Source organism: Eptesicus fuscus, chromosome 3, assembly GCF_027574615.1.
Source record: "Eptesicus fuscus isolate TK198812 chromosome 3, DD_ASM_mEF_20220401, whole genome shotgun sequence".
Classification (NCBI taxonomy): Eukaryota; Metazoa; Chordata; class Mammalia; order Chiroptera; family Vespertilionidae; genus Eptesicus; species Eptesicus fuscus.
In genome coordinates this window covers 61271269-61343357 of record NC_072475.1, presented here as the reverse complement: position 1 = coordinate 61343357, position 72089 = coordinate 61271269, and the positions used below count along the sequence as shown (strand labels likewise).

Below are 72089 nucleotides of genomic sequence, written 5' to 3'. Positions count from 1 at the left end.
AAACCAGACTGCATAGCAACTTGTTTATTTAATGAAAGAGGTGAAGATGTGTGGGAAAGGTATTGCATTTATTCTATGTCTATGTAGATCCAGAACTGGGACTCAGGGATGGAAATTACAGAGCTATAGGTTTAGGCTTGTTAGAGCAATGACTTTCTAACAATCTGAGCTGTCTGAAAACAGAAGCTTCTTTATGGCAGCAGTAAACTCACTAATCACTGCAAATGTTCCCAATAATCAACCTTGTAGGTGATTAGGTACCTCCCCATTAAGGGAAGCTGGGAAGTTCAACTAAATGACCTTTATAAACCCTTTACAATTTTATATCATATTATTAAATTAACTAGAGGCCCAGTGCATGAAATTTGTGCACGGGGGGGGGGGGGGGGTCCCTCAGCTCTGCCTGCACCCTCTGCAATTCGGGACCCCTACACCTTTTTCTTATCTAGCTAACCTCTTCACATTTAAAAAAATTAACTGAAATATCACCTACTCTAGGAAATCCTCTTTGAACAAATGTCTTTACAATCTGTATTAAGTATTTTCATAGTATACCATTCTTTTTCTTTAACATCTACTTAGAGTGGATGCAATATGGTTTTCATTCTTGCATCTGAATTTTTTCTTCTTGCTCTTGTAATAGCAAAGCTTATCCAATTTACATTTGCCCTTCAAGGGCTTATATTTGGTTCAGTTTCTAGTTGGCTCCCTGCTTTTTTTTTAAGCAATAAATTTGGGTTGTGATAGTAAGCCTCACTTGTAATCAAGCCTGTAGGTATCTCTATCTGAATATTTCTATAATACCCATCACTTTAGCATACCAGAGATTGTGTTCATTTATAGAAAATAACAATAAATGTCATCTGGTCATTTGATCTTCTAGTAATATTTTATAGCAAGATGTATTATTCTAGTAATTTAACTATTACAAAACTGAGGCGTACAGAAATAAATTACATTGAACAATAAAGAATGACTCAAATATCAAAGCATAGTACACTTAGGGCCTCCCTTGTCCTGTGCCTCAGATATCATAGCATAGTTCACAGTTCACATGGAACTCAGCTTCCTTTAAAATAGGAAGGGATGCCATACTCATGAAGCAGCCACTTCCATACATTTTTTTTTATTTAATTCATAGCACATACTCTTTGTACTAATTATTGGAAAAATCATCCTAGCAATTGCCTCTGTTCCTCTCTGTATTGTTGCCTTACATTCTGATGTTATTACTGTACTTTTATCATCCACTCGCTCTAATAAGATTGTGAATTTTTTAAGGGCAGAGATCATGACTTGTGCTTGTGTTTCTCTGTCATGGTGTTTAGATAAATACTCAAATGCCATCCAGTCCAAATGACTGTGATGAGAGAGGCCCACTGTTGCTGGAGACCTCTGATTTTTATTTAAGGGCCTCACTTGTTCTGTGCCTTTACAGAGGGGTGAGTAGGGGCTGAGGGAATTTGAGGAAACCCAGACAGAATTCTCCTCCTAAAAGATTTTGCTAAGCTGGAGACTGGGACCGCCAGGCATTTGTCCAATTAAAACCTGGACACAGAGCAATAACAAAGGCACTGGTCTCCTACTGCTAATGCATGGGGATCAAACCCCAGCCTGTAGGAACTCACCCCGGCAGTCAGGACCAGGCCGCTGGGTAGACCTGGGCTGGTGTTCCTAACTCTGGGGAGAGGGAGACTTCCCATGGCTGTAGGCTAGAGGCCCTGGACTCCACACAACCCACCCCAACAGGTCCCTAGAGCAAGTTGGTCAGTGGAGTAGCTTCTTAGCCTGGGATTGCAGGACAGCTTGGCCAGGCTCTGCTGGCCTGTTCACCCCATGATCACGAGTCAGCTTGGCCTGGCCTGTTTGCCCTGTGATCACAGGGCGGCTTGGACCTGGGCTCTTCGCCCTATGATCGCGGGGCGCTTTGGACCCAGGCTCTTCACCCCATGATCGCGGGGCCGCTCGGCCTGGCCTGTTTGCCCAGTGATCACAGGGCGTCTTGGACTTGAGCTCTTTGCCCTGTGATTGCGGGGCGGCTTGGACCCGGACTCTTCGCCCCCCATGATCGCAGGGCAGCTCACCCTGGCCTGTTCGCCTGGTGATTGCAGGGTGGCTTGGACCCAGGCTCTTCGCCCCATGATCACAGGGCACCTTGGACCCGGGCTCTTCGCCAGGTGATCACAGGGCAGCTTGGACCTGGGCAGGCAGCATCAGGCGCCGCCTGATGCTGCCTGCTCGGGTCCCCATCTCATCTTGGATTCTCTGGCCACATAGGGCCTCTGCCTGTGCCGCCTGCATATGCAAATTTACCTGCCATCTTTGCTGGGTTAATTTGCATATCACTCCTGATTGGCTGTGGGCATAGCGGAGGTATGGTCAATTAGCATTTTTCTCTTTTATTAGTGTAGATTATACCAATTGTCAAATAAATCAGATTTATTATCCGTCATTTTATAAACCTTCTCTGTAATAACTGGGTGATGTTATTTCCTATTTGTTATTACCCATTTCTTAAAAATTGTTGGGCCCCCTGAAGAACAACAATAAAAACTAGCAGCTTCTTGCATGCATTTGCTCCTGCTTGACTCATATTTTTCCCTATTGTATCTTTCAATCTAACCAACTCAGCTAATCCACCAAGCATGCCACTACCATGCACTCAATAGCATTTAATGTGCTGGCCAAAGTCTCCATTAAACCTAGATTTTGTGAATCAGCAGCTCTATAATTGATTAAAGTTGCTTCTTCCTTTCTCTACTGATTGCCAAGCAAAACTTTGTAACAGATATATGAATGTATTCTGCTGAGCATAATCTAAAACCCCGTAACCTTTTCACAAAATAAAACAATATAAACCTTACCTATATTCCTGATATGCTGGGAACTTAAATGTGTAATTTATTGCATAAAGTGTAATAAAAAAAGACACATTTCTCCTTGATCCATTTAATCTAAATATTTTTAATAAATCACACCAGAGCATATTTTCCAAAGTCAGGCTTTAAGATATAGCACCAAATATCTCTAGTTTCCATCATTCTAAATGGATGATTCATAAATCCATAAATTAACTTTTTCATCAAATATTTATTGATTGGCCATACCTCACACCCTGTGCAACCCTTTGGAATAAAAAACAAAACAGTCACGATCCCTATTCTCAAGGACCATTCAATCTAGTAGAGTAGACAGACATCAATCATATTATACCAAAAGCAAACATAAAATTTGAGTTGTGATAACTGCTAGAAATGAGAACTACAGGGTACTGTGAAAGCATATTAACAATGGGATTAGGCCTGGTCAAGGTCAGGGATAGCTCACCTGAAGACTTGGCAATAGAGTCCCTCTTAAGAATGTCTAAAAGTTCTCCCAGACAAAAAAAAGACATGGAAAAACTCTTTATGCTTAAAATATTATAAAAGCTCACTAATCAAGAAACCAAGATGGCGGCATAAGGTAAACACTTAATTGTTGCCTACCACAACAATTTTGAAACTACAACTGGAAAACAGGGCAGACATTTTCCAGAACCACTGGAAAGCTGGCTGAGCGGATGCTCGACAACTAGAATAAAAGAGAAAGGGACGCTGAGCTTTGGGAACTGTGGAGGTGCGGAGATCTGTGAGTGCAGAGAGGGTGGGCGGCTGAATACATGAGTGGCTTGCTCTTTGTGCTCGGAGAGGGTAGGCACCAAGTACGCTGCTGGATTTCTCGTTCGGGAGGAAAACAAAGCCTCCCTATTACACTGATATCCAGCGCTGGTCGGGGAGAGGCCGGCCTGTCTGGCAGCAGGCGAAACTCAAGAGCAGCCTTCTCTCAGAGGGGCGCAACCATTGTAGCGGGATACGAAAAACAAGGCCCTCTTAGGGCGGGGCTGACAGGAAACCAAAGCTTGTCTGAGCCAACCTGAGACTCCGCCCCATCCAAGCCGAGCACAGAAGCCCTCCCAGTGGCTAGCTTTCTCGTTCGGAGAAAAACAAAACCTCCCAACCGCACTGATATCCAGCTCTGGTTGGGGAGAAGCCGGCCTGTCTGGCAACAGGCGAAACTCGAGAGCAGCCTTCTCAGAGGTGCTCGAAGCCATCACCGCGGGACATTAGGGCGGGGCTGATGGGAAACCAAAGCTTGTCTGCACCACCCTGAAACTCCGCCCCATCCAAGCTGAGCACAGAAGCCCTCCCAGAGGAGAAACTGCTGATACTCACAGCCAATTAGCTTGGAGATAAACTCCCCCCAGTGATACCAACAACAAGCAAGGCTTAACTACAACAAGACTGCACATACAGCCCACAAAGGGGTGCACCAAGAGTGTCCACCTCAGGTAACTGGGGAGGCTGAGCTACTGGGCTCTGCTAAGACACCTAACACACAAAGCAACTCCATCAACTCAGGGAAGCAGCTAAAATGCGGAGACAAAGAGGCAGGCCACAATTAAAGGAAATGGAGGAAAGCAAAAGACTGGATATAGAGTTCAAAACCACGGTTATAAGGTTTTTCAAGAATTTCCTAAAAAAGGCCAATAAATTAAACGAGAACCTCGAGGATATGAAAAGGGATCAACTAGAAATAAAGCATACACTGACTAAAATAAAAAATATTATACAGAGACCTAAAAGCAGACTAGAGGATCGCAAGAATCAAGTCAAAGATTTGGAATACCAAGAAGCAAAAAACACTCCTCTGAAAAAGCAAAAAGAATACAAAAAGTTTGAAGATAGTGTAAGAAGCCTCTGGGACAACTTCAAGCGTACCAACATAAGAATTACGGGGGTCCCAGAAGAAGAGAGAGAGCAAGATAGTGAAAACCTATTTGAAGAAATAGTGACAGAAAACTTCCCCCACCTGATGAAAGAAATAGACTTACAAGTCCAGGAAGCACACAGAACCCCAAACAAAAGGAATCCAAAGAGGATCACACCAAGACACATCATAATTAAAATGCCAAGAGCAAAAGACAAAGAGAGAATATTAAAAGCAGCAATAGAAAAACAGTTAGTTACCTATAAGGGAGCACCCATATGACTGTCAGCTGATTTCTCAACAGAAACTATGCAGGCCAGATGGGAATGGCAAGAAATATTCAAAGTGATGAATTGCAAGAATCTACAACCAAGATTACTCTACCCAGCAAAGCTATCATTCAGAATTGAAGGCCAGATAAAGAGCTTCACAAATAAGAAAAAGCTAAAGGAGTTCTTCACCGCCAAACCAGAATTATATGAAATGCTAAAAGGTATTCTTTAAGAAGAGGAAGAAGAAGATAAAGATAAAAATTATGAACAACAAATAGGTAACTATCAACAAGTGAATCTAAAAACCAAGGGAATAAAAAATCTGATGAACAGTACTAACTGGTGAATATAATAGAATCAGGGGCATAGAAAGGGAGTGGACTGACAATTCTCATGGGAAAAGGGGATTGGGGGGTGCGGGAAGAGACTGAACAAAAAGCGTATACCTATGGAGGAGGACACTGGGGATGGTAAGGGCAGAGGGTGGGGTAGGAACCTGGTGGAGGGGAGCTATGGGGGGGAAAAGAGGATCAATTGTAATAATCTGAACAATAAAGATTTATTTTTTTAAAAAAAAGCTCACTAATCATCCAAGAGATGCAAATCAAAATGACAATGAGGTACCATCTCACACCTGTCAGAATGGCTATCATCAACAAATTGACAAATGACAGGTGCTGGCAAGGATGTGGAGAAAAAGAAACCCTCATACACTGCTGGTGGGAATGCAGACAGGTGCAGCCACTGTGGAAAACAGTATAGAGTTTCCTCCAAAAATTAAAAGTGTAACTCCCATTTGACCCAGTAATCCCACTTCTAAGAATATATTCCAAAAAATAAGAAACACCCATCAGAAATGACATATGCACCCTTATGTTCATAGCAGCACAATTTACATATACTTAGATTTGGAAATAACCTAAGTGCCCATCATCAGATGAGTGGATTAAAAAAGAGTGGTATACATAGTATACACAATGGAATACTATGCTGCTATAAAAAAGAAGAAACTCTTACCATTTGCAATAGCATGGATAGACCGGGAGAGCATTATGCTAAGCAAAATAAGCCAGTTGGAGAAAGATAAATGTGACATGATTTCACTCATTTGTGGAATATAGTGAACATAAACTGATGAAGAAAAATAGATCCAGAGACATAGAAGCATCAAACAGACCATCCAACCTTAGAGGGAAGGCAGTGTGTATGTGGGGGGGAGGGGGGTGGGGCGGGAGGGGTTGGTAAGAGATCAACCAAAGGATTTGTATGCATGCATATAAGCATAACCCATGGACACAGTAGGGGGCAAGTGCTGGGGTGGGGGGAATGGCCAGGGAGAGGTCAATGGGGGGAAAAGGAGACATATGTAACACTTTAAACAATAAAGAATTTAAATTTAAAAATAAACAAATAAATAAAATAAAAAATACTATAAACACTTTCTAGTGGGATGAAATATCAAAAGTGTTAAAGACTAGAAGAGATCTGTGTGGCTAGAACCAAGAGGGGTTTGATAAAAAAGAGCCTAGAGTGAGATAGACCTGAAAAAATAGTTAGGGCCAGATGACATACGCCTTTCAAAAGAGTGGATAGAAAATATGATTGGGATTGGATTACTATGTCATATTGTCATGGATCATATGGCAAGATGGGAGCATTCTCATGATGCAGAGTATAAGCCAGTAAACTATGAGGCTATTTTACTTGTCCATTTGAGAAAAGGGTAGTTTGAATTGGTTGGGCCATGGAAGTAATGAAATTGGTTGTATTCGGGAGATATTTAGAAGGTAAGAGCAATAAGATTTGAACGGATCTAAATCTATCTTTGCTTATAAATTATATTTAAGTAAAGTAAGCTGTTTAGTGCCTCTATCCAGAGAACTCCCTGAGTTTGTGAACTGTATCAGTCAAGGTTCTCCAAAGAAACAGAACCAATGGGAAACATATACTTAAAGAGATTTCTTTTTAAAAATTGGCTCACACAATTGTGGAAGTTGGCAAGTCTAAAATTTGTATGGCAGGCCAGCAGGCTAGAAAGTCAGGAAGGATTTCTATGTTAGTCTCGTAATAGAATTCCTTACTCTCGGGAAAACCTCAGATTTTGCTTTCAAGGCCCTCAAGTTATTGGATAAGGCCCATCCACATTATTGAAGTCTACTTATAGTAAATGTTAACCACATCCACCTTCACAGCAGCATCCAGATGAGTGTTTGACCAAATACCTGTGCAACATAACCTGGCCAAGTTGACACATAAAATTAACCGTCACATAAGCCATGTATAAATTTACCTCTTTTGGTACCTCAGAGGATCTCTGTAAGTTTGGCATTTAGAGAACAAATCCATATGAAATTTTCATGAGTGCACTAGCTTTATTAAACAAACTTTAATAAAACATTGGTTTAGTTTAGCCCTAGGTTTTCCAGGATTTTAAAAAAAATATGTTCTGTTTACAACTTTTCTCATGTTATAAGGCCCTCTGTCATACTTATCTCCTTCCTCAAGCAATTGTAAGCTTCATGGATTTTCTAGAATAACACAGATATTAAGAATAAGGAAAAATGCATTATGTTAGTGTGGATACATGCCTTGATCTGAGGCTAGTCTAACATGACCAAGACACCAACCTACATGACACTACCAATTTCCCTGACCACTCAGCACATCTATTTGAAATTCTAGTATTAGAAAGCCCTGAATATATTAGCAAACCTAAAAAGTTTAGAAAACTCCTAAGAAATGTATAAAAATTTTTTAATCATCCCAGATACCTTCAGGGACTTCTAGAACCAAAGAAATGACCAATTTGTCTTATATTTTGGTATGTTTACTTCCTCACTTCTTCTCCTATATAAATCAACCAGGTTTGAGCAATACCATTCCAATAAATTGTTAGAATAACTGCTGTGTGTGTGTGTGTGTGTGTGTGTGTGTGTGTGTGTGTGAGTGCGTGTGCGTGCACACATGCACTTGGTGTAAATCTTTGGCAACAATTTTAAGTCAAAATAAATCATATTGTCTGGCTTCTCCTTGTTCCGGTGTTCATTTACACATCGTGGTTGCCAGTACCTCACTTTCCCTCCGATATCAATGCATATGCAGACATATGTTGTGGAACTAATATATCTTTCCCTCTGATAGTTCTGTAGTAAAGGTTGATATATATCTGTAGGATTAATGTAGTGAATCCACCTGAGATATCAACTTTACTATAAGATTCAGGGGGAAAATGTTGTCAACTAGTCAGAATTTGAAAACATATTTTTGTCTCTTCCTGAGACTCTTATTATCCTTATCAACTACTTCTACTTTCTCTCTCTCTAACTTTTGTATTAATTTTTTTGCTTTTTATTCTTGTCTGACACCCACTAACAGATTTCTTCAATCTGTCCTAGCTCACTGTTTCATTTTCAGCTGTATCCATCCTGCTGTTTATCTCAGCTATTGTGTTCTTGATTTTCACTCCTATTTTTTTTCAGACTTAACATTTCTGCTTGATTCTGTGTATGAAGTTTTCTGCTTCATATCCTCCTATAGCTCACTAAGCATATTATTTTGCTTATTGTAAATTCGTAATTCATCAGCTCCAATAATTCTCCTCCATATTGTATGGTTTGTTGTCCTTTTTGGAATTCTCAAATGTCTAGTTATTTTGATCACTGGGCTCATGTTCCCCTATATATATCAGCTACCACATCAAGTAAGGTGTAAGGGAGAAGGGCCAATACCCCATCCTTAGTTTGTGTCTATCTTAATGAACTGCAAAAGAAGGGAAGGCATGAGCCCTGGGAAAAATTCCATCATGGTGGCATTTACTATTGCCACTGTTGCCGATTAAAGATCTGTGTGTGTTTTTAACTTATTGAAAAAAGCAGCGCTGGGAGGGGCGGCATCTTTTAAAATTATCCAGTAGCCCTGGGAGAGGAAGAAAATGGAATGGAGGTGGAAATGCCTGGAAGCAGTCAGGCATGCTATTGGTCATCACCTACTTGCCTCAGCAGACCTTTTATATTGCTTGATAATACCTACTAACACTAGGTGGCCCGAGTCCTTGCTGAGATGATGGAGTCAATAATGATTGCCTAACTCAATGTGCAGGAAAAGCAAAAGCAGAATTTAAAAACCACCCCCATCCATCTTCCAATGCTGTGTCTGGCTGACCTCTACCCCAAGCTACTGAAACTCCTGTTCCCTCTCCATACATGCCAGTTCAAGGTTTCTTAATATTTTTGTGTTCATTTCTCAGATTTTAACTGCCCTCTGACCTCTTTATGGTTAAATTTAGAGAAGAAGTGAACAGCTCATGTTACATCATTTTTTTTTTTTCAGGAACAAGAATCCAAAGCAGAATTTATCTCCCAAAATATTATTATAGAATAAAAGGCAAGGTTCACATGAACACAGCAGATAAAACACAAAAATTAAAACACATTTTGTTCTTGTAGCAGATTTCTTCAAATCATGCCCAGGGTGTACCTTTAACACTCAGGGTGCACCTGTTCAGTTTACTCTGCCATTAGAAGTCCTCTTTGGGAAAGTCTCAGAAGCACTGGCTACGGTGATCAGTGGAATAAACCTTTGTTACAAATCCTACCCGTTTGCCCAGCAGAGAATGAGATTCACTGGTCTGTAACTCTCTGGTCTCCAGGGAACCTTTCTCTCTCATGGTTGAGGGTTTCCTTGGCAATCACACAGCAGAGTTGCCTGTTTATGGCAGTTTGCATATTTATGCCAATGACTCCACAATTTCACCCCTGAGTTCCTTTAAAACTCTCTCAACAGGTCATTAGCAGTGAAGGCCTGGGGAATCTGAGCGATGCTGGGACCACAGAACAGGGAGGAGAAAACAAAGCCTCAGCAAGCACCAGGACCTGGGCAAACAAAGTCATGAGCCAGATATGCAATAGGTCTCAAGTGCACACACTTACATGGAGCAGAATAAGAGAGATCCTAAAGTACAAAAGGCCAGTGGCTGTGCACATGGGGAACGAGTCTGCAGCTGGAAGCTTGGAAGACAGGGAGGAAACAGGAACAGAACACACAGCAAAGGGGAAAGCAGGGCTCAGTGGGGATACTGAGGCAGATGGTCAGCTGTCATCGTGTTCCTCTCACCGGATGTGAACCAGTCCATACTGAACCTGGCCAGGAGAAGACACTTGCAAATAGCTGCCTTGTTGGAGAGCGAGGTTAAGAGTAGGTGGAACAAAGGCATTTTCTTGACAAAAAAAAACTGGGAGGGATGATATCAGTGTAAGTTATTTGTCTTCATCTAGTTTTTCAATTACATATAGAACATACCTTGCATATACTGGCATTTGATCTAGTACCTCTGATCTGTCATTGTTAAGAGATCATTTGAGAATGGAGGTTTTTTTAATGTCTTCCTCAGAAAACTCCCAAGCAAAGAATTCATTTATTTTCCTTGCTCTCTCCCTTTCATTCCCAAGAGCTCCTTTCACACCAACATTGCCAAGTGTTTTTCTCTCTGGTTTTCTGCCTTTGAAGGGCTTAATGAAGTTATTATTGGCATTAGAAATGCTTGCAAATTTCCCTTGAATTACTTTCTTTTTTACTTGCAAAAATGTTTACTATGCCCTTGACCTGCCACAATTCGGAGCTACCCTGGTCTCATCCCTTACCTAATCTTCCCCTTTTTTGTAAAAATAACTTTCTTCATTGCAGGACTCCCTTTTGAAAATTTGACTTCAGGCTTACTGTAATTTATTGGCTTTTATTTTCTTTCTGTTCATGGTGTTGTTCTTAACATCTTATTTTGTCCATTTTCAATCTCAAATATTCAATTTTACATTAAATGCCTTTTTTGCTTGTTTATTTTTATTTTCCAAAATGAGTTAAATTTTAGTGCTTTTGGTGTTTCTTCTTATTTATCTTTACAGATGAATAAGGTATATTTATCTTTACAGATGAATAAGGTACGAATTTCTGTTCCCTACAAAGAATCAAGCCAATATCGATTTTCTTTGTGAATTTTAAGACAGCCTATTTTAGGAAGTAAACAGAAATCATTCATATACCTTGCTTAAACTTAGGATTTTATCCTGCCTTCGTCTCTATCGGTTAGATACCTGAAATTTCCCAACATAATTCTTCTATCTAATTTGTTAACATTTTCAGTTTCTATCTTAAATCTGAGATATATAGTATATGGCTTTTACATTTTTACCACCATTTGTATGAGGTTTGCTGGGTAAGCTGAGCATACAACATTGCTTCCTTCTTTTATCTTATTAATCATCCTCCGGTTGTCAGATTTTTTTACCCTGGAAGCCCCCATGTTCATCCAAAGGTAATTAATTGAGCAGTCACTAAGCGTCAGCACTAGGCCAAGCCCAGGGAGACCTACCAGTTACCAAGAAAGAAATAATTCAACTCGTAAAGCTGAGAAGTCTTCAAGGCCTTCCATCACTGCCAAGCAACCATTTGTAATTTTCATAGATGCACTTTTAAAACATAAAGTAGTTTTATTATTTTTAAATTATCTTTGTCATTTGGTGTCATCAGTTGATTACTTTATCACCTTCACTTTCGTGGAATATGACATTATCTAATGAACCTGAGTAGATGGGGTGGGTGGTGGAGAATAGGCTTGGTCAATTCTTATGATAACTCCTTTTTTTGTTTGTTTGTTTACCCCTGATTTATTTTGTTTTAATTTATCTTTATTATTGAAAGCATTACAGATATTCCCCTTTCTTCCCCATTAACTTCCTTCACCCTGCTCCCACCCTCTCCCCAGGCTTTCACCACACGACTATCTGTGTCCATGGGTTATGCATATCCTATATAATAAAGAGTTAATATGCTAATTAGACCAGACAGTGGAACGACCTTCCGGAATGACCTTCCAGAATGACCAGTGGGCGGGGAACAGGGCCATGAGGCAGCTGGGGCCACGAGGCAGCCGGGGCTGTGAGGGCCTACCCTGGCACAAATTTCGTGCATCAGGCCTCTAGTATGCATATAAATTATTTGGTTAATCTCTTCCCTCATCCTTCCCTCTGAGATTCATCAGCCTGTTGCATGCTTCTGTGTCTCTGGTTCTATTTTGTTCATCAGTTTATTTTGTTCATTATTATGAGAAACTCCTATGTGCTATACAAAAATTTTCACTTGGGTTTTAGTTTTAAAATTAAAAAAAACAAAAAACTGCCCCTGACTTCTGATTCAAAATTTTAATAACAATAAGATTTTATTGTTGCAGCCTCTCTCTCTGAAAATATTTATGAAGACTATAAAATGTGGAACTATTAAAAACATTATTTTAAGAACCTAGACTGATAGTTAAAAAGTTATCTGAATCTAAGAGAAACTTCTGCTAAATTTATCCAGGCTTTACCTCTATTTCGACAGAGCTGCCATACCCACTAAAACAAAAGCATGATGACACTTTGTTCCTGACTTTCATAATTCTGACAGAGAATACCTTTTCTATGTTGGTGATGTCTTTTAATTAAGTATAATTCTCCTTATCCTACCCTATCATGTGAATTTCCTACTTTTACTTAATGACACTCTGAAAAGACAACAATATCAAAGTCTAAATAATTTTACTAAGAGCTTAGATTTATAAGACATTATTTTGTGCAAGACATGTTTCTGAGCACTTTACAGGTATTATTTCATTTAATCCTCAAAACCATCCTATGAGGCATATTATTCCCACTTACAGATGAAAAACTAAGTAACTGAGGTTCTATAACTATCACAAGATAGTGTACTAAGAAAGAGGCAAAGCCAGGATATAAATAAGCATTCCATCTCTAAGCACCTTAGTATAAACCAGGGCAATCTAGAAATGATGTATCTAGAGCAAGCATGTCAAACTCAAAGGCTAACACAGGCCAAATAAACAAGGTTTAAGTTTATGTGGGCTGCAAAAAAAAAGCTTCAATTTTCATAGAAACATAGGTTTATTTCAATAGAGACATGCTGAATATAAAGGGCTGAAATAAAGGAGTAATCGTTAACATAAAATAATAGAATATTTTAAGAAAATTAATATTTTTTCTTGAACATTAACTTACCAGACACTGAATAACTGCACAAATTAGTAAGCATAACGCAAATAAACATATTTTGCTTGTATTCCGAAAGCGAAATCTTTTCTGTTGCCCACACCAAACAAGTCAGTCCAAGACTAATGATGTGGCAATGGGCGGCTAAAATATTCGCTGCTAGTATTAGTGGAGAGAAACAGTGCGCCTACGCATAAGGCGAGTAAGGGAAATGAATGCATCGCGATTATAGTAATCAGTCATTAGTGAACATTGTAGTTTGTTATTAATAATTATGTATAGCAGGATATTGTAAAAATTAAGTTACAAACTTTTTATTAAAATGTTTCTTACATACCATTATATTAGCTGGGCTGCAAAAATATCTGTTGTGGGCCGCATGCGGCCTGCGGGCTGGGAGTTTGACATGCTTGGTCTAGACTGGGCATAAGAGGCTAATTGGCCCTGACATTGAGCCTAAGTTCTGCTCATATTGTTTATGAAAGACAATGTGCTGCTGAAAAAGAGCAGTGAAATATCACCTCACACCTGTTAGAATACATACTTTACAAAAAAACAACCCAGAAAATAATAAGTGCTGACAAGAATGTAGAGAAATGGGAACCCTTATGTACTGTTGGTGGGATTGTAAAATGATGCATATATTAAAGAAAACATCATAGAATTTGCTCAAAAGTTAAAAGCATATGATCCAGCAATCACACTTCTGGGTTATATATCCAAAAGAATTGAAAACAGGATGTCAAAGAAATATTTACAGACTCAGGTTCATTGCAACATTATTTAGATGAAAACAACCCAAATATCTTTCAAGGAATGAATGGTTTTTAAAAATGTGGTATACTCACACCATAGAATAATACTCAGCTTTGAAAAAGAAGGAAATCCTGTCCTATAATGTGCTCCAACATGGATGAACCTGGAGGGAAGTACCATAAGCCAGCCACAAAAAAGACAAATACTGTGGAATTTCCACTTATATGAGGTGCCTATATAAGCCAAACTCTTGCAAATGAAAAGTAGAATGTGATTGCCAGGGCCTAGAGGAGGAGGAAAAGGGGAATTGTTCAGGGATATAGATTTCCAGTTTTGAAAGATGAAAAAGTTCTAGCAATCTGTTATACAATGTGCAAATAGTCAAAATTACAGTACTGTACACTTAAAAGTGACCAATGTTATGTGTGTGTGTTTTTAATAAAAAAGCACCAGGAAGAAACTTGCAGAATGCTTGTCAGAAGAAAGTTTTAAAGACTCTATTTACCCTCAGAAACCAAATGATTGCAAAGAGAAGTCATGGGAGGCGGTAAACCAGAAATGTTTAATACCAGTAACAGGTATTAAAAATAGGTTAGCTATACCTAATTTCAAAAATAGCTTAAGATCCCAGTGCTGAAGACTTTTTGTTCTTTTGGGGGTTCATTTTGGAAATGCTGCACTGCCAGCACTTTAGCTGAATGGATAAATGATGGTGTGAGAAAGCACAGACACCAGTGATTCTGAGTCAAAGGATTCAGAAGAGACAGAGCTTAAATGTGACAAAGGTTGGGAAATACCTTAACTGATTTATTCCCCTTATATTTCCCTTTTTATGTTTGCACAAGAGTAATAACTGGTAAAACAAAACTAATTAAGCAAAAGCATCAAAGTAAATTATAAGTAATGAGAAACTCTAAGCACACACACACACACACACACACACACACACACACTCAGTATAGTTGGAGAATATAAAATGAATATACAAAAATCAATATATTTTTATATACTAGTCCTGTGCAATAAAGAATGTGGCTAGTTATATCCTCCATTTCTGGGAGGTACCCTCTAAATCCTTGGAATTCACTGGAGTGATAGGAGACTCTCATAGTGGTCCCTGATAGTTTATGTTAATGAAGTGATCCTTGGTGGGCCCTAGATAGTTTATGTTAACAAAATGACTCCAGATGAGGCCACAACAAAAAAGACCCACCATACAGTTAGATGGTTGAGGCTCTGAGTCATGTGATATTAACCCAACTTCAATAGGTAGAAAGAGGTTGATTTACTTCAACGATGGCAAATGATGCAATCAATCATGCCCAGGTAATGACACCAAAAGACTCTGGATACTAGTCTCAGGTGAGCTTCCCTGGTTGGCAATACTTTGCATATTGCCACACCTCAATGTGCTGGGAGGGTAACATGTCCTGACTCTGGAAGAACACAATGAAGTTTTGCATTTGGGACACTCCAGAACATTGTTCAATTTGTCTCTCCTTTTGTTGTATTTTTTTTCTTTGGGGGTGGGTATTTGCATCTTTTTACCATAATAAAATTGTAATAGGAAATATAGCACTTTGCCCTGGCCATTGTGGATCAGTTGGTTGAGCATCATCCCATGCACTGAAAGGTCACCAATTTGATTCTTGGTCAGGGCACCTATCCATGGTATGGGTTTGCTCTCAAGTTGGGGTGTGTACAGGAGGCAATTGATGGATATTTCTCTCTCTCTTCCTCTTCCTCTCCCTTGCCCTCTCTCTAAAATCTTTATATATATAAAGATGTATAGCAGTTTCCTGAGTTCTGTATGTTAGTATTATCAAACCTCAGGGGGACATAGAAATTCTACAATTTGTAAGTAGCTGGTCAAAAGTGAGGGCAGCATGGGGACCACTGAACTTTGGGTTGGTGTCTGAAGTTATAGCAGTTTTGTAGAGAACTGTGCCCTTAATGTTTGAAACTTAGCGCAACTCTAAGTAGTTGGTATCAGAAACCACTGGAATTAGCAATGAACAAATAAAATATAAAATTAAGAAAATAATTCCATTTATAAGAACTTCACACAGTAAGATACTTAGGAATAGGTTCATTGAATAAAATAAAGATTTAAATAAGTGGAAAAATAGCTGATATTCATGAATGAGAATATTTCATAGTTTTAAGATTAAAATATACTTCAAATTGATCTACAAATTCAATGTAGTCCCTGTCAAATTCCTAGCCGCTTTTTTTTTTTGCAGAAATTGACATAGATCTTCTGTATGCATATGGCAATGCATATTTGATCTGTAATAGCAAAATATTATTTTGAAAGAAAGAACAAAGTTAAAGGACTCATATTTCTCAATTTCAAACTTCACTACAAAGCTAAATTAAAACTGAGTGATACTAACGTAAAACTAGACATACAGATGAATGGGGGAAAATTCTGTGTCCAGGAATAAACTGTTACATGTACAGTCAGTTGGTTTTTTACATTGGTGCAAAGACAATAAAATGGAAACCAACAGTCGTTTGAACAAATGGTGCTGACATATCTTGCTATGCACATGCAAAAGAATGAAGTTAGACCCTTACCATACAAGATATACAAAAGTTAATGTAAAATGGGTAATAGACAGAATTGTAAGAGCTAAAACTATAAAAATCTTAGGAAAAATATAGTAGTGAACCTTTGTGACTTGGATTTAGATAATCCTACCTAATAAAAGAGTAATATGCAAATTGACTGTACCTTCGCTATACCCATAAGCCATGCCCACCAGCCAATCAGGAGCAAATATGCAAATAAACCCAACCAAGATGGCTGCAGCTACAGAGAACAGGAGGGAGGCTTGGGTTTCCCCGGCAACAGAGGAAGACAAGCTTTCCACCTGCCCTTGCAGACCTAGGCCTCCACTCAAGGCTACAAAGTTTCAATTATAGAAGGTAAACAAATCCAAAAAGAAATGGCGGCAGCCACTGAGCTGGAAAGAGCGGGAGGCAAGGGTTGCCCCCAGTAATGGAGGAAGCTAAGCTTCTGCAGCCCTGGCCAGCCCCGGCCTCTGCTTAAGGCTACAAAGTTTCAATTATATTAGATACATAAGTCCCAACAGAAATGGCTACATCCACGGAGTGAGCAGAAGGCTTGGCTCTGCTCCAGGCTACAAAGTTTCAATTGTAGAAGGAAAATAAACCTCAGATACCAGGGCCTCCACTTGGGTCACCAGGGGCGTGGCTGGCCTGCAAACCACCACAGGCCCCTCGCTCAGGCCACCCCATGCCCCAAGGGAGCCCCCACCCTGATCCAGGACACCCTTCAGGGAAAACCAGCTGGCTCCCATCCATGCACCAGGCCTCTATCCTATCTAATATAAGAGTAATATGCAGATTGACCATCACTCCAACACACAAGATGGCTGCCCCCATGTGGTCAAAGATCCTGCCCCATGTGGACACAAGATGGCCACCACAAGATGGCCAGCAGGGGAGGGCAGTTGGGGGTGACCCAGGCCTGCAGGGGAGAGCAGTTGGGGCAGACCAGGTCTGCAGGGGAGGGCAGTTGGGTGGACCAAGCCTGCAGGGGATGGCAGTTAGGGGCAAACAGGCTGGCAGGGGAGCAGTTAGGCATCAATCAGGCTGGCAGGGGAGTGGTTATGGGGTGATCAGGCTGGCAGGCAGAAGCGGTTAGGGGCAATCAGGAAGGCAGGCAGGCGAGCAGTTGGGAGCCAGCAGTCCTGGATTGTGAGAACGATGTCCAACTGCCCATCTAAACGGGTAGTCGGACATCCCTCAAGGGGTCCAAGATTGGAAAGGGTGCAGGCTGGGCTGAGGGACCCCTCCCCCCATGCACGAATTTCGTGCACCGGGCCTCTCGTTGTTAGACAAAACATAAGCAACAGAAAATTGGAAGACATCTTCATAATTAAAAAAGCGTTTTTTCTTCAATGGATACCATAAAGAAAGGAAAACCAACACAGAGAATGAGAGAAAATATTTATAAATAATATATCTGTTAAGCAATTGACATTTAGGAATAATATTAGGAACTCCTACAACTCACTGATAAACAAACAATAAAATTGACAAACAGGGCCAAGCATCTGAATGAGCTCTTTCCCCAATGAGATATATAAAAGACCATAAGCACACAAGAAAATGTTCAACATCATTAGTGTTTATGAGAATGTAAATAATAACCACAAGGAGATACCACACACATGGGGTTGGTGAAAATAAAAATTACAAATAATCACAAGTGTTACTGATTATGTGGAGAAATTAAACCCTTTACAATGCTAGAAGAAATGCAAGACAGTGCAGCTGCTTTGGAAAAGTTTGAAACTTCCTCAAAAAGTTAGATACAGAATTACTCTATGACTCAACAATTCTACTCCTAGGTATATACCAAAGAGAAATGAAACACACACACACACACACACACACAAACACACACACACCTGTGCACAAATGTTCATAAGAACATCCTATATAATAAAAGCATAATATGCAAATTGACTGAATGGCAGAACCACGGAACAACCATCAGATGACTATCTGGGACCATGCTATGATATCCACTGGTACCAGGCCAGCCAAGGTGGGTGTGATGGGATTGGTCAAGGGCCCAGCCATTGCCCCATGATCATCCCGCAGAGGGAAGTCCAGGCCACCAGCCAGCAGGCGATCAATCGGGGGGCTCCACAATCACCTCAAAGAGGAAGGCCCAGGCCACTGACCAGCGGGTTGTGACATGTGGGTGGGACCTCCCTCTGCAAGGGAAGCCCAGGTCCCAGGTGCCGGAGGGAAGCCGGTGCCAGCAGCTGGGGGAAGAAAGGCCTACTTTTGCACAAATTTCATGCATCGGGCCTCTAGTGATTTATAATAATGAAAGAGTGAAATCAACCCATATGTCAATTAACTGAATGATGGGTAAACAAATGCATCTATACAATATAATATTATTTAGCAATATAAAGGAATGAAATACTGATTCACGCTACAACAGAAATGAACCTTGAAAACATCATGCTAAGTAAATAAGCCAAACACAGAAAAAGAAGAAAAATCACACATTACATTTATAGGAAATATCCACAATAGGCAAATCTACAGTGACGGAGTGAAAAGTCGTGGCTTCCACAGAACAGAGGGAAGGAAGATTGGAGAGTAACTGCTAATGGATATGGGGCTTCCTTTGGGTTGATGAAAATGTTCTAAAATTAGTTAGCATCATGATTGCATAACTTTGCAAATATATCTAAACCAACAAATTGCACATTATAAAAAAGTAAATTTTATAATATCTTAATGAAACTATTATCTAGAAAATTCATTGTTAAATAACTATAATTAGAAGAGTGCTCTTACTTTTAAAAGGGAAGAAATAAGGTTGAATTTGCAACCGAATGCTGCTGGTTCTTATTTTTCATTCATAATTTAAAATGTGCAGGACAAAAATTCTGCTGTGAATATTTCATAAATAAGTTTTTAGAAAAATGAAAGGAGACTGTACAATTTTGGAGTGTTATTTCAGGTTTTTCCATCTATTTCAAATGCATAGCCTGTGTCTCTAATTTTTTAAGGAAATGTATTATTAACAGCCTCTTCTTTCTGAAAATAAAATCACATTTAAAAATATAGAATTAGATTCTGACATTGATCACAAAGGATGGACCTTTCATCAACATAAACTTCGAGGTAGAGTTTAGTAAACATCTCTAAATCAACTTCCTTTCTCATCATCTAACAAGTAAAAATGGTGATTTTGTGATTGAAAAAAGCCTTGTCTCTTAGTAGATTACTTTCAAAGAACTCTTCTTTTCCTTCCCAATACTGGTCAGCCACTGTCCAGTACTGAAACATCTAAAAAAGTTTCAAACATTTGAAACATCTAAAAATGTGAGATTAGCCCTGGCCAGTGTGGCTAGGTTGGTTGGGTTGTGAGCTCAATCCCTGGTGGAGGGAGCAGTGGGGTGCAGGAGGCAGCCAATCCATGTTTCTCTCTCACATTGATGTTTCTATCTCCCTCTCCCTGCCTCTCCCTCTAAAATTCAATTTTAAAAATCTTTAAAAAATAAAAAGTGAGACTAAAGAAAATCAAGATGAATGCTGTTTTTTCAAATCATCTTCATCATTGTCAACTTGATTTTTCTTAGAATCCCCAGCTCTGATGGGTACAACCAGGAAGAAAGCTATTAGGTTATTTCACACGGGTAAATCCATGTTAGATTGTTTACATGGGTAAAACGAAACAGAATGAACTAAATACTTTTCCCTCAAAGAAAATGCATTCCATATACATTGCAGTCTGAAGAAGCAGGAAAATTGAAACCATAATTTCACCAAAAACCACTGATTGAAATGTTCTCCAAATCCCGGCAGGTAAGGGAAATAGAAAGCAACTAGTGATAATCACAATTGAGTATCTGACATTGAGCTTAGTCGCTATCTTGCTCACACGAACAAAGAGAAGGCAGGACGGGAGGAAAATGATGATGAAATAAGTAATAGCAATCAAATCAGCTGCACCTTGCTTCATCCTCTTATGCAAGTATATTTTTATTGGCCTTTTTGTTTGTAGATTTCACAGTTTTGTCTTAACCGTAATGTCCTATTATATTTTCTGTAAAAAAAAAAAAAAAAAGATTTTTCAATAGTAGGGGAAAGGTGTAATTTGGTAGGCAAAACAAAAACTATAGGAAAATATCAGAGCATCTCCTAACTGACCACACTCATAAATGATTGTTTTCTAGTTACTTGCCTTTTGGGATTCTGCATCTCTTTCTCCTTGGTGAAGATGATACTAGTGCATTATGAGTTGACATTTTGTTTATATTCATATTGTTTTACATTCACTGGACTACTCAAGATACCATGTCAAGTCTATATTTGTGATAAAGTTCGTATGGTAAAACAAACATGAAAGAATAGAAAAGAAAATACAAACAAAACAAAACCAACCTACAGGAATAGACTTGTCCTATTAAATATTAAAAAATACAACTATAGCCCTAGCCAGTTTGGATCAAAGTGTACCAGGTTCAATTCTGGTCAAGAGCACATACCTTGGTTGCAGCCTCCTCCCAATCCCAGGCCCTGGTCTGGGCTTGTGCGAAAGGCAACCAATCAATGTGTTTCTTTCACATCGATGTTTCTCTCTGTCTTTCCCTCTCTCTCCCACCCTCCCTAAAAACCAATGGAAAAATATCCTTGGGTGAGGTTTAACAACAACAAAAATACAACTATAAAAACTCTAAAATCAAGCCATTTCATCAAGTTATATTTGGTGCATAATTTTCTCATATCAATGGTTATACATTTAATATGAGTGGAGAAAGATATGTAGTCTATTTTCTGGTCTTTTAGTTAATTTGTTTCTAATTAGTTTATTATATTTATTGACTATGCAAAGCACTCAGGTATATTGGAGGAAATAAAGATTTATAATAGTGACTACCTTTTAGGAGCATATGTGGAAATATAACAAAATACATGAAAACTATAATTCATATTAAATTTAAGTAATACTTTGGGGAAAAAATAAAAAAAATAGTTAAAGGAGACATGCTATTGAAATTCAATCCATCTAATATTTCTATTGAAATCATTCCTGAATTATTTAAATAAATCACTCAACACCAGGGATGGGTTTGCCATGGAATGAATGTGACTTTAGAATTCAGGGATACTCATTTACATGGGACTCTTACAAGGCTGTAGGAGGGGTTCCAAAAATATGTTCACTTGGTGACATGTTAATATGAAATTTGGAACAGTAAGGTAATTTAAAGACTGTCTCTTTACACTCCGATTTCCCTTTCATCACACTTCCCCTTGTGGCAGATGGCATTGGAGTAACTGTGGGCATTTTGGGAATTCTACAAAGGAGAGTTTCAGTGGAGAATGCATTTCATTTGGGTTTAGTAGGATATGTATTATGTGGTTCCCAAATAGCCCTGTGTAGAGTGAGCTCATTGTTAGCCATCCTGGTGCAGGAAGAGATTCCAGAATACTTACTTGTACCTCTCGCTGCACGAACTCACCCTGTGAGGTGACACATAGTGCAGTATCAGAAGCTTGTCATAGTATGACCATGTCCTGCAGCTCTCAGTACTGGAAGTATCAAGATAATGGGGAGAAAAAGGTCTGAAATGTGTGCAGCCAGGAGGCAGGAGGCAGCCTGCGAAAATTTCTTCTAGTCATCAGTCTTGTAAAATTATAAGCAGGGCATTCAATTCTCATGGAGTCTAGACAAAACAAAAGTTACCACCTGTCAAGAATATACTCAATAATACAGCACATGCAATTATCAACATATCCCAAAATTAAACTTATCAGAATTATTTTTCGTAGGGCAGATACCTGTCACAGTATTACAAAGAGCCAGGACATCAGAATGTGAAGCTGTCTGTGTCTGCGTCCCAAGGTATTGGACTGTATCTTAGCATATCTGATGCATCTTGTCCTGATGTAGTCTGGCATGTCCTGACAAATCACTGCACGAAATTGCCACTAAAGTTACAAAACAGCCTGAAGAAATGAATGTGCCAGTCACAACCCTCACACACATGTTGATCAGTAAGCCAATGCATGCAATTTAAGAATAATTTGATTACACAATTATGTAGCTCAATTCAATGTAGTCACAAATTTAAAATACATTCTATTTGTTTTTGTGTATTTCTTGATTTCAGATTAAATTCACATATTTGTACTAATTGATCATACCAAAAGTCAAAGTATTATGGAGTTGTGTGAGGCAGTTAGGCAGTTCATTAATAAAGATGTTACGGTATTTTGTCTGTGTGTATAATGTTTGTGGTATTTGTCAGCTTTTTTTAATTTGCAAATTTTGTGATTTTTTTCTTTTTGTAAGTATATATCCACTTTCACATATATTTGTGCTGGAAGCCAATTCCAGCATGTCATAATTACAAGAGTTTCATCAAAAGGTTGATGAAACTTGGGAGATGAACAAGGGCTGAGTCACATGTAATCACCTGTTGGAATGGCTGAAAGGCACTTCCCCCAAACCTGAATAGGATGATTGTTTGCTGCCAAACAGCTTAGGACATCTCAGTCTACATGTTATTGCCTCCTACTGGACAAACACCTGAACAGCTGTAGGCTATTCCCCAATCTGACAATGCTTCTATACCCTACCCTTTGAAGTGTATTATCTCCACCTTGCCTTAGGACAAATTGTGTTAATAAAAAGCAAGGGTCCTGAGACAAGGAAAAACTTTAGCTCCTTTAGCTGAAGCTCCTCTGATCCCCAATGCCTTTCAAAATTATCTTTTGTCTCTGGACTCTTATTTAATCTATGCACAGCCTTTCTCCAGATTGCTGAACCCTCTGTAATGCTGGAACAAGAACCCCGGCATATTTGTCAATTCATAATTGTGTATTTTTTAAGTCAGCTTCCTAAATAGTATAAAATGGAACCTATAGCATTAGGGTCTTTGTTGTTATAAAAGTAACTAGCATCCCCACCACCACCACCACCACCATTAGATCTGTCTACCTGTTCTCTATGAGTCTGTCTCTATTTTGCTTGGTTGAGGGAAACAAAATAGAGAGAGAGAACACATAGACATGGACAACAGTGTGGTGATTGGTGGGGGGGGGATTTGGAAGAGGGCATAAAGGGGATAAATGGTGATAGAAAAAAGAAAATAAAGTAACCAACAGAATCCCTGACACATAGCAGGTTCTAAGAGCTATCTTCTTCCTTTCTTCAGCACTGTGAAAAACTTACTTAACTGATATGAACTCAGTGGCCTCATTGAATTATTATAACCAACCTTGACCAAGAATCAGGATGATATGGCATTGTTTATACAATAGTATATCTGTATAAAAAAAGATGCCCAATACTGTAAATCTGGTCCAGAACTTGTAGGTTAGAAAAAGCAAATATCACCAAAACCGGTTTGGCTCAGTGGATAGAGCATCGGCCTGCGGACTCAAGGATCCCAGGTTCTATTCCGGTCAAGGGCATGTACCTTGGTTGTGGGCACATCCCCAGTAGGGGGTGTGCAGGAGGCAGCTGATCGATGTTTCTCTCTCATCGATGTTTCTAACTCTCTATCCCTCTCTCTTCCTCTCTGTAAAAAAAAAAAAAAAAAAAAAAGAAAAAGCAAATATCACCCGAGATACAAGAATAGGAAGTACAGCTTTACAAGAACTCAGAGGGACACACACACACAGAGCCACACACACTTGAGCAGAGGGATCCAAGAATAAAATAAAAGATGCAGCCAGTGTCCTATCTACTATTCAGTCACCATCTTGCTTTTATCATTTTTTGTTTTTCCTTTCTTTTCTCTATTCATACTACTTCTAATATTCCTTTTTTATCCTTAGAAAATACTAGTATTATTTTTAATTGTTATTTTCCTCTATATTGTTATGTTAATTTAAAATAAAAAATTCTGAATTGTACTTTAATTTCCCCAACATATGTTCTGTATTGGGATACTTGGGATAATTTTTGTAGTCTTTTTATCTTTCATACCACCTCTTTCATATCTGCCTTTTTCATTTTCCCACCTCTTTTGTACATAATGCCCCCACCCCATGCCATTTCTACTCTACTTTCTAACATCATCCACTGCTCTATTTTATAGAAACACCCTGTAGGAAAAGCTAATTGCTGTGGGAATTGCTATTCCCTAAAGCCAATGGGAAACTTTGGAATCTCCTATTAGTCTCAAGACTGAAATCCTACCTCAATCAGAGATAATTATTAAACTAAGCAAGAGGATTTCAATAGTATTCTCAAATTGATCCCAAACATGCCACCTGCAATGCTGCCGCCTCATTCAGCTTTAGCCACTTTCAATTAACTGAACAGCATAAAGCACTCCCAAGGGACTAGGAGCAAACAAAATCCAAATTACAAACAAGCAGAGATATCTGAAGCAATTAAGCCCTTGGTGGCTTACCTCCAGGGTGCCCAAAAGTCTTGTTCAAGGCCAAGGACCCAATTGGAGTAGATACTATATTAAATCACTACAATCCCATGAAGCACCTAATACCTGATAAATTCAGACTATGGAGATAGTTACATTATATAATTGATAAGAGAAAGAAGGGAGAAAAATTCCTGTGACCTGAATAACCTGACATAGCACTCTCAACAGCCCAATTCCACAAGGTAATGTCCGAATCTTCACTTCACTTTGCCAACTCGACCTCATTTGCTTCCTAACATAGCACAGCACTCTACTGTAAAACTATAATTCCTTGAGAGAGACCCCATGAGCTAATCTAGGCCAAGCAGCTATTTAATGCATTGTGCCACCAGCAGAACTAAGCGGTTCCCATTCGTGTCATTTGGCAAACTTGAAGAAGAGCCAGTGGGAAGGAGGGGGTGAAAAGGAGAGCAGAAGTTGGAAAAACTAAACAGAAAAGGAAGGAAGGAAGTGTATGTGTGTGAATGGTTCAAACAATGAACTAACTCTAAAAAGCATAGTTCCCAGAGTGAATCCCCACAGCGGTGTATATCTGATGATGGGGGTCAGGGAAGCATTTCAAAGGTGCTTACTTTTTGACTCAGCACTGGATTACAGAAGCCTCTGCCAAGCTTCTTCAGGAGGCAGATGCTAAGCCTCAGTTCCTCCTCCACTGCTTCCTCTCCCTCTCCTCCCGCCCCTTCCTGTGTTATCACTACAGGAGCAGCACAGGGGGAGAGTTCTGGGACTGAAGAGGCTTATCTGTAATAGCAGCTTATCTATGGCTAGCAGTAAACCTTGAAGTTAAAACTAAAGGAATTCTAGCCCTCCTGCCATTTCTCTCTCTCTCTCTCTCTCTTCTCTCTCTCTCTCTTTTTTTTTTCAATGCTATTCCAGTTCCGTGGGAATCTCTCTCTCAGTTGATGCACTCCAATCAATGAAGAAAGCAATAAGCGCATATTCAGGCCCCACTGTGCCCCAGAACCATGCAAGGCCTGGGGCACAAAAGATAGATATTATCCCCTGATACCAAAGAACTTACATCATTGTTGAGGATATAAGGCATACACATTAAGGACCTAGAAAGGCTAGACACCTACTGGTACACGTTGAATTACATTCATGAATTACAATTGGCTCTTAGTTGAAAGGACAAAGAGCTCCAGAAAGCCTAGTGGTTAGGCCTTTGTGGTGCACATAGAAAATATATATGCCTTAATAGACAGAGAAGGGGAGTATAAGCAACCAGAAGAGGCTTGTGGCATGGGCAAAATCTCTTTTAAAAGTAAGGCTGACTTTTGGTGGGAGTAAACCAGTCCCAAGGTAATGATGGAAAGGAAAATTCAACTCAGATTCTAGAAGCCTTTGAATATCAATCCAAAGAATCTGGGCCTTGTTCTTCTGGTTGTGGGAAAGTAACCAAGCATTTAAGGAAGGACTTGCCTGCTCCATTCTTTGTTCATAAATGCATGAAGTTATGCATATGAATGTATTTATTAATATTTTATTTATTACTTTCTACCTTATTTGTGCAAAAGATTTGAACCTTATAAGAACAAAAATCTATACCATCTGAAAAAATAGGTAGGTGAGAATGTTGAAATACAAATTTAAGGAGGATATAGGCAGGTTTAGGGAATTTTTACAATTGGGGGTTCATGGAAAAAATACAGGGCTACAGATAGGGAGAAGTTATATTTCCATAAGACAAGGAAGCAGCAACAGTTACATTCACACAAGATAAGGGAACTGGAAGTAGCCAAAAGGTCTTTATTTACAAAACAAAGAAGAAGGAAGAAAGCCCAGAGGGAATGGGAGAACAATGAGGGAGGAGGGCCACACATATCCCATAAAAAGTTTGACTTTTGAACTTGGGAGTTACTATAGTAACCAATTTGAAAGGGAATATTGACTAATCAGAAGGGATATCAGGACACGGACTTGCAGCCTTTATAAACTGTGGAAACAGGAAGTCGGTGGGACTCTTTCGCCTTCTCCACATGGGAGTCTGTACTTGTTCTTCAATAAATCTCCACCTTTGCTATGCCATCTTCTGTCCGTGGATTCATTCTTTGACTCTGGTGGACAAAGAATCCGGGAACTATCTTGCCCAGGGGAACACCATGTGTTTCAGTTCAAAAATCATGTATCAATGTCAAAGGTAATTTTGAGGGGTAATATAAGAAATTCAACCTATGAGATAATAATTCATATTTTCAAGTTAAAATAATTTCAAATGTAATTATGGTAGGCAGTTAGACAGACAGGAGACAATAGGCCATGGCCCTGGGTGCCTAGCAATAGGAAAAACTGGAAAAAGGACCTCAGCCCTAGTATATCACTGGTCATGTGATTCAGACCCCCTGATCTTTCATATCGCTGGTCATTTGACTCAGACCCTCTCCTGACCTTTCCTCCCCTGGAATACTGCTAGTTATGTGGGTTAAACCCCCTTAGAGGGAGAAGGGACAAGAATGCTGGAGGAGAATAACCCTTGTTAACGAAAAAAAACCATTGAAACCTGTAAAGAATTTTAGTGAGTTTATTTGAGCCAAAATGTCGACATATGCCGGGAAGCAGAACCTCAATGAATTGAGATAATGCTCCGAGGAAATGGTGGGTTACATCTGTATTTATACATTGCCATCAAAGGAGGGACATAGGTCGGCTACATGAAATTCATTGGTGACGGATTAAGGAGGTGGGTTAAAGTCAAACGGTGGGAAACCCCTGGGATTGGATAAAAAGCAAAATGATGGACACATACTTAGGTGGGTACAGGAACAATTAACATGATAATGAAGGAATTTGAAGTATCTGTCCTGGCACCCACCACATTTGGTTGTGCCCCAGGGGCTCCAGCAAAAGAAGGAAGTTACAAGTTACCCAGACATCTCACAGATATGTTATCTTAGAGGCAAAAAGGCAAATGGGCTCAGTAAGGAAGATCTAAGTTGATCTTTGTCAGGGAAGATATCGGACTAGGACATGACTACCCACCATAACCTGTTTGTAGTTAAATATTTAATTTTCAAACCATCCTTTGTGGTTATTTCAGGTCTCTGAGTTTGCAAGACTGCCACGCAGGCCTCCCCTGAGCTTGTCAGGTTAGCATGTGGCTCCTTCCGTTCACACCCTTAAGCATTAAGCGACCAGGACAGTGAGGTTCTGACCTGTATCAATTATATCTAGACCTCAGTGGTGTTTCAGCTTCTGGCCCAGAAAAGCAGCAAAACCAGATAAGCAGTGTCGTGGCTGACCTCAGGACCAGCTGCATTGACTATGACCACCTTGCCTGGGGGCCAAACTTGAGACCACAACCCTAAAAGCACATATCTGGAAAGCTGATGAATATTCTATTGAGATTCTCCCCTGGGTCTTCCCCTAAAATCTCCACCCTTAAAAGCCTTTAGAAAAAGGACCCAGGGCTGCTCTCCTCCCTGGAATATGGCTATGTGTACCCATCCCTACTCCCACCCAGCTCATTACCTTTACTCTTCTCTCTCCTAAGCTCCAAGGGCCCTCTTTCTCCTCTGAAACTTGATTCCTGAGCCCATTTCTTCTACCTTACTTCTACTTCGGTGACTTTCTAAATAAACATTCTCTTATATTTTGAGTCTTGGCTCTGAATTCTTTCCTAGCAGAACTCCAGTACTGAGATTACTGAACCAAGGTCCTGTCTAACCCCACTGGCCATTCTCACTCCTGCCAACAAAATGAGGATAGAATAAGCTGGTATATTGATAGTTAAGAACAGAGAGCACTGAAGTAAGTAGTTCTTAGCATATATAATAATTAAATATAAATAATGATAAATATATTTTTAGTGTATGTCATACATGAGCAAGTATATTTGTATTGACATATTTATAAATAAACATAATCCCATATAATAAAAGGCTAATATGCAAATTGTTCCCTTGACCAGGAGTTTGACTGGGAATTCAACCAGGGGGTGGGGCCAGCTGGCCAACCACCCATGGCTCCTCCCCCCCGGCCGGCCCTGCCCAATTGGCCCCGATAGGGGCAGGTCAGCTGGTCCCCACCCATGCAGGAATTCGTGCATCCGCCTCTAGTAAATATATAAGAAGATAATCATAATAGCTATCACAAAGCTCAATATCTCTGGGTTTATTATCCCCACTTACTCTGCAGGAATTCTAATTGTGGAATCATGGGCGAATGTCAGCCATGTTCTTTATGGGCCAGTTCTCTAAGCTATAATATGACAAATATGACCAGATTCCCCTTTATTTCAGATACACTGATGGTATGTGTGGTGAAGGCAGTGGTACAGCTAATAGTGATGTTACAGCCCACTTCTGACAGACTTCAGGCAGCCAATCAAAGTCCTGAGGGCATGCTATCTGCATGGAGGGCCCTGGCATGTGTCACTACTAAAGGCAGTCATTGCAGATGGCCCTGACATATCTGTTTCTGAAACCTTGTGCCATCAATGAGCTACAGAGACCATAATGGAAAAGCCCTTGGTTTTCAATTTTCCATTCATTGCAGCCCAATCAAAAGACAATTTGAGTGACAGATTTGTTTTATACAAAACTAGGGGCTAGGTGCACGAAATTTGTGCACTGGGGAGGGGTCCCTTAGGCCAGCCTGACCCCTGTCACATACTGGGAGCCACCAGGGGATGTCCTATGGATGGCTTAAGCCCACTCCCCATTGGGAGTGGACCTAAGCCGCAGTCTGGCCTCCCTTTGCTTGAGGCGACTGGGCTGATCAGGGAAAGGCGCCCGCCCCATCACCCCTCTGCTGCAGCCACTGCCAGTCACTGCAGCCACCCAGGTATTTTCATCAACACAGACCCCAGTCCCTTCACCATGAAAAAATGACAACTTCCTTTAAGCATTTTCAAGATGTGTCTTTCATAGAATATGACATTTCTTTATTTTTCTTTTTATCCTCACCTGAGGATATGTTTCCATTGATTTTTTCCCCTTCCCTCTGATCCCAAGCTCAGCCCCTTCCCAAGCCAAAAGCCTCCTCCCCAGGTTTAGGCTTGGGAAGAGGTCCCCCCCCCCCCACCTCCGATCTCAGGCTCTGCCCCTTCTTAATCCTAAAGCCTCCACCCCAGCCTTTAGGCTTGGGAAGGGGTTCCCCCCAGCACCTCCCCAAGCCTAAAGCCTCCGCCCCAGGCTTTAAGCTTGGAAAGGGGTCCCCCCTGCCCCCAGAACCTCTGATCACAGGCTCAGCTCCTACCCAAGCCTAAAGCCTCTGCCCCGGGTTTAGGCTTGGGAAGGGGTCCCTCCCCACCCCCACACCTCCAATAATAGGCTTGGCCCCTTCCTAAGCCTAAAGCCTTCAACCCAGGCTTTAGGCTTGGGAAGGGGTCCCCCCCCACTCCTCCAGCATCTCTGATCATAGGCTTGGCTCCTTCCTAAGCCTAAAGCCTCTGTCCCAGGTTTAGGCTTGGGAAGGGGTCCCTCCCCACCCCTCGCACCTCCGATAATAGGCATGGCACCTTCCTAAGCCTAAAGCCTCCACCCCAGGCTTTAGGCTTGGGAAGGGGGTTGCACCCCCCCCCACCTTCGATCGCCGGCTCGGCCCCTTCCCAAGCCTAAAGCCTCCGCCCCAGATTTAGGCTTGGGAAGGGGTCATCCCCCCAAACCCCTGCCTGGAACCTCCTATCGCAGGCTCGGCTCCTTCTCAAGCCTAAAGCTTCTGCCCCAGGTTTAGGCCTGGGAAGGGGTTCCCCCAGCACCTCCTCAAGCCTAAAGCCTCCACCCCAGGCTTTAGGCTTGGGAAGGGGACCCCTGCCCCTCCAATCGCAGGCTCGGCCACTTCCCAAGTCTAAAGCCTCTGCCCCAGGTTTAGGCTTGGGAAGTGGTTCCCCCCACTCCCCGCCCCCCCTCCCATTGCAGGCTCGGCCCCTTCCCATGCTTAAAGCCTCCACCCCAGGCTTTAGGCTTGGGAAGGGGATCCCCGCCCTTCCGATGGCAGGCTCGGCCCCTTCCCAAGCCTAAAGCCTCTGCCTGATGGCCAGCTGGGAGTGACCTGGGTGCCGAGGAGGTTCCCCGGACCCAGGTATGTATGCAAATTAACTGCCATCTTGGTTGGGTTAATTTGCATACTCACCCTGATTGGCTTGTGGGTGTGGCTTGGGCATAGCGAAGGTGCAATCAATTTGCATGTTACTCTTTTATTAGGTAGGATTTCCCCTCCCATTTAATAACTGGGTCATTGCCCTTGAGCCATTGGGTCTCTTCCTTCTCCCCATTTAGAATGTAGTCATTCAGGAGACTTGCTCTCCCACCTGATAGTACCTTGGCAGCTCTTCTCACTGGACATGTGGAAGCCCAGACACAGCTGAGACATTGCTAAAAGGAAGCCTGGACCAAAGCAGAAGTATACACATTTCAAAATTCTGAAACTGGAGGAGGGGGACTTCATACATTGGGAGGGCACAGTCATGAAAACTTTCTGTCACCTCCTTCCCTCCTTTCTAATGCTAAAAACAAGAGGTCCAAAATGGAATTGTTTACACTAACCCTCATGTCAGCAAACCAAGACTTAATTTAATTACAGCTTTGGATCTCCCCAAAATGTAATCTTCAAACAGTCAAGTAGGAATCGCCTAATCAGCACCAGTCAGGTAATCTGCCTGATATATACCTGGCATTCCCTAAAGGAGAGTACCTTTTTAATAACCAATCCACTTTTCTGCCTAGTACAATTTCCTTGCTCCTTTCATTTTTCTCCAGCTCCTCAGAGCTGCCTTCTATCTACTAGATTGGATGCTGCCTAATTCAAATTGATTTTTGCTCAAATAAACTCTTAACATTTTTAATATGCTCCAGTTTATCCTATAACAGTTCTGGTGTCAGAAGAGGGAACCAATGAGACACTTCAATGGCCCTCAGGGGCAAGTAGCAACCAGACATATGTACTTGTTGATTCCCCCTAAGCTCCTAGTTTTCTTGCTGACCTGTAGGTCCTGGTTAAGTCCCTCTTGGAACCCAGCTCTGAAGCTTTTGTGTTATGAGCTTTCAGGCTTTATCTGAGTTTTGTTTTGTTTTGTTTTGTTTTGTTTTGTTTTTCTAGATTGGGTCTAGAAACTGGCCAGAGTCAGACTGGGTCTGGATTAGACTGATCCTGACTTAGATACCAAAATGGGTCTGGGGTCACAATAGGTTCAACTTAAGCTGCACTGGGTCCAGTGTGAGGAGGTGAATATAAATCTGTTTCAAGGCTGAACCAGCAGGTTAATCTTACTGAAGATAATCTTGAATTACAGTGGTCACAGAGAAGAACTTTTAACCTAGATAAGCTTATCCATTTATGAGGTGCCCTACAGATAAAGGGGTCTCAGCTAAGCACTGACCAACAAGGTTGAGGAAATTTTATTTTCCTTCTCTACAGTTTCTGGTGGTCAGGGTGACACCCTGTGGGACACCGCACTTGCTCCAGAGCCCACAGAAAGCTGGCAGAGCTAAGTGTGAGAGCTCTCAACAAAATCAGGTCTCTGTCTTTGGTGCCTGGCTGAGAGAGGAAGGTAAAATTTCACACTGCCCCTTCCTTTTCAAATTCAGATTGGCAGGAAAAGTCACTTGTAAGAATTAACCTTTGAATTGTGACTATAAATTTGCCTTCAGGTACTCACTGTTGCCTATCCTTTCTCTGCAGAGACAGTGAGAGCCTTTTTGTCTGTCTCATTTTGTGTCCTGAGAACTTAGTTTGGCAACTGTCAGGTTGGGAGCCCCAACAATATGCCTGGATAGAAATGTAGGTTATACCCCATTTACTGCTAGATATGGGCAACAGAAATGTGGCTTACACTCCATTTGCAGCTAGGAATCTTTTGATTTGCATCTGAGTTGAAAATCTACTCCCTGATATAAAGAAGCAAACTGAAGATAATGTAGTTGGATGTGTGAGTAACCTCCATACCATTCAGGTCCTAACCCAATTCTTTGAAGAATTAAAAACAACTGTACTTGTCTTACAAATCTAGTCTTTACACAAACAGAAATGTGGCTCTAGAAACAGTTCAAAGCCCACCTAAACTTTTTATATATCCCAAACCTCCCCTATTCTTCCCAAAAGGTTTGCAGATGTTGGAAATGATCTGGATTTAGGGAACAAAATTCCTCATGGTGTAACTTTCATTCTTTCCCTGTGCCTTTTGAGAGGTGTGGACAAAAAATGGGGCCACATACTAAACCTGACAAACTCAGAGGAGACCTGCATGGCAGTTTTAACAAACTCAGAGACCAAAAGTAACCACATAGTTTATTTTATTCATTAAATTCCACATACAAGTGAAATCATATAGTACATGCCTTTCTCTGACTGGCTTATTTCACTTATCATAATACTCTCCAGGTCCATCCATGCTGTTGCAAAGGGTAAGTTTCCCTTCTTTTTTACAGTTGAGTAGTATTCCATTGTGTAAATGTACCATAGCTTTGTATCCACTCCTCTACTGATGGACACTTGGGCTGTTTCCAAATCTTGGCTATTGTAAACATTGCTGCAGTGAACATAGGGGTGCATATATTCTTTCAAACTAGTGTTTTGGGTTTCTTCAAATATATTCCCAGAAGTGAAACAAACAAAATAGAAACAGACTCATTGATACAGAGAACAGACTGACAGCTGTCAGAGGGGAGAGGATTTGGGGGGAGGGGATCTGGGGAATAAAAACACACCTTATAGACACAGACAAGAGTATGCTGATTACCAGAGACAAAGGGGATGAAGGGAAGTAGAAGAGGTTAAAAGAGGAATAAATGGAGATGGAAGAAGACTTGACTTGGGGTGATGAACACACAATACAATATAGAGATGATATATTACAGAAATGTACATCTAAACCTATATAATTTTATTAACCAATGTCACCCAATAAATTAAACTTTTAAAAAAAGTAACCACATAAGATGGTCTGAAATGAAAACTTCCTAAATAAAAGTGAGTCATGGTGGGTAGTCATGTCCTATGCTGGTATCATCCCTGACAAAGCTCAATCTTTATTTTAACGGAGACTGTCTATTGTCTTTTTGCATCAAAAATAACATACTTTAGAATTTCAGAGTAATTTCCTTTTCCAGACTTCTCAGGACATAATTACCACACAGAACACAAGGCCACAGAACCCCTCATTATTATTGTTACCATATTATTTGTTAACTGCTAACTGTCCTATACCCACCAATGTAAAAGAAGGATCTGTCTATTCCTTTTACTTTTTATCCAATCCCAGACACCCAACCCCCTTGCTTTCTCCCACTCCCTAATCTATCACCAATGGATTTAATGTAACCTCCTTATGTCTCCCTTTTTGATTCTGATATATAAAATACGTGGTAAAATTGCCACTTCCCAGAGCATTTCTCAATCCACTGAGATTTTGCTTCCTGGCAATTGTCGTCAGTTTGGCGCAAATGAACTCATAAAAATTCTCTACAGGTTTGAACATTTCTTACATTGACAAAGGAACATATTCTACCTGGTCTTTCCAGGAGCCAAGGTAATTCTCATCAGAAGGAAAAAAAAAACCAAGGATAAAAAATAAAGGCTATTTTGAAAACTACCCCTATAAAAAAATCATAAAAGTCTCCTCCACAAATAGTAAAAAGCTTGAGCCACCTGAGCAGGTAACCTTAACTTATTCCATCTGCCAGAAACACAGCTTGGATCTGTTATAGAATGTGTCAGCAAGAAAGATACCTTAAGTAGATGGTTAGCTTGTTAATGTTTCATGAAATTTTCATGAGTAATCTAAAAATAATTATTAACTAATGAAAAGTTTATAAGTAAGCTTTTCAGCATTAATTGTATTTTATGGTATGTCTACTTAAAAATAATTTTAAAATCTTTTCAGTAACTTGAAATAGTTATACTGAAATAAGTTCAATGATGGATATTCAATGAATATCCAGATCATTTCCCAATTAGATAAAACACTGAAACATTAATCAGTGAACATAGGTTTATCTAGTGTTAACTTCCTTTTGCAAAGGAACTAAATATATTTGGGTCTTTTAGTAAACATGTTTTGTGCCACATTAAAACATTTACAATAAAAAAAATATATACTTCGTATATTGTTGTAATTAACCTAGTTATTAATAACAGGAAAGGAGCAAAGGAAAGGTCAAATAATATAGGCATGTCATTTGGGCAGCTTTTTCAGAAAACTTGCAGCTTTACACTCCCCAGGGAACCACTGGTCTATCTGCCCCCATAGATCACTGGGGGCAGGAGGGGGGAATAGACACATGTCCAGTAAATTTGGGGGGACTAGCCAAGGTGCTTGCTGTCAGTCACCTGTCTGGCTACTGCTTCCTGGCATTTTCCCATGTGGCCCACGACCATGTGGACCCCCACACACAATGGATTAATGAAATGTAAATAGCCTGATGCTGAGCTGGACCCAGCTGTAACATGGAATGTAAACTCTGGACACTGGCTTTGCTTTTAGCTCTACTGAAACTCCAGTTATACTTATTTCAGGACTAGATTAAGGGAAATGGGCTCTGGAAACCCAAGGATGTAATTCCATGCAAATAAAAATCATTCATCCTCCATGCAAGTCTCAGAAAATTCTTTCTCTCCAAAAATTCTTTCTCTCTGATAACACTTCTAGAAATTATAAAATCTTATCTAATAAAGAGGGAATATGCTAATTGACTGCCCCACCCTCAAAGATGGCAGTGCCCACAGCCAATAAGGCTGGAATATGCTAATTGGCTGGCACACCCTCAAAGATGGCAGCACCCACAGCCAATAAAGATGGAATATGCTAATTGACTAACACACCCTCAAAGATGGCAGCGCCCACAGCCACAAGATGGTGGCGCCTAGTCCCCTCAGCCCTGCCGGGGTGCCTGCCTCTGGACTCCCCCAGTACCCTCAGCCCCCCAGCCAATCAGGGCCAGTCTGAGGCACAGGCAAGCCTCGGATGGTGGCTACCCAGCTGCCCATGGCCACCCGAGGCTCAGGTAACCAGGGCTGGCCGAGGATTGCGCTGCCGGCAGTGGTAGCAGCAGAAGTGTGATGGGGGCATTGCCTTCCCTGATTTTCAGGTCACATCCCACCCCTGAGGGCTCTCGTACTGTGAGAGGGGGCAGGCTGGGCTGAGGGACCCCACCTCCAGTGCATGAATTTGCATGCACCGGGCCTCTGGTGTTTTTATAAAATGTATAAGTTTGCCAACCTTCAGAATGCTAGTGTAATGATCCAAAATTGCTTACTTTTCAGTTTTCACTAGGAATTAAGGAATCTAAGTGTTAAAAATTCTAATTACTATAACTAATTAATAATGCTTAGAAATAATAAGGGTGAAAGAAAACAAACCTGTATGAATTCTAGGTAAGAAAAGTAAGATGACTCATTGTTCCAGCCCACTCTAGCTAATTCAGCACGGAGGTGGGAGCGGGGAGAGAGAAACATGTGTACAGTGCACAGACCAAAGGCATAGCAGCTCATTAAATAACTAAGATCTAATTATAAAACTATAGAGAAACCAAGATGGCGGCATAAGGTAAACACCTATACTGCTGCCTCACACAACAATTTTAAAATTGCAACTGGAAGACAGAGCGGACATTGTCCAGAATCACCAGAAAGCTGGCTGAGTGGAAATTCTACAACTAGAAAAAAAGAGAAAAGGACACAGACTCAGAGGAGCTGTGGAGGTGCAGAGACCCGTGCACGTGGAAAGGACAGGTGGCTGAATACGCAGCTGGCTTACTCGCAGCACAAGGAGAGGGCGGGCAGCAAACGCGCTGCTAGCTCTCTCATTCGGGAGGAACACAAAACCTTCTGACTGCACTGAAATCCATCTCCGGGTGAGACTTTGGGTACCAGACTCATTCGGGGAGAAACTGGACTGTCTGGCAACAGGCGAAACTCGAGAGCAGCCTTCTCTCAGAGGTGCATGCAGCCATTGCTGTGGGACACTGAGACACAGGGCCCTCATAGGGTGGGGCTGACAGGAAACCAAGGCTGTCTGCTCCATCCTGAGACTCCACCCCATCCAAGCTGAGCACAGAAGCCCTCCCAGCGGAGACACTGCTGATCCTCACAGCCAATTGTCCTGGAGGTCAACTCCCCCCAGTGATACCAACAACAATCAAGGCTTAACTACAGCAAGACTGCACACACAGCCCACAAAGTGCTGCACCAAGAGTGTCCACCTCAGGTAACTGGGGAGGCTGAGCTACTGGGCCCTGCTAGGACACCTAACACACAAAGCAACTCCATGAACTCAGGGAAGCAGCTAAAATGCGGAGACAAAGAGGCAGGCCACAAATGAAGGAAATGGAGGAAAGCAAAAGACTGGATATAAAGTTCAAAACCACGGTTATAAGGTTTTTCAAGAATTTCCTAGAAAATGCCGATAAATTTAACCAGACCCTCGAGGATATGAAAAAGGATCAACTAGAAATAAAGCATACACTGACTGAAATAAAAAATATTATACAGAGACCTGAAAGCATGCTAGAGGATTGCAAGAATCAAGTCAAAGATTTGGAATACCAAGAAGCAAAAAAGACTCCTCCGGAAAAGAAAAAAGATAAAACAATACAAAAAGTTGAAGATAGTGTAAGAAGCCTCTGGGACAACTTCAAGCGTACCAACATCAGAATTATGGGGGTCCCAGAAGAAGAGAGAGAGCAAGATACCGAAAACCTTTTTGAAGAAATAGTGACAGAAAACTTCCCCTACCTGGTGAAAGAAATAGACTTATAAGTCCAGGAAGCACACAGAACCCCAAACAAAAGGAATCCAAAGAGGACCACACCAAGATACATCATAATTAAAATGCCAAGAGCAAAAGACAGAGAGATTCTTAAAAGCAGCAATAGAAAAACAGTTAGTTACCTACAAGGGAGCACACATATGATTGTCAGCTGATTTCTTAACAGAAACTATGCAGGCCAGATGGGAATGGCAAGAAATATTCAAAGTAATGAACAGCAAGAACCTACAACCAAGATTACTCTACCCAGCAAAGTTATCATTCAGAATTGAAGGTCAGATAAAGAGAGCTTCACAGATAAGAAAAAGTTAAGGGAGTTCATCACCACCAAACCAGAATTATATGAAATGCTGAAAGGTATTCTTTAAGAAGAGGAAGAAGAAGAAAAAGATAAAAATTATGAACAATAAATACGTATCTATCAACAAGTGAAACTAAAAACCAAGGGAATAAAAAATCTGATGAACAGTATTAACTGGTGAATATAATAGAATCAGGGGTATAGAAAGGGAGTGGACTGACAATTCTCAGGGTAAAAGGGGAGCAGGGGGTGCGGGAAGAGACTGAACAAAAAGCATACACCTATGGATGAGGATAGTGGAGGGGGAGGGTAAGGGCAGAGGATGGGGTAGGAACCTGGTGGAGGGGAGCTATGGGGGGAAAAAAGAGGAACAATTGTAATAATCTGAACAATAAAGATTTATCAAATTTAAAAAAAAATAATAATTATAAAACTATAGAACACTCCCTGCACCCACCCCACCCCACCCCCAAACCTCACACCATGTTCTTAAAGCCCTATTCATAACAGTTCCTTTTACTTAGTACATCATGTATGGCTACTGAGTAAAAAGCATAATGCACACCAAAAGGTAAAATACACAATTTAAAGAAACAAAGCAAGATCAAATGTTGGAAGAAGTCATAAAACTCAACAATAAGAAAACAAATAACCTGATTAAAAAATAGGCCAAAAACCTTGACAGACACCTCACCAAAGAAGATATACAGATGGCAAATAAAGCATATAAAAAAGATATTCCACCTCATATGTTATCAGAGAAATGTAAATAAAAACAACAGTGAGATACCACTACACATCTATTAGAATTGCCAAAATATGGAACATTGAGAACAACAAATGCTGTCAAAGAATTAGGGCAACAAAGACTCTGTACATTGCTGATGGGAATGAAAAATGGAACAGTCACTTTGGAATACAGTTTGGAGATTTCTTAGATTACTAAACATACTCTTACCATATAGTCCAATAATCACACTCCTTGGTATTTACCCAAATGAGTTTTAGGGTATTAACCCATACCAAACTTGTGCAATTTAAAGAAACAAAGCAAGGTCATATTTTGTTAAGAACTCAAAAAACTCAATATATTTATAGCTGTTTTATTCATAACTAGAGGCCTGGTGCACAAATTCGTGCACAGGTGGGGGGTCCAGCCAGCCCTGCCCCAATCAGGGCTGATCAGGACTGGGCCAGTTAGGAGGAGGGGCCACGGGAGGTTGGCCAGCCAGCACCACCCGCCGCAGTGCATGTCATAGCGACCAGTCATTCAGTCATTCTGGTCATTCTGGTCATTCCAGTCATTTAGGGTTTTATATATATAGATTGCCAAAACTTGAAAGCAACCAAGATGTCCGTCAGTAAGTGAATGAATAAACTGTGGTACATCTAGACACTGAAAAATTATTTAGTGCTAAAAAGAAATGAGCTATCAAGTTATGATAAGACATAAATATTTATTTATGATAATAAATGCATATTATTAAGTGAAATAAGTCAATCTGAAAAGGCTGGACATTCTGTGTGTTTCCAATTATATGACATTCTGAAGAAGGCAAAACTATGGAGACAGTACAAAGATCTGTTGTTTCCAGGGATGAGGAGGGGAGATGGACAGGCAAAGCACAAAGGATTGGGGGGTCAGGGGTAGGGGATGGAGACAGTGAAAATACACTATAACATTATATTGATGAATATATGTCACTAAACACTTTTCCAAATCCAAGAAATGTATAACCCACAAGAGTGAAAACTAAGGTAAACTATGGACTTTGTCTGATTGTGATGTGTCAATGTAGGTTCATCCTTGGTAAAAAATGTCCATTCTGGTAAGTAATCTTAATAATGGGGGAAGTCATACATGTGGGGACAGGTAGTATATGGGAAATCTCTGTATCTTCTTTTTCAATTTTGTTGTAAATCTAAAACTGCTCTAAAAATAATTTTAAAAAATAACTATGCTAAGAAAATGATATCAGTAATTAGAATTGTCCTTATGTTACAGGAGTGGGGGAAGTCCACAAAACCCTAGTAAAAGCTCACATGTATATCTTCTCCAAACTTTCCTCCCAAGATGCACACGAGGAACAGTAGCATTACCACATAATGATTTTCCCAAAATAGCTAAGTAGATTCTAGTTATTTCCATAGGTATAAAGCATGCATACAATAGCAAAGCCATCTCAAGTTACCATATCAAGTCCTAGATTAAGGTACTTTCTTTGTTCTGTTTCAAACTGAATGTTGAGTATCCCTGTTGATTAACATTTACAATAAGTTATATCTCAATAGAAACTAAACTCAAACAAACATTACATTTTATATATACATAGTCAAAAATTATATTTTAAGATCCCCTGTTGCTCAATAGCAATCATGCCCAAAACTTAGATCATTATTTTTAGATGTTATAATTTAATAAGTAGTCCTTGTTAGGGGGAAGAGAGAATGGATAATCTGACTCAAGAATGATTGTGTCTGGAAAACAAAAATTTAAAAGTAAAATTGCTTATAGAATAAAAATATCTTAACTCTACATCCATATTATTAGCTTTCTCACTATTCTAAATTTAGGCAAAATAGGGAAAAGGAAAATTATATTAAATTTCATAATAAAATAGAGATGGTCACTCTCTGCACACATAAAAAGATGACAAGAAAAATGTGGCTAGTTAATGAACAAATGATAGATATCCTTGACTCCGTGTTAAGACACAAGGAACATTCCATACTGCATTTACTTCTAAGTTGCTTTTAATTCTATTAGAAAATGCTCACAGATGAACCAATTATACCAGGTTTTTTCTTCTTTACTCTTTCATTCAGACAGATATCCCTGTAAGACTGGACCCATAAAGAATAAATGTTGCAAATTTGGATGTCCTAGAGGTGAAACTTTGTTAGTATCATAGCCAGTTCCAGAATTTAGATTGCATAAAATTATTTTGTCCGCTAATGGGAGCAGAGACTATAAAGTTCAGGAGATCATTAAGTTGAAACTAGACATGTAAAGAACCTACTTGCCCTTTAGCTATAAAAAAATAAACATAAAGCTATAAAATATCAGTCATTCTTAGTAGTTGACTTGAAATCAAAAGAAATAAATTTTCGGAAATAACTCAGCAAACATTCCTGACATTGGCTAAGAACATGTGACCAGCACACTGTCACCTCCATTCAAATTACTTGCTTTATGGCCAGAACAGCAAAGAACTCAAATCCTTAAACATGAGACAATTCATGTCCTGCAAATTGGGTCTCTGCTTGATAAATAATGTTAAAGCTCAGAAAGCTGGTTATCAGATCAGGGTCTTTTCATTCAGAACCTACATCTTGCAACATTTCAGATTTGTTCTTTCTGAGGAAAAAATAAAGGTGAAAATGCAGATTCTTTGTCTCCTGGTATTGGTGGTAAATTTGAATCAATAGTGCCTTTTTAGTAACATTGTCAGAGATGAACAGCCTTTGTCATCTGGGCTAAAAAACAATATAATTGGTTCATCTCTCATCTTGAAACTGTACATGTGAAGGATAGTGTTCAATGAGGAACCAGTGTTCTCCAGAAATGACAAAATTACAAGTACTTTTTAAAAGGAGGAGGAGGAGGAGGAGAATGAAGGTGATGATTACAACCACCAAGATGATGATGACCCCAAGGTTAAAAAGTAGGGTTCTCTGTGTATTACTATTCCTAGGTTATTTTCTATTGGCAGCCATAATCCTCAGGTCAGTCTGTCCTTCCTATTTCTGTATTTAGCATGACTTAGCCATCTCATCTCAGGATTGTTTGGGTCCTAACAATCTCCTCTGGGTTCCAATGATGACTAAAGATAAAAAGTGTTTTTGTCTGAGCTCAATTCCAGATAAAATATGTGCCCATAATATCCTCTACTCCAAGTGGATAGGATTTGTAGATTCTACCTTAGTAGTGGTGATTCCAAACAATTAGCTATTCTTTTTTCCCCTGTATATACAACTCTCAGGTTGGCACCTGTGAAATTCTCTTTTAATCAGTCCGTCATGGCTGTACCCTCTGATCAATAAGTAAATATTCTGCCTGGCTGCCCAAAGCAGATCGCTGCCTATGTCAGTCATCCTTTTTTTCTCCAATTTCTTCATGTTTTTCTACCTCGTTTCACTAAAGCAGCTTTCTCTTTGTTTTGTACTTTTCTAATTCTGATGGTCCTAGATGGTTCTCAAATATGTTAACCTGGATGAGCATATGATTCTCAGGACTCCGATTCCAAAACAAAGAGAATTTCCTGAATTTACAATCTTTCAAAATTAAAAAAAAATAGCTTTTTCAAAATTACCAGTTTTTACTTTATGTTACTCATGTATCATATTACTCCATGAGGAGTCAATTTTGAAAATCAAATTTCATCTAAGCATAATGATACCCTCAAAAGTTCAAAGGGTTTAAATCTTCCCTCTCCCTATTAGAGATAGAAGAAATAGGCACTGAGCCACCACAGATAGCCAGCAGGCAAACGTACCCAGAGAGAAGCAGCTTGAGGGACCAGCAAGCTGGGACAGAAGCTATTCCTAGGTAATGAGTGACTGCAGCAGGCATTTTGCAGAGCATATTAACAGAAAGCAAAAATCATTAGAAATAAATTAGCAAGAACATTGCTATTTCATACACAAACTCAAGCGGTAACAGCGATTCTGATACAATTTTTATTAAAGCTCTTGATACCAGGAAGTGGCTGTCTCCAAATAGAATATTAATGGGGCAGAAGAGGCAGCTTAGCCAAGCATGAGGGCAAGAGAGATCAAAAGGTCCCAAACAGGAATGATTCCCTTGGCAACAGTAACAACTAACTAATTTTATCAACTCCTAATGGGAGGAATTGGAAATTAATGCCAGAATTTCGCTTTTTATTGTTTTGCAATTGGAGCTGCTATTGGTCAGTTATTTCAAAAAGCCATTTAAAGCAGTAGGCATGAAAATAATGATGCAAATGTATCTTATACACTTTATTTTCATTTGAAACATAGCAATGTGCATGTCAATATAATATTTTTACGAAGGGCCAGAGCTCACTGCTACCTGGGCCACAGTTCTTTCATGAACCACAGCCACAGGCATTGTCAATTTCTTTTCCCCATTTCAGTGCCTTTAAAGTGAAACAAGAACTTAATTAAATGTGCTTGTAAAGCAACCTGAATGCAAAATCCTTCTAGAGTTGTACACTTCTATTTATTTATTTATTTATTTATTTATTTATTTATTTATTTATTGTCTAAAGTTTTATATATGTCTCCTTTTCCCCCGCTTGACACCTCCCCCCTCCAGCCATTCCTAGCCCGGGCAAGCCCCCACCGCCCCAGTGTCTGTGTCCATAGTTATGCTTATATGATGCATACAAGTCCTTTGGTTGCTCTCTAAACTCCCCCCACTCCTCTGCCATTTGTCTCTGGATCTATTCTTGTTCATCAAATTATGTTGATCACTAGAAGCCCGGTGCACGAAATTTGTGCATGGAGGGGGGTTGTTCCTCAGCCCAGCCTGTACCCTCTCCAATCTGGGACCCCTGGAGGGTTGTCCGACTGCCCGTTTAGGCCCGATCCCACCATCCAGGACTGCTGGCTCCCAACTGCTTGCCTGCCTGCCTTCCTGATTTCCCCTAACCGCTTCTGCCTGCCACCCTGATCACCCCCTAACCATTCCGCTACCAGCCTGGTTGATGCTTAACTGCTCCCCTCCCAACTTCCCTCCTCTGCCGGCCTGGTCACCCCTAACTGCCCTCTCCTGCAGGGTTGATCACCTCCAACTGCCCTCCCTTGCAAGCCTGGTCCCTCTCAACTGCCCTCCCTTGAAGGCCAGGTGCCTCCCAACTGCCCTCCCCTGATGGCCATCTTGTGGTGGCCATCTTGTGTCCACATGGGGGCAGGATCTTTGACCACATGGGGGCAGACATATTGTGTGTTGGAGTGATGGTCAATCTGCATAGTACTCTTTTACTAGATAGGATAGAGGCCTGATGCAGGAGTGGGGGCCAGCTGGTTTGCCCTGAAGTGTGTCCCAGATCAGGGTGGGGGTTCCCTTGGGGCATGGGGCGGCCTGAGCGAGGGGCCTGTGGTGGTTTGCAGGCCAGCCACGCCCCTTGGCAACCCAAGCAGAGGCCCTGGTATCTGGAATTTATTTTCCTTCTACAATTGAAACTTTGTAGCCTGGAGCGGAGCCAAGCCTGCTGCTCCCTCCGCCGCCGGCAGCCATTTCTGTGGCAGTTAATTCACCTTCTATAATTGAAACTTTGTAGCCTTAAGTGGAAGCTGGGCCCAGACAGGGTGTGCGGAAAGCTTTGCTTCCCCTGTTGCCTCTGGCAACCCTGGCCTGCTCTCTCAAGCTCCGTTCTGCCGCCATTTCTGTTTGAATTTGTTTACCTTCTATAATTGAAACTTTGTAGCTTGAGTGGAGACTTAGGCCTGCAACAGCTCACGGAAAGCTTGGCTTGCTCTGTTACCTGGGAAACCTTGCTCTCTGTGGCTGTAGCCATCTTGGTTGGGTTAATTTGCATACTTGCTCTGATTGGCTTTTGGGCATGGCTTGTGGGTGTGTCGATGGTATGGTCAATTTGCATATTACCTTTTTATTAGGTAGGATTATATCCCACATATGAGTGAGATCATGTGATATTTATCTTTCACCAATTGGCTTATTTCACTTAGCATAATGTTCTCCAGTTCCATCTATGCAGTTGCAAATGGTAAAAGTCCCTTCTTTTTTATAGCAGCATAGTATTCCATTATGTAGATGTGCCATGGTTTTTAATCCACTCATCTGCTGATGGGCACTTAGGTTGTTTCCAAATCTTAGCAATTGTAAATTGTGCTACTATGAACATAGGGGTGCATATATCCTTTCTGATTGGTGTTTCTGGTTTCTTGGGATATAGTCCCAGAAATGGGATCACTGGGCCAAATGGGAGTTCCATTTTTAACTTTTTGGGGAGGCTCCATACTGTCTTCCACAGTGAATGCACCAGGCTGCATTGCTGGTGGGAATGCAGCCTGGTGCATTCACTGTGGAAGACAGTATGGAGCCTCCCCAAAAAGTTCCTCGAGGAACTTTTTCTCTTGAGGGTTCCTTTTTCTCTGCTTCCTCGCCAGAACTTGTCATTTGTTGATTTGTTGATGACAGTTATTCTGAGAGGTGTGAGATAGTATCTCATTGTTGTTTTGATTTGTGACTTTAAGGATGTTTTCATATGTCTCTCAGCCTTCTGTATGTCCTCTTTGGAAAAGTGTCTATTTAGGTCCTTTGACCATTTTTTGATTGGATCATTTATCTTACTTTTGTTAAGTTGTATGAGTTCTCTGTAAATGTTGGAGATTAAACCTTTAACTGAAATATCATTGGCAAATAAGTTCTTTCATGCAGTGGGCTTTCTTATTGTTTTATTGATGGTTTCTTTTGCTGTGCAAAAGCTTTTTATTTTGATGTAGTCCCATTTGTTTATTTTCTCCTTTGTCTCCATTGTCCTAGGAGCTGAGTCTGTAAAGATATTGCTACAACATATGTCTGCTATTTTGCTGCCTATGGAGTCTTGTAGGAATTTTATGGTTTCCCAACTTACATTTAAGTCCTTTAGCCATTTTGAGGTGGAGTCTTTTGTGTGTGTATGGTATAAACTAGTGATCTAGTTTCATTTTTTTGCATGTATCTGTCCAGTTTTCCCAACACCATTTATTGAAGAGACTGTCTTGACTCTATTGCATGCTCTTGTCTCCTTTGTCAAATATTAATTGAGTATAATGGCTTGGGTTGATTTCTGAGTTCTCTGTTCTGTTACATTGGTCTATATATCTGTTCTTGTGCCAGTACCAGGCAGTTTTGAGAACTGTGGCTTGGTAATATAGCTTGATATCTGGTATTGTAATCCCTCAAATTTTGTTATTCTTTCTCAGGATTCCTGTGGCTATTCGGTGTCTTTTTTTTTTATTACAGATGAATTTTTGAAGAGTTTGTTCTAGATATTTGAAATATGCCATTGGTGTTTTAATGGGGATTGCATTGAATCTGTAGATTGCTTTGAATAGTATGGACATTTTAATGATATTGATTCTACCAATCCATGAACATGGTAGTTTCTTCCATTTGTTTATGTCTTCCTCTATCTCTTTTTTCAATGTCCTATAGTTTTCTGAGTACAGGTCTTTTACGTCCTTAGTTAACTTTATTCCTAGGTATCTTAATTTTTCTGGTGCAATGGTAAATGGGATTGGGTTTTTTTTAAATATATATATATTATTGATTTTTAACAGAGAGGAAGGGAGAAGGGATAGAGAGCTAGAAACATCGATGAGAGAGAAACATCGACCAGCTGCCTCCTGCACAACCCCCACCAGGGATGTGCCTGCAACCAATGTACATGCCCTTGACTGGAATCGAAACTGGGACCCCTCAGTCCGCAGACCGACACTCTATCCACTGAGCCAAACCGGTTTCGGCGGGATTGTTTTTTTTTTTCATTTCTCTTTCTGTGAATTCATTATTGGTGTATAGAAAAGCTATAGATTTCTGGGTGTTAATTTTGTATCCTGCTACATTGCTGAATTCATTTATTAGGTCTAGTAGTTTTTTGATGGAGTCTTTGGGGTTTTCTATGAGTAGCATCATGTCATCTGCAAATAAGGACAGTTTTACTCCTTCTTTTCCAATTTGGATGCCTTTTATTTCTTCTTCTTGTCTGATCGCTATAGCTAGCACTTCCAGTACTATATTGAACAGGAGTGGCGAAAGTGGGCATCCCTGTCTTATTCCAATTCTCAGGGGAAATGAGTTTAGTTTTTGCCCATTGAGTATGATGTTGGCTGTAGGTTTGTCATATAAGGCTTTTATTATGTTGAGGCATGATCTTTCTATTCCCACTTTGATGAGAGTTTTTATCAAGAAAGGCTGTTGGATTTTGTCAAATGCTTTTTCTGCATCGATTGATATGATTATGTGATTTTTTGTTTCTCAGTTTGTTTATGTGATGTATCACATTAATTGATTTGCAAATATTGTACCACCCTTGCATCCCCAGAATAAATTCCACTTGGTCATGGTGTATGATCTTTCTAAAGTAATGCTGAATCTGATTTGCCAGAATTTTGTTGAGAATTTTAGCATCAAGAATATTGGCCTGTAGTTCTCTTTTTTTGTGGTGTCTTTATCTGGTTTTGGGATTAGGGTAATGCTGGCTTCATAGAAAGAGCTTGGAAGTGTGCCTTCCTCTTGAATTTTTTGGAATAGTCTGTGGAGGATAGGTTTTACTTCTTCTTTGAGTGCTTGGTAGAACTCCCCTGTAAAGCCACCTGGACCAGGGCTTTGGTTTGCTGGAAGATTTTTGATCACTGCTTTAATTTCTTCAGTAGTTATCAGCCTATTCAGGTTTTTTTATTCTTCCTGATTAGTTTGGGGAGCTTGTATTTTTCTAAGAATATGTCCAATTTGTCTAGGTTGTCCATTTTGTTGGGATAGGGTTTTTCATAGTATTTTTTCATAATCCTTTGTATTTCTGTGGGATTGGTTGTTACTTCACTTCTTTCATTTCTGATTTTGTTTATTTGGGTCATCTCTTTTTGCTTCTTGGTGATCCTGGCTAGAGGTTCATAAATCTTGTTTAACCTTTCAAAGATCCAGCTGCTCTTGGTTTCATTGATATTTTGTATTGTGTGTATTTGTGTGTGTGTGTGTGTGTGTGTGTGTGTGTGTGTTTTGTCTCTCTGTCATTTATTTCTACTCTGATGTTTATTATTTCTTTCCTTCTGCTTACGCAGGGCTTTACTTTTTGCTCTCTTTCTAACTCTTTGAGTTGTAGGATTAGATAATTTATCACCATTTTTTCTTTTCTTTTTTTTAAAAATAGATTTTATTGATTTTTTACAGAGAGGAAGAGAGAGGGATAGAGAGTTAGAAACATCGATGAGAGAGAAACATTGATCAGCTGCCTCCTGCACACCCCCTACTGGGGATGTGCCCGCAACCAAGGTACATGCCCTTGACCGGAATCGAACCTGGGACCCCTGAGTCCGCAGGCCGATGCTCTATCCACCGAGCCAAACTGGTTTCAGCACCATTTTTTCTTGTTTTTTGAGGTAGGTCTGTAGAGCTATGAACTTCCTTCTCAAGACTGCTTTCACTGTGTCCCATAGATTTTGGATTGTTGTGTTTTCATTGTCATTTTTTGCAATGATGCTTTTTTATTTATTCTTTGATCTCTTTGGTAACCCAGTCATTGTTTAATAGCATGCTATTTAGCCTCCATATATTTGATTTTTTTCATTGTTTTTATTGTAGTTGATTTCTAATTTTATGCCATTGTGATCTGAGAAGAAGCTTGATATGATTTTTATCTTCTTGAATTTGAAGAGACTTTGCCTGTGTCACATCATGTGTTCTATCTTTGAGAATGACCCATGTGCACTTGAGAAGGTTGTATATTCTGTGGCTTTGGGGTGAAGTGTTCTGAAGATATCAATTAATTCAATCTGATCTAGTGAGTCATTTAGGATTGATGTTTCTTTGCTGATTTTTTTTTTGTTTAGAGGATTTATCCAGTGGTGTTAGTGGAGTATTAAAGTCCCCTAGTATGACTGTATTGCTGTCAATCTCTCCCTTTATATCCTCCAGAAGTTTTTTTTTTATGTATTATGGTGCTCCTGTATTGGGTGCATATATGTTTACCAGAGTTATATCTTCTTGTTGAATTGGTCCCTTTAGTATTATTAAGTGACCTTCTTTATCTCTTGTTATGGCTTTCACTTTGAGGTATACTTTTTCAGATATAAGTATTGCTACCACAGCTTTTTGTCATTTTCATTCTCCTGAAAAACTTTTTTCCATTCCTTCACTATCAGTCTGTGTGAGTCCTTTGTTCTGATGTGGGTCTCCTGTAGACAGCAGATATATGGGTCATGTTTTCTTATCCACTCAGCTACCCTATGTCTTTTGATTGGGGTGTTTAATCCATTTACATTTAAAGTTATTATTGATAGGTACTTATTTGTAGCCATTTTTATTCTTTATGCTTGTGTTCCTTCTTCCCTTTCTATTTCTTCTTTTTACAGCAGTCCCTTTAGCATTTCTTGCATTGCTGGTTTGGTGATAATAAACTCCCTTAGTCGTTTTTTGTCTGTGAAGCTCCTGATTTCACTCTCAATTTTGATTAATAGCCTTGCTGGGTACAGTATTCTTGGATTTCAGACGCTTCCTTTGCATGACTTTGTATATTTCATTCCATTCCCTTCTGGACTGATGTGTTTTTGTTGAGAAATCAGTTGATAGTCTGATGGGAGATTCTTTGTAGGTAACTTTCTCTCTCTGGCAGCCTTTAAGATTCTTACTTTGTCATTGGTGTCTGCCAATTTAATTATTATGTGTCTTGGGGTAAAGTGTTTTGAGTTCATCTTGTTTGGGACTCTGTGAGCTTCTTGGACTTGTGTGAGATTTTTCTTCTTCCCAATATCAGGGAAGTTTTCTGTCGTTATTTCTTCAAACAGGTTTTCTATTCCTCTCCTTCTGGTACCCCTTATTATGTGGATGTTGTTTCGTTTCATGTTGATCCAAAGTTCCCTTAGGCCAGTGATGGGCAACCTTTTGAGCTTGGTGTGTCAAACTTCACCAAAAAACTGAGCATAATTTGGGTAGTGTGTCACTTTGAGGAAAAAACATTATTTCGCAAATGTTTCATCTTCAGGAGCAGCAAATGTTTCATCCTCGGCATGCGGCTGCTTCAGCGGCCGCGTGTCATCAGAAATGGCTACGCGTGTCAGTGCTGACACGCGTGTCATAGGTTCGCCATCACTGCCTTAGGCTTTCCTCCTGTTTTTTAAGTTTTTTTTTTTTTTCCAGTTGCTGTTCTGCTTGGGTATTTTTTCCTACCTTGTCTTCTAGCTCACTGATGTGGTCCTCCATTTCTTCTATTCTACTGTTGATTCTTTCTATTGAGTTCTTTATTGCAGCGATGCCATTTTTCATTTCTTCTTGGTTCTTCTTCATTTCCTCTTGGTTCTTAAACATATTGTTGATTTGTCTTCCATCCTTTTCAGCATCCTTATTACCATTGCCCTGAATTCTTTCTCTGACATATTTCTTGCCTCCATTTCATTTACCTCCTTTTCTGGTGATTCCTCTTTTTCTTTCATATGGGGGCTCTTTCTTTGTCTCCCCATGTTTGCTCCTCTCAAGTTATCTGTTTATGTAGTTCTCTCTCTCCTGCGTTGACTCTCTCTAGGTAATCTCTGACCTTTCCATCCACAGATTGCCTCACCAGCTTTGTTTAAATTGCCAATTCTGGGTTGATGTTGTTCGATTCAGCTGTTTCTTCTATCTGCTCTGTGAGAAATTGCAGGGCCCGTCCCTGTATTCGGCACCACTTTGTCTCCCCCAGGACAATTTTTAGGTGCCTTGTGGCTGGGGAGGCTGCAGTCTCAGTGTTTGTGGGTTTGCAGCTGAAGCAGTTGGTCCCTGGGCAATGTGGTTGTAGGGTCCTGGGAGGTATCCAAAGTCTCCCCGATTGAAGGTAAGGCTTGGCTTCCAATCACAGCCACTCTCCCCTTTAAGATGGTGTGGTCTCTGCAGCATAGCTAGCTGCTCCAGGAGAGATTTCAGTAGTAGAGGCTGCCCAGCCAGGGGAACCTGGTCTGCCAGTCCCCAACAGTATTGTGGAATATAGCTGTCCCTCACTTACAAATACATATACCACACATCCATGCACTCTCCTTTCACTCTCACTCACACACTATCTTGTAGCCTGTCTTCGTGTCAACTGCCTTCTTGGATCTCCCTCCACTTCTTTTTTGTCTTTTGTCTCACCCACCCTATGTCTACACATTTTTTTAAAATATATTTTTATTGATTGCAGAGAGGAAGGGAGAGAGAGATAGAAACATCAATGATGAAAGAATCATTGATTGGCTACCTTCTGCATGCCCCACAATGGGGATTAAGCCTGCAACCTGGGCATGTGCCCTGACCGAAAATTGAACCATGACCTCCTGTTCATAGGTCAATGTTCAACCACTGAGCCATGCCAGCCAGGCCTGTTTATATGTTTTTAATGCATCTCCTTTTTCAATTATTACCTAAGCATTTAACTTAGCTTTCATAGAATCCATACAGACTCTTTCTTTTCCCACTTATATTTTATTAGTTTATTATTAATTCATTAAATTATTAAAATATAATAAGCCCTAGCTGGTTTGGCTCAGTGGATCGAGTGTCAGCCTTCAGACTGAGGGGTCCTGGGTTCAATTCTGGTTGTGGGCTCAATCCCAAGTTGGGGGCATACCGGAGGCAACCAATCAATAATTCTCATCATTGATGTTTCTATCTCTCTCTCTCCCTCTCCCTTCCTCTCTGAAATCAATAAAAATATATTTAAAAGTTTATTTAAAAATACAACTAATGAGTTTAGGAATAACACAACTGATCCTTGGTTTGCACACAAATTGTCTGGTGGGAGAAGTACTAGACAGGACACACTAGCTATAAACATCAAGCTTGCCACAGGCAGGATTCAATGTGTTTCACCAAAAGAATAGAGAATTTCAGTTAATTTGGAGGTGATTGAGTGTGAGTTGGCATCTGTTGTATTTGGCATAAAATTTTTGTAGTCTTTTTTAATAGTAAAGAGCTTAAATCACCCCTTATTTTTTTATGAAGTTTCAGCCCTACTCATGTAACCCATGTTTTCTTGGGTCACACTCCTACAAAAGAGTCACACTCTTACGAAAGGGTCACAATACATGTAACAAAATGGGGTTACTCTGGCTCAGCCTCACCTACTGAATTATTGGATGGTAAGCCCGATTTTATTTCTCTTGACTCTACACGGTCCCATAAGCTTACTAGGTACCTTACTCATAAATACAACCTTCCTGGCTCCTATGTGGAATACTCCTCTACTGCTCCCAGTGAAGTGGCAAGGCTCTCAGACTACTGAAGGTGTGGTCCTCTGTTGTCACTTTGTCCTTCACTTAGCATGTACCATCTTCTTCCCCTGGCACTAATCACCATGCTATGAGTCTTTCAATTCCCTGCATTATAGCTTTGATTTTAGCTCCTTCAACAGCCAATTTGAGAAAGGAGGGAAAAGCAAAGCACTTTCAATCCTGAGTCTTATTTTATCATGAAGCTGAGGAAGCTTGAGTTTCTGGTCCCCTCTTTTACACCATCTCTTTCCAGGGCATGTACCTATTTTTGTATTCTTTTCTTAAAGAACTCCTCTCCAAATATATGTGTCAGACCCTGCTTCAATCAATTTCTTTTATTTTAATTAACTTTTTAGCCACAAATATCTTAGTATCCTGATATCTTTGTATCTCACAGAGATTAGAGTAAAATGACTTTTAATTTTACTATCACCTGGCACAGGTCTTAGTAGAGAATGATGGAACTGAGGACAATCTGAGCAACCCTTTATGCTCCTCAGAATGTCCCTCTCTCTCCCCATTTGGGAAGACTCATTAGTCTCTTGCTGAGTTCGTCAGCCTTGACTTTATTCCCTCATCTCAGAGTAAGTATCTTCCCTTGAAACTACTTGATCTCTAAATCATATTGAACCTTTTGGTGGACTTCTCTCCCCTTCATCATACATCACCATTAGTGAGCATGACATATTTTCACAGATTTGGCTCACTCTTCTCAATCAACCCTTTTGTACTCTCTATAATGCCTTGAGTGAAAGGACCCATCAAGGCACTGATATAGACAAATATAGGGCTCTAGTTGGCAATAGTAGCAAGTTTTAGTGCTTGAACAGGTATCAGAGAAAACTAGAGTTAGACAGTAGTTAAAGAAGTAAACTCAGATTTTATTCGTAAACTATGGCAATAAGGAAAAAGAGACCCTAGTGTAGAATTGGGCTTGAAATACCAATACAAAAACAAGTGGAATTTTATAGTCAAGAGGCAGTTTGAGGGCAGGGAAGGAGGGTCAGTGGATGGGGAATTACTAAGAGGAAACATTGTGGGTAGGGAAAATTCTTGGTAAACTGATCTAATAGGATTCTCGGTCAGGGTGATCAGATATCACTTGGAGGATGGGGAATAGGAGTGAAGATGAGAAAATTGGCTCATATATTAAGGGTGAAGGATTCTCCTTACAGTGGCTTAGCAGTATTCTTGTTATAGCTGGGCTCTTAAGGATAAGGCCCAAGGTTGGAGCCCTAGTTGAAAAAGAATTCAAAGGACAATATCTAGAATTTGGTCAGGGAAAGATTCTTTGTCACAGAATTATTGTCTTGTTCTGAAGCTTCACTAATTTAGCAGAAAAAAAAAATCAGGAAAGAAAACATAATACCTATAAACAAGCATGAAATTCTTCAGTTGATGCAAGCCATTAAGGTCTGTAAGAAAGGAAAACATGTATGTATCTGATTCAAGTTGTGCAAAATTAAGATAACACTTCTAAAGGCATAGGGTTAGTGTGGGAACCATGCCACACTATCCCCGGATAGTCAAGGCCAATGGGAGCACAGAGGCCTTGTTGTCAATACACCAGAATGGCCAAGGCTGCTCTGAGCATGAAGAGCCTAATCGGGGTGCCCAAGGCCAAGATACCATAAACAGCTGCAAGGCCACAGAACACACGGTACGTTGTGCCCTTCTATAGCCAAAATTTGATTGCTATCACTGTTGGTAGCTATCTTTCTTTGTCTCTGGAGTAATATACAGGTTACTGACCAGGCAGAGGCTAGAGAGCTCAGAGAAGCAGAGACAGTAAGCATAGAGAATGTAGCTCCTATGTGTGCAGAAGAGGCTAAAGAGCTCAGACAAAGGCATATTTTAGGGAAAACAAGAGGGCCATGACCAGATTTGAGAGCTGGTACTGCTACAATGTAAGACTAAGAGCTCATGGAGAGCTCAGATATAGCTACCATGTTAACCAGCCAGTGTGCTGGGCAGGAGAGATAGGAGAAGCTGCTGAGCCAGAGAGCTTAGGTACCACTACAATGTGAGGCAGTGAGTCTAGGGGGCAGCGTGCGGCAGCTCAGATAACAGCTGTGGGTACAGAGATTAATGCTGTTTTGTGGGAAAGGTATACATGTTAACCAGCCAGTGTCCGGCTGCCTGCCTGTATGGACTTTGTTGTAAAGGACTGTTTTGTCTGACAGCTATGTGGCCACTGCTTTCTGCAATAAAGACTCGTTCTTATACACCCACAACCTCTCATGGCTTCTCCTTCTAAGACTTGGCGTCCAAGGAGGTCCAGCCCTAGGCAGAGAGGCTTGGACCCAACACCTGTAACTAGTGAGCAGAGGATAAAGGAGGAACTTGGACTAAGTTCCTAACAGTTTGTACAGTGGGCAGGGTTTGGGAAGGGACCTGCCCTGGCGTAGTCAGGAAGAATTTAGGAGAATGTATGGACTCAAAGCCACTCAGAGCAGCAGTGCTGAACAGTGCTCTTGCTGTCTCTGACAGCTGGTCAAGAACAAAGGCATATTTTAGGGAAAACAAGAGGGCCATGACCTGATGAGCAGCAACACACTGCTGGTAAGAAGAGAGACATTTCCACAGAGAAGCGGCTTCTAGACATGGCTAACTTTATTAGACTTCATATTTCATGAACCTTAAAGTTGTTCTAGAATCAGTTTAATGCATACGTAAGAAATGAGAAACTGTCAGGAAACGTTGGGCCTTGACAGGATAATCAATAACTCTTAGATCTGGAGGCAATGTTTTCAGCCACATCGAAACAACAGTTATTTTTGAATTGCTTAGGAACTGTGCCAGTGGCCAAAGATAAACTAATAATGTCAAATAGCACAGCACTGAGATCCGGAAACCTCAGCTGCTAAACATCATGAAATATTTGCAAGAAATCAGTGGCTGGTTTCATGGGAGGCAATTGGCTTGGTACCATGCAATAAAAAGGAGAGGGGCAGCTGGGTCATGGTGACCCTGTAAGGCAGTGGTTTTGACCTGGGGGCAATTCTGTCTCCAGAGGACCATTTGGCGAAATCTGGAGACATTTTTGAAAGTCACAACTAGAGGAAAGTTGCTAATTACATGTAATAAGTAGTGACCAGGGATACTGCTAAACATCCTACAAGGCAACTCCCACAACAAAGAAGTATTTGGCCCAAAATGTCAATAGTGCTAAAGTTGAGATAATCCTGTATAATGTTCCTCAGGAGGGCAATGCAACCCTGTCTGCCTAATCTCAAGTCATGAGAACAACTAATGATCTACTGTAATCAAAGCCACCAATTGAGAGATAAAAGATAAAGATAGACAATTTCAAATATACTATGAATACGAAGGAAGGAAGCAAGTGGATGATCAAAAAATATTTTATATTTCTAGATTTCCATTGGTTGGCATAGTTTTTCATTCTAAGGCAGTCATCCTTAATGTTCCCTGTTGTTTTCTTCACTTCCTTCTCTCTCCCCCTCCCTCTCCTCTCTCACCACTAGCCTGTAAGACCACATAAAATCTACCTGAGATATTATTCAGAATGCTTTGCAGTATGGAAACCTCAATGGATATCTGAGGGTATTCAGAGGTAGTTGTGGCCATTCTAATCATAGATAGGAGATAGCCTGTCTGATACAGGAATTACCGATCAAGTTTTAAGGACTTATAATCACCTCAAACATAGTTATATTTAAGTAAAATGATGGCAGTGTTATAGGATGTACCCTTAAATTTGTATCTCCCTCTTATTTTACCTGTTCTTTAATATTTTTTTTATTTTTCCCTTGTAATCATAAAATATATCTTGTCTACAAATCATATGACCCATGTGTTCAAAACATGTTATTCTACAGGTTAAGCCATGGCAAATAATAAGCATAGACATGCTATTTTCAAGTTGCTATTGTGAATATCAGCTGCTCTCAAAGTCTCTCCCAATGATTGCAGCGCATCTCCTCGAGTATCACACATGTGCTCATGTTCACTCTTGCCAACCTCCTGGTGCTACACTGAGCCATGAGCACATCCTGCTGAGGCAGCTCCCCTGTGACAAAGCTGCCATCGCGATGGCATTGACTCAGGCCTCCGTGTGGCAGTGCTGAGTGGGGACTCCTGCTTGAATGCCTTTCCCCACCTCTGTGTATTTTCCATTATACATTCCAGTTTCTCCTCAGATGGAGTATGTTCATTTATTACCTGTGCCCCACTCCACACTAACAGTCTCCAAGTCTCTGAGGATATGGTCAAGACTCTGCATCACCTCATGCTTCCCAGATGATCCTTATGTACATTCAAGTTTGAGAACACATGCTGTCAATGCCTCATATAATTTTTAATGAGGTCATGTCACCATCTTTATTTGTAGGACTCTTCTTCAGACATTGATCTAATGTGATGCCACATTAATAAGACACAGAGCTTAAGCATGTTACCTGAAGTTACATAGCTAGTAACTGATAATAGAATGATTAGAATCACTTTTAGACCGAAGTCTGAGCTGGAGGATCAATTTGAGTAAAATGATACTAAGCTCCATTCAGATCTACTTCTTTCTAATAACAGGGCATTGTAACTGGACAAGACTCTTGTGTCTCTATTACTCTTGACTTCTGACTCCTAAGAGCTCTTATAAGCTCTATATGCATGCCCCATTTTTTGAGTATCCCAGAGGTGCTCCTGGTTTAGGTTCAAACTGGGATACTCCTATCTTGTTCCATCAATCTGCACACCTACCCACATCCATTCTCACCACATAGCACCTCCAACATATAGTTATTGGAACCCAGAACAGGTCACATAATCTCACCCATTCAGCTTGAAATGCACAATATGCTTCTTTGAGGTAGGTCTTGCCTCTTAATATCTTGCCAGATTATTATGTGTTCAGAGATCATCCAAGTGTTTCATTACAAAAGCAAGTGGATGCAATAAAGTAATTAAGAGGATGGTATCTAAAGGCAGATTGTTTGGGCTCAGATCCCATTCCTCCCACTTTCCAGCTCTGGGACTTTGGGTCCTAGACTTCTCTTTCTAAATTTCCTCAGTATTACATTTGGAATAATAATAGTACCTACCTCATAGAGTTCATGTGAAATTAAGTGTTTTTGTTTTCATATAACACACGTGGAACTGTGTCTATTTAATTGAAAGTACCACATAAGCCTCAGCTATTATAATTAACTTTTTAAGCTGTAAATTTCACCAGGAAAAAAACAACAACTTTTACATTTTTTCTGTAATTCAAAGAAAGAAATACAGTACACAAATATATGTGCATACTTGTATAACAAATAAAAGATTTGCAAAGCAAGTTACCATTTTTATATGCATTACTCATATCTATTGTACTTCATTTTTAAAAAGAAGGCCAAAATTCATCAAATTAATTCCATAATTCAGTAGCAGGCCCCAAGACACTGTTTTAAATATATTATACCAGACTATACATAAACTTCATGGAGAAACTCACTACAGTCACTACACCTGTTTTATTTAACATTGCATCCTTAACTCTCTGGAACAGGACATGGCACATAGTAGGTGCTCATTTGTATGTGTGGGTAAATAAGTGCACTTTCTACTAGCATTTAACATAGAAATAAGTAGAACCTATTTGTCTTCTAATGTTGATGTGTGAAGTTGTGAAAGGCAGAGAATCCTTTCTACTCATATATGACCCATGTGTTTAAGACATGTTATTCTATATGATGAGATTCTCAGGAAAAGCCCTAGAAAACATTAGAACATAAAGTTTTTCTAGAGACTTATCCCAACTGAATTGGGCCTCAGTATTAACATGGTAGCCAACTATCTTGCCTGAATCATTACTTTGTGATTTTCTTAGAGGGATGGGAAATTCTTGTTATAATTTTCTTATTATCCATAATTGCACCTTTTCTTTCTATATAAATCACCATATTTGGTATTATAGACCTTCCTTATTATGTATAATTGCACACTTCCCCTCAGATAACTAAGATGATGAGAATTCCCATTTGTATAAATTTTTGACATATTTTTAAAATATACTACTCAGTCAATGTAGTTTGGTTTAATCTTTGAGTTTCATTGGGAGCTATAACTAGCAGGTAAACTTGGAAAGTTAGGGCTAATGAAAGAAATGCTATCTTTTACTTTTTACTACTTGCCTCCCCAAACACACGCAGACTATTCTGTAGTGATATCTGTGTCTAAAAGTAATGATACCAGAAAGGCAATAATGTATAATAAAAAATAAAACAAAAATAAATAAATTAAAACTAAACTTTGCATATTGTAATCTGGCAGATCAAGTTTCAAATCCTCCCTACCACTTTCTAGTTATATTTCTTATCTGTAGTTTCCTCATCTGAAAGATAGGGCTAATAGTGTCTACATCACAGGGTAGTTGTAAAGGTCCAATACATCAATTCATGTAGAGGAACTACTTGGGGCCTTAGAAAACAACAATTATTCACTATAAAAGTTAGTTTCTTCTCCCCTGTCATGGTACAGTGCCTGGCCTATGGGCCTTGACCTGGCCTACAGACCAGTTTACTCTCAAGTTCTTGTTGGAGAGGCTGAACTTCATTTCTAGAAATGATGCAGTTTTTGACATTCAATTCAATTCAGTAAACATATATTAAGCATCTTCTGTGTACAGGTTCTGTGGAAAGTTGTAGAAAACAGGAAAAAATAAAGTAAATTAAAATTTGTTTCTGCTTTGAAGAAGCTTCAAATTTATTGGGGAGTGGGTAATTAATTAAGTAACACAACACATACAAATAGTATACACTGAGTGGCCAGATTATTATGATCTTTGAACACATAATAATCTGGCCACTCAGTATATACATATTAGAGGCCCAGTGCATGAATTCATGCATGGGTGGGGTCTGGCTAGCCTGGCCAGGGGGAGGGGACATGGGCGGTTGGCCAGCCTGCCTGCTGGTCAAACTCCTGGTAGAGGGGACAATTTGCATATTAGTCTTTTATTATATAGGATATACACTGAGTGGCCAGATTATTATGTGTTCAGAGATCATAATAATCTGGCCACTCAGTGTAGCTACAAGGGAGAAGCAATTAAATCTGACTAGTTGGGGAGCAACCCACAAAGGTTAGCAAGGAGATGGTACTGGAACTAAGGTTAAAGAATGAGAATATTTTTTAGGTTTAGATAGTAGCAAGAGATGCCCAGTCCAAAGCAATAACATGAGCAAAACCTAGTACAACAGCTAGGTGGTGATACTCCAGGCAAGAAAGGTTGAGAGCCTGGACAAGACAATGGCAATGGCAATGAGAATGGGAGAGGGGGGTGTGGTGAATAGTTTCAGAACTTAAACAAATAATTACAAAATAGGACACAATGAAGATAACAGTAATATACTTTGCAATGAAGTCTGCAGGGTGCTTCAGGTTGTTACATAAACCTGTTTGTTTATGAAAACTTTTCTTTCCAAATAACTCCTTCCATTTTCTAACTAGTTGACTTGATTGACTAAATGTGATTCATAGACTAGATGCCCCCGCCCCAAGTTTTAAGAATAGAATTGATTACTGCTTCATGTTTCATATTCTCCTTTGCTTTTAAAAAAGCTTTCTTTATGTGTTTCCAATCACATTGACCTTTTTATCCCAACATTCTATTATAATCTTGTTTTTATTTAGCAACCAACTTGTTCCTATCTTGAAATACTACCACTTAGCATATTTCTCTGGAGGACCTTAAATCTGATTCAATTGCTTCCCAGATGTACTAGTTTTCATTCTCCCCCTTTAAGCTCATTTTGATTTGAGTCCATATTTGTAACCTTTTCAAGTTCCAGATAAGTAGTTTCTAAGTCATTACCCATGTTTATAGCATTGCCTAATATAGCATCATTTCAAGAAATATTAAAGTGCTTCTTACTCTTACAGATATTAATTAAAAAATTGAGAAAAAGAAGAATTGGAAGCAATATCTGGACCCATAGCATCCATGATGCCTTCTGTCCCCTTTGCAATGTATTAAATTGTTCGGTCTATTGTTTTGTGGATGACTTTTACTATTTATGACCTTTTGTTACCAAATCTCTGTTACTAAACTACTTTCCAATAAAAATGAAATAGAATGTGGTTTATATTCATTTAAAAATCAGTTTTCTAATTTTTTCTTTATTTCCATCTATTTGAAATTTTCATTAGAAAAACAGTCCTTTGCCTGACTGGTGTGGCTCAGTGGTTGAGCATTGACCTGTGAACCAGGAGATCACGATTTGATTCCCTGTTGGAGTACATGCCCAGGTTGCGGGTTTGATCCCAGTGTGGGACATGTAGGAGGGACCCAATCAATGATTCTCTCTCATCATTGATGTTTCTATCTCTCCCTCCCGCTCCCATCCTCTCTGAAATCAATAAAAAATAAAGAAAAGAAAAGAAAGAAAAAGAAAAACAGTCCTTTGAAATCTTTTTCTGTCTTGGATGTCCTTTTCTGATCCACTTAGATGTTTCAAACAGACATGCGCAGGGAGTGTCTCGAGGAGACCAGCTTACTGACCAGGGAACTCACAGACCTGATTGCATTTGATGAATACAGCCTAGCACTGTGTCCATCCTTCTTATTGTGTTTATTGTGTCCTCATCGTGTCCATTATTTATTGTGTTTCTATTGTGTCCATCTGTAACTGTGTTACCCTTTGGATATTCGCATTCTTTTTCCTGATTTATAATCAATTTTATTAAAAACATAGTTTATAGACAGAGACTTTATAATTCTATTTATTGAGGAGTTCAGATATATACTAATAAGAAAATATAATAGACATATAAAAAGATAATTTATAAAAGAAAGATTACAGCCAGTTGACAACGGAAAAGAATCAATGGTTTTAAAAATATGAAATACTATTTCTCAGCTAATAAAGGTAAATATTTTTTACTGACAATACTTATTACTGGGAGGATCCATAGATGCTGGTATACTCACACATTAGATTTGACAATAGAAATAAAAACAACTGTTTTATAAAAATCTTTGGACTCTACATGAAAATTTATGAGAAAATCATAGCTTTTGTCAGTAATCTTACTTCTGGGACTCTCACCTAAGAATATAATATGGAAAGAATATGTAAGGAACATATTAATGATGGCTTTATATCAATGAAATTGCTAAAACTGCCCTGAATGTCCAAAAATAAGGGAATGAATATTTAAATTATAAAACATCCACTGAAAGAACTTATAAAAGTTATCAAAATTGATGTCAACAAAGACTACAAACATTGGAAATCTTAAGTTAAAATATAGGTTAAGGACACAGAATGGCAGGTTTAGTGCTACCATAAAGATATAAAAAGAAAATTCTGCTTATAAAATGATATTTTGAAATAAATAATAAATAATAGTGAAGTAATTTTGCAGGTTTGAGGATGGGGGTTTCCTTTGCTGTTTTTTTCCTTTTACTTTCTAGTTTTGCTTAATCATGTTTGTTTTTTGTGGTAAAAAATATTTAAGTTGGTGAATATTTATTGGGCATTTACTATGTACTGGACACTTTCTTACTTAGGCCTTTGAAATTTAGAGGCAAAGAAGACAGATATGACCCCTGCCCCCACAGAGAACAGGATCATCCAACTTTGGATACTCAGTGTCATTCTTGACTCAACAACTTTCTCTTTCATCATATCTTATAGCTAACACATCAGGAAATGCTATTTGGTGTTAATTTTAAAATAATGAAATCCAGCCATTTTTCACTATCCTCACTGTAACATCCTAGTCCAAGTTAACCATCATCTTCTGCCTGGGATACTAGTATAGCCTTGTGATAGACAAAATAATGCCTCCCTCCTCAACAAGGAACCCTAATCCCCAGAACCTGTGTCTATGTGCATATGTGGCAAAAGAAACCTTGCAGATGTGATGAAGTTAGGATTTTGAGATGGAGGTGTTATCTGGGATTGTCCAGATGGGCCCAATGTGATAAAAAAGGGCACGTATAAGGGAGGCAGGAGGACCAGAGTCTTCTTTACAATGAAGAAAGCAGAGTCAGAGTGATGCAATTTTTGGAAGGAAGTCACAAGTCAAGGAGTGTGGGCAGCCTCTAGAAACTGTACAATACAAGAACACAGACTCTCCCCTAGAGCCTCCAGAAGAAACACAGTCCTACCAAGACCCTAACTCCAGCCCAGAGAGACCCGGTTCAGATTTCTGACCTCTAGGACAGTAAGTTAAGAAATGTGTTCCATTTAAAGCCACCATTTTTGTGGTAATTTATTACAGCGTCAATAGGAAACTAATACTAACTCCTAATAGACTTTCTTGCTCTTATCCATGCTCCTCTACAGTCTGTTCTCAATCTAACAGTCACAGTAACCTTGCTAAAACCCGTCATGTTACTCTACTGCTTTCCATTTCATTCAGAAGTAAAACCACAGTCCTCACAATGACCTAAGATGTCTCACTTAATGTATTTTCTATTCTCTTTGACCTCATATCTTAAAAGTCTCATTTCCCTGAGAAATAGAAATGAAAAGTTCTATTCCAGTCATATTGGCCTCCTTGGTGTTCATCAAGATCCGCGGGGATACTCCTGCCACAAAATGCTTGCACAGTAGCTTCCTCTACCTGTAATATCTTGTCTTCAAACACTTACTCACATGGCTATTTCTTCTGTTTTCCTCAGCCCTTTGTTCAAATGTCATCCCATCAATGAAAGCTACCCCAGCCACCCTATTTAAGGAGGCAATCTGAACTCCCACCCCCAGTGCTCCACTCTTGCTCTATTTTTCTTTTTTCTTTTTTTTTTTTACAGCACATACATCTCCTTTTGACTTACTACATGACTTAATTGTTTATATTCTTTGCTATTTATTTGCTATTGCATTTCCTCCCTACACATACAGCAACACACACACACACACACACACACACACACACACAGGAACATAGCTCCACAAGAACAGGGAGGATTTGGTCTGTTTCATTTTCTGATATATTTTAAGTGGCTGGGATAGTATCCAGCACATGATAGGAGCTTAGTTAATATTTTCTAGATAAATAAATGTTTAAAATTAGTGCTTTGGATACACATTTAGTTTTCTCAAGTGAAAAATTTTAAGCGACAGAGCAAAACATTTATTAAAGAATTTATTCAGATCAGTAAGAAAAACACTAAGTATAATAGGGAAATAGCAAATTTACTATTTATAAGAGAAGACATGCAACTAATTTACACACACTTGGGCAATAATTTAAACTCTTAAAGTGTCAATAGAGTACTTGTTTTCCTTATCAATGTCCACATACAATAAAAGGACATTTTAAAGGCTGTGATGATTTTGAGTTTCTGATAAATGATTCAGGTTTTATATGGAACTATTGAACCTTGCTCATGCTCTGTGGAGCCCTTTTGTGTAAGCTTTTGGCTAGACAGTTATTGTATTGTTCTTTCTACTTTTCAGGTTTTATGGCTTTCTGTAAGAGTTCCAGCTACTTGTTTGATGGACTGGGATGGACTTTCACCCAGATTTTTACTGTCCAACTTTAGATGTGATTTGTGGCCCCATTCAAACATGTGCATGCTACCTCTGGAAAAGTAAGCTCAGTTGTGTTTTTCTCTTAGCTTTATATTTTGTTTTTTTCTTGTTCTTTGTCATCTCTGAAGTGTCATCATCAGTATCATTGGGAAGATAATTAATGCCACATAACATAACGATATCAATAGCTGCCAGAATTCCATGCACTGAAGTGAACCCTCCAGAGCTTATGACAGCCCCAAAGTTTGAGTGGTCACTCCACACATGATTTAGTAATAAGCCCGATGCCATGGGTGAAGAACCACTCCCCTCCATTTCAGAAGATAAAATAATATGGGCCCTTGGGCATGTGAAGATATATTCCACTTTAATCATCTGATTAGAATGCTAGTGTTTCTATTTTTTCCACTTTGACCACTTTGTTATTAACTCCAATTACAACAAAGACTGCTTTGTTCAGAGAAATATATAAACCTGGACACCTAGCCTCTCTACTCTGGATCAAGTAATCTAGGACTGTTGACTCTTCCTATTCACTCCCATCATAAGGCCAGAGTCATCACAACCTTCTCTTAGGCACAGGGATGAGAATGTCTGATTGCTTATTAGACAAACATTTATTGAATGCAACTAAGTACTTCACGCCTGATGATGCCAAGAAGAATAAGAAACAGTCCCTATGTTTAAGAGTGTAGACACCAGTAGATGAGATGAAAAAGCCACCAGTAATTTATAGGTAAGCATTAAAAATAGACTGATAGAGACAGAGCATGGGAACAAGGCATAAAATGTAGGATAAACCTTGGCAATGAGGGATAAAAGGAAAGGAGACAAAAAAGGGAAGGAATTTGTGGAACCATACATATTCAGGGAACTATAATTTGGTATGGCTAAAGTGTAGGGAAAAGAAAAAAAAAATGTGGAAGAGGATGGGGCCAGATACATGGGCAGACACCACAATATGGAGGCATGTATGCCACACTAAGTATTTGTGTGTTGTTGTTTTTTAATCAGGAAGGTACTAACTTTTTTTCTTTAGTTCTTGTACATCACTGAGTTCACCCCCCTTGTTTATATTATATTAGACATGTGGAGATTGGTATATAAACAGAGATTGATTGTTTCAATCTAGAGATTTTATGTCCAAATAGAATTTAATATTGTCCTTTCCAACCTTGAAGTGTTTATTCTATTTATTCAATCATTCTCCAAAAATAGCTGTTTTGCTAATACATATTTGCTAATTGCACTAGTTGTAGATAAATAATGCTTTGACTTGATGATGTGCAAATGTTCAAATTTTCTTCGTGCTCTTTGGCATTATTTAGGTCAATAGTTGCTTTATTATATCTCAATGTCTAGATTTATAAACTTTAGTTTTCTTCTTGAAGATAGATTTAAAAATGAGTTCATCCTAAGAAAGTATTTTAATCGACATTAAAATTTATGTCCTACTTCATTTATTAGCATATATTTTTAATGGGGGCTTTCCTTTCCTCTAACTAAACTCCATTTCTATGAGAAATGGGAGAGGTTTTCTATCATATATCTTCTTATTATTGCTTTATTTTTGGCCTAGCAATCACTTATCCAAATTCTTTATTGACCATTGAATCTGGTATAACAATGCACTGAGCTAAGGTTAGCCCCTTTTGACTCCAATCTTATCTCTGCAAATAACTAGCTATTTGATCCTGAGCAATTTTCCTTTCTCCTCATTTGCAAAATAAGAGGGTTAGACAGGATCATCTGAAAATGCCCTTCAGGCTGAGAGATTTTATTTTCGTGACTAAGCATTAATAAATGTAATATACCTTATTTTGGTTCATTCCTCTGCTTATCTCACCTGTACATTTCGTCACATAATTCTGTGTACTTTGCTTGTGAACTCTCCTGTCTATAGACTGGTGCTGCCTGAGTCTTCTATTTACTTAGGTGATCATCAGAAGTACTGCTGAAGGGCTCAGGTTGTAGGACTTGCTCAGTGACTGTCGTGACAAAGGCCTCATAGAAGTTACTATTTGTATCCCTTGTTATATGTTTTAGATTTTACTTTTTTTATTTCAAAATAAGCAGCCTGGTTTCCTTGTTTTTATAATGCCTATAAGAGAATATTCAGTTTCTAAGTCATACATTCCTGTTGCTTCTATACCATCAGCTCTCAAATATCCAGGAAAAGTTGGCCCACCTTGACTCAGGGTTAAACTAACTTGGCCTACTGCTATGATCCAAATGGTGTGGCTTTTAGAGATTGAAACCTGTGGTACTGTTGGGCTAAGTCATATGGAAGTGCAGAAACAAAACATATTGTTCAGTCCAACTATCAACACTGTGGACTTTAGATGACATCCTCATTAGATGATCTTCATCTTTGCTCCCTACAATCTGATTCCCTCTTCTCTATGTTGCTAATTTTGACCTATCTATTTTAGGAACTACTGAGGCAGCAGCTTCTCCTTGTTATTGCTTGGGATAGTTTCACTATTCTGGACTCAAAGTTTATTGTCTTTATACCAAAGCTTGTTCTGTACTTCCTCATTCTGAAACCCCCTTCCTCACTGTTGCTCTGAATCTCTGCTGGGAAGCCTGCCCTCCTTTGGTGGGACCTGGATATACTAGTATTTCCAAGAATTGCTTTGCCTTAAAGCCAGTTGCTTTCAAAGGACCTGATGGTCTGGGGTACAACCCACTCAGAAGACAGCCCAGTGAGGGTAGTCTCAGGGGACTCGTAAGAGAGAGCAGCATCCTGAAAGTAAAACATTTCTATTACAAGAAAAAGAATCATCCCCAAATTGTAAAGTGAGTGAATTTTGGCTTCAAGACAAATTTATCTGCATCTGGACATAAAGATCTTTCTTCATGGTCCCACTGAAGTGAGACCAAGCAAATATCTTGGTCCATTTAAAAAATGAATAGTCCCATGAATCTGTGCATGAGGCATCCAGTAATGTTCCTTAATGCACAGATTAGATCTTCTGGAACAAAATTAGGAACACATGGCTTGATAATGTAAATATCCTCCTGAGTTTCAATCAGAAGACTGGGAAGGCAAGAAGTAAGCTAGCTCATAAACATCCATCTGGTTGGGAGCTGGAATTAGACACTCATTTACTTAAGGTCTTCATTTATAGGGCCAGAAGGTAAATGAGAGAACTGTGGCTAATGCAGATTACTGAGGTTAAGCAAGAGAAGAGTGTTCAAAATGTGTCATTACAACCAGGTACCAAAAAAAAAAAAAAATTGCCTCCCAAGTTATAGAAATGTCCATATATTATTTTGGCAAATAGAAAGTAGTGTGGATAAAATAAAAGACAACAAGTAGACACCTGACATTAATTTTAATGTGCTCATTTGACATATTGACCTGGATGGGCAGAGTCCATTTACAGCCCTGCCACAGACTAGAACAGATTTTGTATTTTTTAATTTTTATTTTATATTTACAGGTTAGGAAGTATGGCCCCAATGAACATCATAGTAGTAATGGGTTTTGGAAGTATTTTAGTTAGTATACCCAAAACCATGAAATGATCTAATTCTTCCCTGTTGATCAGCATACCCTCCAATGCCACCACCATGAGTTTAATAAGGGAGAAATCAGTGTTATTTTCTTACTAGCTGCACCAGTTCCCAATGACTTGAACCCAATTCAGAGTACTGTTCAAAACTGAGCTAGAGCATGAGGGCTTAAAAGGGAACATCTGGCCCATGGGCCATATAAGGCCCTCAAAATCATTTGGACTGGCCCAGCCAAGGCATTAGGGGTGAGTTAATTAAATGTTTGACCAAATATAGCAGGCTAATTTTTAAGTTGATAATTTTATATTGCCCACAAATGATGTTATAAATATCCAAATGGCCCTTGATAGACAAACGATTCCCCACCCCTGGCTTAAATGATCAATACCATCTCAATCCTAAACTAGATTTTTTTCTTAACTATATCAGTTTTTTATTTATTGCATGAAGAAAGACAGTCAGAGAGAAGGGGTAGACTATATAGTACCAGGCAACAGAACAGACTACAGCTCTTCATACCTACCTGGCCACATGCGTGTACTAGTACTAGTATACATGTAGTTCACACTATGCTGAGTAGCCTAGAACCACTTTTGGAACTGAAGGACCTATACTCCCAAACTGCTGAGACTGCTACCAACTGGCATCCCTTAGCTACCAGCCCTTTCCAGGAATTTCCCTGGGCTGATGAGAGCTGGTTGGTGAATGACCATGACTCTCCATTGCCTCCAATATCTGGTTCTTGTGGGAATACAAAGTTCCACCCCTCGTCCCAATTTAGGACAACTCTGAAGGGCTCTCTTGGCCTCAGAGTTCCTTGTGGGCTTCACGGAGGCTTTTGTAGTAACTATGTCATGACTCAATGTTTCTCTCTGTCCAGGCTAAATTCCTTTCTTTCCCTACAAGTGTTAAGCCCTAAGGGCACTTTTTAATAAAATTTGTGCATTCAAAATGACATTTCAGTGTCTACTTCCCAGAAAACCCACCCTGAAACAAGGACAAAAGAAATGAAAAAGTCAAAAATAAAAATAAAAATAAAATGATTACCTGCTCAGGCTTCCCTGAGAGGCCAAGCTTTAAGCATAGTAACTTACCTCTCCACACTAACTAGTGGGCTACATCACCACATATAAACACTAGGAATGTCTTAGATGCTCATGATATACCATATCCCATGAGTCCACCTGCTTTCAGGTCAACCTTGATGAGGCCCAGACATACAGCCAATATCCCACATCAGGGGAGTTTAATGCCCCAGCAGCACCCTGCCCCCGGAGAAGATATGCCGGTAGGTAGATGATCTAGCCTTTCCAGCCTCCAATGGGACAATTCTGAGGCAAGTTCTATACTCTTCCAGTGCTAGAACAGCAATGCAACAGCACTGAACCCTTGTTTTCACATATTAGTTTACAAAGGTTGGCATAACAAAAATCCATAGATTGGTTGCCTTAAACAATAGAAATTTTCTTTCTTACAGACTGAAGGCTCAGGTGTCAGCAGGCTTGGTTTCTTCTGAGGCCTCTCTCCTTGGCTTGTAGATAGCCACCTTCTCTCTAAGTCCTCACATGGTCTTTGCTCTGTGTACACAGAGGTCTGTGTCCTAATATCTTCTTCTTATAAGGTCATTTGTCATTTTAGATTAAGGTCCACCTAGATGACCTTATTTTATCTTAATTCTTTAAAAATTCTAATTTCAAATACAGTCACACTCTGAGGTACTGGGATTTAGGATTTCAACATATGTATTTGGGGGTGGGAGACACAATTCAGCCCGTAACACCCCAGTAATTAAATGTATGCTGTATCAGTATTTCCCCTTTGCCTGTCTCACCTTTCCCCTCCCACATTTCTGCTTCTATAGATCATCTCCCAAATAAACTAAGAAACCTCATCTTTAAGTCATTTTTCAGAGGAACCCAGCCAACTATCTTAAACTCTGACCCACCAAATTAGCAGGTCCTTGAGGAAGTTAGCAGAAGGTTGACATAGACAGGTCTTGCTTGGGATACATATAAACTTCCTCTTTTGACAGTATATCATCAATTCTGCCTATTCCTTCAAGTAAAATTTCCTAAGCACTTTAAACTAAAGATAAAAAATAGAGAGAACCAGGTATTCTAAATTCACACATACAAATCCACCAGTCTGCCTCAACCCTGTTAGCAAAATTAAGTTGGTGCAGAAGATAAAGTCATTTAAGTACCTTAGCAAGAGAAGAGAGCATGTGTTTTGCAGGACTTGGTTGTGATACTCCCATGTGAGGCAGAGCAAAGTGGCTGCAAAAATACAAAGCAGAGAGCCATTCAGGCAATTTATGTGAATTTTCCCAAAAGAGAAAGGTAGGATTCATCACCCGTTGGATACAGCATGTTTTTCATTGAATTCTTCTATTTGAATTTTGAAATGACAGATGTATTCAGGCAAAAAGCCATGGATTTTTTTTCATCACATTTTTTGTCCTACCAGGAATTTACATTTTTTTAATTTGAATTCTATAAGCTCTTAGCCTAAAGGTGTCCACCTTACCTCTAAAAAGCTTACCTAAGCTGATTTTTTAAAAATAATCTATTGATCACTATAATGACCTGTGGGTGCATATCAATTAATGAAGATTAAAGCAAGTAAACCAAAAGCTAAATAACCACAATAGTTACCTTTCATAGCAAATGAACCTAATATGCTCCATGTTTACAAAGAACTTAAAGAAGAAGAGCTATCATTTAATAAGCTTCTCCTCTGTGTCAGTCTCTTTAAATAATTATCACATTCAATATCTCCAAAACCCTGAAACATGGATATTATTATTTATTCTTCATGATTTTAATATGAGGGGAAAGATTTAGAAAATATCACTCATCAAATAAATAACACAAATGGGATTTGAACCCAAACCTGATTCTAAATCTTTTTACTTCCAGTGGCTCTCAATCAGGAATGATTGTTCAAATTAATTGGAAAGTTATGGATGCAAAAAAAAAAAAAAAAAAAACAGATCACTTCGTTGTGAGTCAGAGACCTAAATGTAAAAGCAAATATAATCAAGCTTCTAAAATAAAATACAGAAGATTATAACCTGACCATTTGATAGGCATATTTCATAAGCAAGATTCAAAATGTATGGGCCAATAAAGAAAGGAATAAAAATTGAACTTATTAAAAATTAAGATCTGTGCATCAAAGGCACTGTGAAAAAGGTAAGCTATAAATTATAAAAAGATATCTCCAACACATACATAAAAAAAGAGTTGGAAGTTGGATCCAGACAATAAACATTTGGAAAGGTGTTCATATTTAATCATTAGAGAAAAGCATCTACTTGAATAATTAAAATAGAAAAATCTGACAAATACTAAGGGTTGGTGATACTACAGAAAAATGGGGACTCTTTTGTACTTTTGGTGAAATTGCTACATGCAAGCATTACCTTGTAAGCCTCTTTTTCAGTATCTTTGAAAGTTAAACATGAATACAGCCTAATGATGCAGCGCCCTACAGATGCAGAACTTACTATTCCACCTGTGGATATATACCCAACAGACATAAGTGCTATGTCCATCAAAAAAACATACACAGGAATGCTCAGAGCCACTTTATTCATAACTAGAGGCCCAGTGCACAAAATTCGTGCATGGGAGGTCCCCTCAGCCCAGCCTGCACCCTCTCCAATCCAGGACCCCTTGGGGATGTCCAACAGCTGGTTTAGGCCTGATCACTGCGATCAGGCCTAAACCAGCTGTTGGACATCCCTCTCACAATTCTGGACCTCTTGCTCTTAATCACTCACCTGCCTGCCTACCTGATTGCCCCTAACAGCGCCCCCAACGCCCGCCAGCCTGATTGCCCCTCACTGCCTCTGAGTGCCGGCCTGATTGCTCCTAACTGCCCTCCTTGCTGGCCTGATCGCCCCTAACTGCCCGCCGCTGCCGGCCAGGTCACACCCAACTGCCCACTCCCTGCTGGCCTGGTCACCCCTAACTTCCCCCCTGCCAGCCTGGTCACCCTCAACTGACCCCCCTGCTGGCCTAGTCGCCCCTCACTGCTCCCCTGCCAGCCTAATCACCCCCAACTGTCCCCCCCCCGCCAGCCTGGTCACCCCCAATTGCACCCCCCCTGCCAGCCTGGTCACCCCTAACTGCCCCCCTTGCTGGCCTGGTTACCCCCAATTTGCCCCCCTGCCAGCCTGGTCGCCCCATGCAGCCTGCTATTCAGTCGTTTGGTTGTCCCTCACTAACCCCCCTGCGAACCTGGTGGCCCCATGCAGCCTGCTTGTTCAGTCATTTGGTCATCCCTCACTAACCCCTGTGCCGGCCTGGTCATAGGCAGCCATTTTGTGAGGGCATGAGGGTCAATTTGCATATTAACTCTTTATTACATAGGGTAACTAAAAACTGCAAATAACTAAAGTGCTCATCAAAGGTAGAATGGGTCAACAGACTGCAATATAATCATGCAATGGAATACTACATAGCAATGCAAAAGATCAAAGTCCTGGTACATTAAACCACAATGGTGAACCTCAGCTACAATGTTGAGTGAAAGGAGTCAGACACAAAAGAGTACTCTTTATATGAATCCATTTATATAACTTTATAACTTTCAAAATAATCTATAGTGAAAGAGGTAAATTATCCTTGGAGGAGGGGGATTGACTGACTGAGAAGGATCTTTAATGAGTTTTCTGGGATCTGGAAATATTGATTTTATCTTAATTTTAGCAGTGGTCACATGAATAGACAAATGTATATATTTGTATATACCTATGTGTGTGTATAAAAATTCATGACCTTTGCACTTAACATTTACACTTTACTGCATATATATGTATGTATATTATATTTTAATCTTTTATTTTATTTTATTTTATTTTGTTAATCCTAACCTGAGGATATTTTTCCATTGATTTTTAGGGAGAGTGGAAGAGAGAGGGAAAGACAGAGAGAAACATCAATGTGAGAGAAACACATCGATTGGTTGCCTCCTGCATGAGCCCTAACCAGAGCCCGGGCTGGGGAGAAGCCTGCCACCAAGGTCCTTGTCCTTGACCAGAATCAAACTCGGGACCCTTTGGTCCACAGGCCAATGCTCTATCCAGTGAGCCAAACTGGCTAGGGCTATATTTTAATCTTTTTTTTTTTTTTAACTATAATGGCTGGACCTCTTGTCTAAGCCAACAGAATCAGAAGCAGGGCTAAGAGATGGGAGATAAACAAGTATATATATTTTTTCAAAAAGTTCCCCCATTATCCAGTGATTGTGATACATGTTCTTGTTTTCAAATCACTTTATCCCCAGGCTCAGGTAACTCAAGTACAGTGCGAAGTCAGCACTGATGTTGGCTCTGTAAGTAACAGCTGAGTAACCTGGGAGAATGCAGCCAAAGAAG

The 72089-nt window shown here is 39.7% G+C and overlaps 1 long non-coding RNA gene across 2 annotated transcripts; it reads right to left on the bottom strand.

The window, feature by feature from the left end:
- Nucleotides 1–20277: 20277 nt before the first annotated feature.
- LOC129147932 (uncharacterized) lies at nucleotides 20278–68983 on the bottom strand. Of its 2 annotated transcripts, none has more exons than XR_008555157.1 (3): nucleotides 68910–68983; nucleotides 21812–22041; nucleotides 20278–20417 (listed from the first exon to the last, which is right to left on the bottom strand). It is a non-coding gene; the product is annotated as an uncharacterized LOC129147932 (long non-coding RNA). The 2 variants fall into 2 exon arrangements; XR_008555154.1 differs by lacking the exon at nucleotides 68910–68983 and adding an exon at nucleotides 22157–22273.
- Between the last annotated feature and the right edge of the window lie 3106 nt (nucleotides 68984–72089).